A 72,089-nucleotide genomic window follows, 5' to 3' on the forward strand; every position below is an offset into this window, starting at 1 on the left:
CTTTATGCCTTACTTTATATGTTTTTTTTAAATTTTGTTTCCTTCGTTTCTTTTTCTGAACAGTTCTTTTCATACTGGTTCTAACGACATGGCATGCACAACAGATCTTCAACCTAGTCTAAAAGATCGATCTGATTCCGAACTAACTATACAAGAGGTCGATTATGATAATGAATCAGAATACGATAAGGATGAAGCCTTCGAGGAGATCAATAGGGCGTTAAGACAGTTTGAAGAAAAATCCAAGCCCAACTTAAATAACACAGAAGCCATCAATTTAGGGGATGCCAACGATATCAGAGAAACCAAAATGAGCATCCACATTGCACCAAATATCAGGGAATAATTGATCAAAACACTTATTGAGTTCAAAGATGTTTTTGCATGGTCATATGATGACATGCCGGGGTTAAGCACAGATTTAGTGGTTCATAAATTGCCCACTGACCCGGCATGCCCTCCCGTCAAGCAGAAATTGAGGAAGTTCAAAACGGATATGAGTATGAAGATTAAAGAGGAAGTAACCAAGCAGCTGCAAGCAAAGGTTATTCGTGTCACTCGATATCCTGATTGGTTGGCTAATATGGTGCTGGTGCCAAAGAAAGATGGGAAGATCAGGGTGTGTGTCGATTACCGCAATCTGAACAGTCAAGCCCAAAGGACAACTTTCCTTTACCCAATATCCATATCTTGATCGACAATTACGCCGGACGTGAGCTCGGATCTTTTGTAGATTGCTATGTTGGGTATCATCAGATTCTGATGGATGAAGAAGATGAGGAAAAGACGATATTCATTATGCCGTGGGGAACTTATTGTTACCGGGTGATGCCATTTGGTTTGAAGAATGCTGGGGCAACGTACATGAGAGCAATGACTACTGTGTTTCATAACATGATCCATAAAGAAATCGAGGTGTACGTGGACGATGTGATCATAAAGTCTAAGCATCAGGAAGACCATGTAGCAGACCTAAGGAAGTTCTTTCAAAGACTTAGAAGGTATGATATTAAGCTTAACCCGACTAAATGTGCCTTTGGTGTTCCATCTGGAAAGATGTTGGGATTCATCGTCAGTCGGCGATGTATTGAACTGGACCCGTCAAAGATCAAACCTATCCAAGATTTGCCACCACCGAAGAATAAGACAGAAGTAATGAGTCTGTTGAGAAGGTTGAACTACATCAGCAGATTTATTGCACAACTCACAACAACCTGTGAACCCATCTTTCGACTACTGAAGAAAGATGCTGCGATTGAATGGACGGTAGAATGTCAGGAGGCATTTGACCAAATCAAAGGATATTTATCAAATCCACCTGTGTTGGTTCCACCTAAGCCGGGGAGACCATTAATCCTTTATCTAACGGTCTTGGAGAATTCGTTTGGCTGCGTGTTGGGGCAACACGACATCACAGGAAGAAAAGAGCAAGCCATCTATTATCTCAACAAGAAGTTTACAGTCTTTGAGAATAAATACACTCAACTTGAGAAGACATGTTGTGCTCTAACTTGGGTAGCACAGAAGTTTAAGCATTATCTGTTGTCACATACTACTTACCTTATCTCACACCTGGATCCATTAAAGTATATTTTCCAGAAACCTATGCCCACCGGAAGATTGTCAAAATGGCATATATTACTCACAGAGTTCGACATTGTCTATGTGACGAGGATGGCCATGAAAGCCCAAGCATTGGCCGATTACTTGGCTGAGAATCCTATTGATGAAGAATACGAGCCTTTGAGAACGTATTTTCCAGATGAAGAAGTGATGCATATAGAGGAGTTAGAACTGAATGAGGAACCAGGGTGGAAGCTTTTCTTCGATGGGGTTGCGAATGCAAAAGGAGTTGGAATAGGAGCGGTACTTATTTCGGAAACAGGACATCACTATCCTATTACAGCTCAGCTACGTTTCTATTGTACCAACAACATGGCTGAATATGAGGCATGCATTCTAGGCTTACGTTTAGCTGCAGACATGGATGTCCAAGACGTCTTGGTCTTAGGAGACTCGGACTTTCTGGTACATCAGATCCAGGGTGAATGGGAAACACGGGATTTAAAGCTTATACCATATCGACAATGTTTGTACGATCTGAGCAAGCGATTTCGATCAGTGGAGTTCAGACACATCCCGAGAATTCACAATGAGGTTGTTGATGCTTTGGCCACTTTAGCATCGATGTTGCACCATCCAGACAAGATCCATGTTAACCCATTGCATATTCAGGTTCGTGATCAACATGCTTATTGCAACATGATAGAGGAAGAAGTGGATGGCGAGCCATGGTTTTATGATGTCAAGGAATACCTCAGGATGGGGATATACCCGGAGCAGGCCACCGGAGATCAAAAAAGAGTCATTCGGCGATTATCAAATGGATTCTTCCTTAGTGGAGGAGTGCTGTACAAAAGAACCCCAGATTTGGGATTGCTGAGATGTATAGATGCTAGTCAAGCCACGACAGTGATGACAGAGGTACATGCTGGAGTCTGTGGGGCCCATATGAGCGGGTATGTATTGGCAAAGAAGATTCTATGTGCGGGATATTATTGGCTCACCATGGAGCATGATTGTATCAGTTTCGTGCGAAAATGCCATCAGTGTCAGATATACAGAGATCTGATTCATTCTCCGCCGACAAAATTACATATAATGTCAGCGCCATGGCCATTTGTGGCGTGGGGCATGGATGTCATTGGACCTATTGAGCCGACAGCTTCAAACGGTCACAGGTTCATTCTGGTAACCATTGATTATTTCACCAAATGGGTGGAGGCCAAGACTTTCAAGTCAGTGACCAAAAAGGCAGTGGTGGATTTTGTCCATTCCCATATCATCTGTAGATTTGGGATCCCGAAGGTGATCATCACGGACAACGGTGCTAATCTTAACAGCAATTTGATGAAAGAAGTATGTCAACAGTTCAAGATTACACATTGTAATTCCACCCCGTATCGTCCCAAGGCGAATGGTGCAGTTGAGGCAGCCAACAAAAATATAAAAAAGATTTTGAGGAAGATGGTAGAAGGGTCCAGACAATGGCATGAAAAGTTACCGTTTGCATTGTTGGGTTATCGCACTACTGTTCGTACATCAGTAGGTGCAACTCCTTATTCGTTGGTATACGGAACTGAAGTAGTGATACCAGTAGAAGTTGAGATTCCATCCCTTCGGATTGTCGTTGAGGCCGGGATTGATGATGATGAATGGGTCAAAGCCCGACTGGAGCAGTTGAGCTTAATTGATGAAAAAAGATTGGCAGCAGTATGCCATGGCCAGTTATATCAGAAGAGAATGGCAAGAGCATACAATAAGAAGGTGCGCCCTAGGAAATTTGAAGTAGGGCAGCAAGTATTGAAACGGATCCTCCCACATCAGATCGAGGCAAAAGGCAAGTTCGCCCCGAATTGGCAAGGGCCGTACATTGTGACCAGAGTATTATCCAACGACGCTTTACGTCTGACAAATGTCGAAGGAAGACGTCGACATGGCTATCAATTCTGATGCAGTCAAATGATATTATGTGTAATTTCTTTTGTTGTTTATTTGTTTGTTTGTACTTAGTGCTTATCGGATAATGAAATGACAGAGGCAATTCTTTCTTCTATCCAAACACTTTTAACTTTTGCTTTACCCCTTTGAGCCTTACTTATCCTTTTATACCCCTCTCTTAGAATCATTAATGAAAAGAAAAAATGAAAAAGAGAAAATAAGGAGAATGATAAAAAAAAATAATAATAATAAAAAAAAAGGGGTCGCAAGAAAAACAAAGGAATCAAGTGAACTACGTTCGACCTGATTCCTCAAAGAGGATACGTAGGCGCCTCACGGCTCGGTCATAATATAACAAAAAAATCGAAAAAAAAATCCTCAAGCAAGAAAACTGGGGCAGAAGTAATGTTTTTAAATTTTTGAAAAAATTTGATTCCAAGAGTGGTAATGTTTTACCCATCAAAGTTATTTTGAATTTTTATATCCTTTTCTTTTAAGCCCCACATAAAACCCCTATTGATGTCCAAAAAAAGATCTCCTGATCAGTATCCGAGGGGTGCCAAGACACGCAAATGAAAGCCTAGAATAACACGCCGGTCCCCGACTGAATGAGGATCATGAGCTGAAAGAATTGATAGCCATAAGAATTTTCAGCAGAGAGGATCTTACCGGCAACACTCCAATCCCCAGCTGAGAGAAGCAAAATGAGAGAGTCTTATCGGTGAAAACCTTTACAGGCACCATAAGGTGACGTAAGCTGAGAGAAGCAAAATGAGAGAGTCTTATCGGTGAAAACCTTCACAGGCACCATAAGGCGATGAGAGCTGAGAGAAATGAGAGAGTCTTATTAGTGAAAACCCAGCGAAGGGCACTATGAGGCGACAAGATAGATTAGCGGAAAGGATCCGCATTTTGCAAAGAGGTGGGCACCTATTTATCCCCAGCAAGTGAAGACATCAGAAAGATTGATCGACACAAATAGACTGGGTTGATTAATCCGGAGTGCACGACATGATCGTTGGAATCAGTTATACCACCCAGATAAGTTCATTTCTTTTCTTTTCTCCAGCATTTGTTCAGAAAGATTTTCTCTTTTTCTATCTTTTCATTTCTTTGTTTAAAAGACTTTTTCCAGAAATTTATTTTTTGTTGAGAAAGGTTTTTCAGAGCTTACAACCAGTTGCCAAAATTGTACAATGCAAAATGTGAAGAGTACAGGCCAGAGACAAGGCAATAAAACAAAATACGTTGGTTGCAAGGCTGAATAATATTGGTCTAAAATGGCAAGAAAAGTACGGGAAGAACCGGAAAAATGGCATGTTGAAGAAATTATGGGCTAAGTTCCAAGAGGATACCCAGCACAACTTCGACCGATTGTCGACCAAGTTCCGAGGTGGTTGGACAACACAGAATGGGAAAGGAAAAAAGGAAAATTCATCTTCAGCAAAACAACCCCAGCAAGTTTTGAGACACAGAACGGGGAAGGGATAAATGGAAAAACCATCTCCAGCAGAATGTTATCCCCAGCAAATAATATCATCCCCAATAGGTTTTAGGAACGCCAAATAGGAATAAGGGGAAGGGATCAATCATCCCCATTAGGAGTGACATGACCACTCGCCATATTTTAAAAAACTAACTAAATTTTCTTTGATTTGAACAGGAAAATAAAGTGTTGATGATGGCCGAAAGACACGCCATAAGAAAGATCGCCAGAACTGGGGCAGAAAATTTTCTGCCCCAGGTGAAAAATTTCTCAGAGAATCGAGGAAACAAATTCAAGTTATTCTTTACCAATTAGGCGTCCACCTGTATAACAAGGGAATACATTTCATGTCTTTACCATTAGGCGTCCACCTGTATAACAAGGGAATATATTTCATGTCTTTACCAATTAGGCGCCCACCTGTATAACAAGGGAATACATTTCATGTCTTTACCAATTAGGCGCCCACCTGTATAACAAGGGAATACATTTCATGTCTTTACCATTAGGCGCACACATGTATAACAAGGGAATACATTTCATGTCTTTACCATTAGGCGCCCACCTGTATAACAAGGGAATACATTTCATGTCTTTACCAATTAGGCGCCCACCTGTATAACAATGGAATACATTTCATGTCTTTACCAATTACGCGCCCACCTGTATAACAAGGGAATACATTTCATGTCTTTACCATTAGGCGCCCACCTGTATAACAAGGGAATACATTTCATGTCTTTACCATTAGGTGCCCACCTGTATAACGAGGGAATATTTTTCAGTCTTTACAATTGCAGGTCTTGAAATACGTAACCTACCAAAAGGCAGAAGGTTACAACAAAAGATTCACAACATAATGCACGAAGCCGCATCCTCAAGCGGACAAAACAAAAAGATGCAAATCGGTGTTCAGGAAAGCAAGAGGTCGGTGTCATCCCCGTCAGTTTTCGGAAGAAAGAAGCACCGAAATAGACGCAAGCCGACAAGAAAGCAAGGCATCAAGAACAAATGGAAGATAGATGGGATCTTGTAATCCATAGTCTAGCATAGCTTCTTGATTTTTCTTTTAAGCATGGTGTAATAAGGAGGTCAGCAAGCAGTAAAAGTAGCATGCAACAGTAGTAACATTGCAGTCCCAGGGTAGTCCCAGCTACCAAAACTTCCCGAACTACATTAACCTGATTCCCTTTTAGCCAGGGATATGTAGGAAACCTTTGAGGCAAAGGTTCGGTTAAATCAAAAAATGCTTCACACGGAGTATTCCAACGGGCAAAAATCGCTCGTATCCGCTCACTTTATCTTTGCACGAAAACTCTTTGTGTTTTCGGACAAAGAGGGACAACTATGAGCACGTAATTTTTGCTTCACAAAAACTACTCCAAAAGAAAAAATATATAAAACAAAATTTTCTTGGTGTATAATTTTTAGGATTTTGCGTGACATTTTTTGGATAATTTTATGTTTTTTTGTCTGTGAATGATTATAATTAATTGAAATAATGAAAATATGTAGGTGCATGTGCATTTAGGAATTAATGTTGTATTTTTACAATTAATTAATCATTGGTTTATATAAAAGGATAAAATACAAAAATACATTTAGGAATTAATTAACCATAATTTGGTTAAAGGAAAATCACAAAAAATATGCATATGTGTTTCTTGTCATTGCGTTGATTTTATTTAATGTTTAACTTGTGTGTTAATTATTGTAGGTTAAATAATATGTATGTAATTTTATTTTTTGATTTTACAATTTAGGATTTTTTGTTTAATTTTTGTAATTAAAGAAAAAGGGAAAATGGGTAAAGTATTTTCGGATTGGGCCAGGTGAAAATTGAAGCCCAAACCTCATCCCTAGCTCAATCCAAACAGCTGGTCTCAGAGACGGACGAAACGACGTAGTATGATGATAAAACTACATCGTTTCGTCACCCGTCAATCTTAGCCGTTCAATCACCCAATCCAACGGTCCAAGATCCTTTTCAGTAACCCGTCTCTAACCCGACCCATTTGTCTCTGGTTCGAACCGACACCCCAACCAAAATCAAACGACATCGTTTCTTTTAAGTGAATTGATCTGGGCCATTGATCTCAGCAGATCGAACGGCCCAGGATCAATTCCCTCCCCCGTATATAAGCCTAACCCATCACCCCACGCCCCCTAGGCCATACCCCCCATTTCCTCTTCGTCTCTGATATTCAGAGACCAAACATACCCCCACCGTCAACCACCCACCGGAAATCGCCTCACGGCGGTTCCGGTGGTCCAAAAAACCCCAGCTTAACACCCTCGACTCCTCTTGACCTCCCCATTCCAAATCCATAAATCATATCCTTCGAATCAGGCCCCAACTCTTCGAATCTTAAATCGAAGTTTGGCCTGAAAACCTTGTCTTCTCCGATGGCTACCAAATTAACACCACAACATCCCCTGACCACCCTCACCATGGATCTGACAATCGTTTGTTTCGAATCTTCCTGAAACTCCTCGAATCTTCTTTTGAAGGTTGGAGCCGAACATGCCAGATTTGTTTCAGATTCATACTAGGTGACCCCCAGGCCTCCCTCACCCCTAAACCACCCTTGATTCCCTTCAAATCTGCCCAGAAATGATCAAACCCTAAATCCGAAAAAAATGGAACCCTAAAATTCCAAATCATGGAATTTGTCCGATTAAATGAAGGGTTGGGGTCTAATAGACCTTAATCAAAGTATTCTCAAATTAGAATACTTCGATTCAGGTCCGTTCGACCTCAAAAAGGTCAAATCCGGTTCAAGATTAGGACATATTTTGGGTTGAAGATTCAGAGGTATTTTCCCTGTTTTTCTTTTATACTCTATGTATATCTTATTGCCTGTTGTAGTAATCTGTATAATTTTTCTATTCTTTTTTCTTTTAATTAATTCTGCCTCATCTCCACTAGACCTGTTTATTTGATCAAATTCTAGCATTGCTTCTGTTTGTTATAATTGTTATGAGATATAATGTGTGTAATAGATTCGAATAAGTTCGTCGATTAGTTGTTTTATTATAAATCCTTGTCCTTGTTAATGGTGATTGAGACAACCTGTTTACCTATTTTAGATTAATTGTTATCATTTGTTGTAGGTAATCAGTTAATTAATTCTTGTCGATTAATTTGTTTTGTTTGTTAAATCAACAAGTTCGTCAAATGTTGTTGTGTATGTTTGATCTATGGTCACCTAGTTTCAGGGCATTATCATTTAGCTGACAATGAACCTGCCTTCATATTACCTTCATTCATGTGCATATTAATTCAAGTTTTAATTTCAGTTTAAATGATTCTGTTAGAATTTTGTAAATTCAATTTTGTTTGTTTCAACTAGGATTCGACCTCAGTCATTTAGGTATCAATAAGTGTGGTTATAGCTGTTAGTCAGAGCTAATTTTTAAATCTTTGATAGTTGGAACAAATTGCAGAATTAAAGGTTGCTAGGCAGTAATATCAAGGGATTTGCAGGGTTAGTTTGGGAATTATGATACCTACTAATTAAGCTAGGACTTTATTAGACTAAGTGGAAACATTTCTTAATGGGGATGATACTTTTGCTGATTTTAAGGGGGCTGAAAGGTGCACTAATAATCAGCACTAGTATAATGGGTTAATTAAGAAATGAAAAGTAGAATATTAAGTGGACAATGCACTAACTGAAATGCTTATTTAAGAAAACTGGAAATCTGACTTAGGGGAGGGAATTTTTTTCGAGAACAAAGAGAGGAATCAGAAAAAAAAAAAAGAATTCTCGAACAAAGAACTCTAATATTCAGAAAAATCAAAACTTGTGTATTAAGAGTTAGAGTTAGAGTGTTAAGGCTGAACTTTTATATTAAGAGTTTCAGGCTGTTCTTTTTCTTGAGTGTGTGATAAATCAGGAACTACTGTTCCCTTGCATCTGTCTGTGTTTCATTTTGACTGTTGGATTTCAGTTTAGCATTTTCCTGGTTTTCTGTTTGGTGGAGGACTGATTGTATTGAGTTGCTGGGGTTATTCTGTTTGTTTTCAATCTATTCCTGGGATTTCTGCTATTGTTATTATTGGCTACTGGTTTACTGGGTGTTGTTGTATATGCTGCTGCTGTAATTTTGCTGATCTTCATCTTTTTCTGCTTTCCAAAATCAGGTACACAACTGAATACACTGACTACTGTATGCTGAAAATATGGAAGCATGTACAATTATGAAAGAATGGAAGTTTGAAGTCTTAATATAGCTTTTCTTTTCTTTTCACTAATTGTAATTAGAACATGCCATGTACTATTCTTAGGAAATTTGATTTCCCTTTGGTATAACTGAACAGTTTTCGTGTAGTAATATAGTCAATGACATTTTGTTCATTTTAGTTTGGTGAATAGTTATTATGCGTTTAAATACATGTCGAATAAAATCAAGTCTAGTAAATCATTTTAATTATAATGACAATCTAGTTTCAACACCCAATGGTTTGAAGTTAGAATTAAAATTAGATCTCTAAGTTACCCCACCCCAATTGATTGATTCTTTAAAATTTAGGTAATTTGTGTAATTAGATATTATCATTTTCCTTTACCATTCAACATTACAAATTTGGGAACATGTATAGAATAATTAATTAGGCCTCAATACTGGAATGCAATGGCCCAGGTTCAGTTAAATGCTATGTACGTTGGGCATGGGCTCATGTTTGGCAAACGGACTTTCCATATGCACCTTTTCATTCCGTCTTAACAAACCGCATCCGGAATTTAGCTATAACATGTAATTTAAGTAGGACCTTTTGCTTCATTTACTAAAAAAAATAACAAAAAATAAATAGAAAACATAGTCATTATAGGATGACCTTCAAAAATAAAAATGTGATGAGCCTCACCAATATAACACACAAATTACGAGGTCTTCGACAATTGTTTCATTAATTACTTAGATTTCGGGATGTGCCATTTAGTAAAATTTCGTGGCTTTTCCTCAAAACAACAATACGTTAATCGCTTTAGGCGCATTTTTAATAAATTATTTTCTTAATTCTGGGTGCACATTTATGTGACCCAAATCTAAATCTCAACGAAGTCGAAATGTGTCGATAACCACGGGTGCATTGACTGTGACGTGGTTCGAGATACGTTTTCACAATGTTGCAATTCTCCGTAAAATAATAATAATATTAATAAAACTTATAAAGGCGGTTTAAAGTTATAATTTGCATATAAGTTCTTAATCGCCTAAATCAGATAAAATAATCCAAATATAACAGTAGAGCGACCGTGCTAGAACCACGGAACTCGGGAATGCCTAACACCTTCTCCCGGGTTAACAGAATTCCTTATCCGGATTTCTGGTGCACAAACTGTTAAACAGAGTCAATATTTTCCTCGATTTGGGATTCAACCGGTGACTTGGGACACCATAAATCTCCCAAGTGGCGACTCTGAATTATATGAATAAATCCCGTTTCGATTGTCTTTTAATTGGAAAAACTCCCTTATACCCCTTATGGGGTAGGAAAAAGGAGGTGTGACACTGCTATAGTGGCTGAAACTGCCTGAGCCAGGCCAGTGCAAACTGATAAGATCTATGCCAAGGCCTTATAAAGATTCGGAATCACGATGGGCACAGCTGGTGCCTGAACTGGTGCTGCTAGAGCATCCATAGCTGGAGCCTGATCCGGAGCTAGGGCAACTGGTGGATCTACAGGTGCATCCCTCGCTGCTCTGCCTCTACCACGACCACGACCGCGTCCACGGCCTCTAGTGGCACTGGTGGTCATCTACCTCGTCCGGTAGCTCGCTTCCTCACCATCTGTTAGAGAATGGAATAACAAAAGTTTAGTACTCGGACCAACAAGTTCGCACGACAAGAGTTTCAAGAATATGAAATTTTTCCTAAAAAGGTTCTGCAGCCTATCGAGGATAAATACATATATCTCTGTATCGATCCGCGAAACTCTACTAAACCTGTTCATGACTCGTGAGACCTATATAACCTAGGCTCTGATACCAACTTGTCACGACTCAATTCCCCGAACTCGGTCGTGATGGCGCCTCTCGTGAAGACAAGGCCAGCCAGACCAAAACAGACCACCTCTTTTAAATAGTTAAATACCATAAGTAGTTCTAAAACATGATATAATAACCATAATTTTATGAATTAACAATAACAACAGTAGAAACCATCCCGACACAGCCCAAATCGGGGTGTCACAAGTCATGAGCAACTAAGAATTCCAGATACAAATCTACTAAACACTAAATCCGATAGAATAGTTCTACAAACATGAAAATGATAAGATAAGGGAGGCACGGGGCTGCGAACGCCAACAACTACCTCGTAGTCTCCGAATCACTGCCTGGACTGGGAGAATCAGCATTCAAGAACGGACTCTGTGATGCCTAAATCTATACGCATGGTGCAGGGAGTAGTGTGAGTACTCTGACTCAGTGAGTAATAATTATAAATAATGGTTGAAGGTATGAAAACGCGTAAAGGCACAAAGAAATTCAATATCAAGTAGTAAAATCACTTAAAGCAGTAAATCAGTGAAGAAATCAAATAATATCCCAAGTAAATAGGTAATTTAATAGGTAAATAACAAGTAGAAATCCGCCCCTCGGGTATAGTATCAATCGCTCAGAACAGTATCAGCCCCTCAATCGCTCAGAACAGTATCAACCCCTTAGGCTCACTCTCAGTACAGTATCAAACCCTCGGGCTCAGTATCAATCACTCAGAACAGTATCAGCCCCTCGGGCTCACTCTCAGATCATAATGGGTACTCGCGCTCACTGTGGGGGTACAGACTCTGGAGGGTCCCCTTACGGCCAAGCGCTATAACAAGCCACCTCGTGGCATTATCACTCAGCACTCGGCCTCACATCACTCAACATATCCTCATATATGGCCCTCGACCTCACTCAGTCCGAAAATCATCACAAGCCCCTCGGGCATTAGTAAAACAGTAGTTCTCAGCCCAAAACATCATTTAGAAATATCATATAAGGTTTCAAATCTGAGTAAAAATGGCTAAGTTTGTAAAACAGTAGACATCAACAGGACTGAGTTCAAATAATAAGTCAAAGCAGTGAGGAAATAGTGATAAAAATCCCCGAAGGGTTCAAATAGTTGGCACGAAGCCCAAATATGGCAATCAGCCCAAATCGTGATGATAACAAATAAATTTCAGTCAAATACGCGGTAAAATCTTCAATCGGGACGGACTAAGTCACAATCTCCAGTAGTAAAAGATCCCACGCTCATCATCTAGTGCATGTCTCACCTTAATATAGCACTACGATGTGCAATCCGGGGTTTCAAACCCTCAGGACATCATTTACATCCATTACTCACCTCGAACCGGCTAATTCTCTAGCTCGCGACGCCTTTGCCCCTCAAATTGTCCTCCACGCGCGTCGATTCTATCCAAAATCAGAACGAATACGTCACAATATGCTAAGGGAACAAAGCCCAAGCAAAAACATTCAAAAAATATCAAAAATCCCGAAATTAGCAAAACCCGAGCCCCGGGCCCACGTCACGAAATCAGGTAAAATTTATATTTTCAGATTCCTCATACCCTTACTAGCCTAACCATGTCAAAATTATCCAATTCCGATACCATTTGGTCCTTCAAATTATCATTTTATATTTTTGAAAGGTTTCACAATTTTCTTCTCAAATTTCATCCCAAATCATAAATTAAATGATGAATTCAATGATAGATTCATGTACTCTAGCCTAATCTGAGTTAGAATCACTTACCCCGATGAATTTCTTGAAAAACCTTCAAATAATCGCCAAAATCCGAGCTCTCTAGGTCAAAATATTAAATAAAACCCAAAACCTCGTATTTATAGAGTACTCCTCAGATCTCAGCCTCCGCGGTCCGCATAGAACCACCGCGGTCCGCACAAAACCACCGTGGCCCGCACAAAACCACCGCAGCCGCACTTCATTTTGTGCGGTCCGCACAACACATACCACGTTCGTACTTCCTTTTGTGTGGTCCGCACGGGTGGGTTCCGAGACCTGCAACCCTTCTGGACCTGCTACAGCTATAATTTTGGCCTAAAGCATCCTGGAACCTACCCAGAACTCCCGGAACTTCAAACCAATTGTACCAACACATCCCATGGAATCGTTCAAACTTGTTCAAAACTTCAAAATGCTCACAACAACACCAATCACCAATTTGACATAGGATTCAAGCCTAAGAACTCCAAGAACTCTTAAATTATGCTTTCGATAAAAAAGTCTATCAAATCTCGTCCGAATGACCTAAAATTTTGAACACACATCCCAAATAACACAACGAAACTATTGTCACTCTCAACATTCCATTCCGACCCCTATATCAAAATCTCGCGTATCAACCGGAACCGCCAAAATATCAACTTCGCCAATTTAAGCCTAAATCTTTTCTACAACTCCAAAACCCATCCCGATCGCGCTCCTAAGTCCCAAATCACCTCCCAAAGCTAAGCGAACCATCAAAACTCACTTTCGAGCCTTCTAACACATAAGTCAACATCTCGTTGACTTTTCCAACTTAAGCCTTCTTAAAAGAGACTAAGTGTCTCATTTCTTACCAAATCCTCTCCGAACTCAAACTAATTAACTTGATCACAAAAAAACACGGATAACGAAGTGTAAAGAAGCTAAAATAAGGGAAAACAGAGCGGTAACTCATGAGACGACTGACCGGGTTGTCACTGTAAAGGTTGAAAAGCTTATAAAGAACCTTAGGGAGAAGGTGGATGAGTATGGTTTTGATTTGAACAAAGCAGAGGGTGAATTATCCAGGGCTCGAACAAAATTGGCTAAGAATGTGGAAGAACGAGCGCACCTGGTTAAATAGTTAAAAGAAAAATATGACAATGAGGTTGCGGGGTTGAAGAAAAGGGGTCATCACCATTGAGAACAAAATGATCAAGCACGCGAAAGACTTTAAGGCTGAAAGAGAACACTGTTATACAACAATGGCACAATTAGAAAGAGATTTGCAACAACTTTAAGAACAGAATCATGTAGCCGAACAAACTTTGGAAGCTAGGGCCCAGCAGATTGGGCGGTTGTTGCAAGAAAAGGGTGTCATAAGAGAGAGAGTCAGAAGGATCGCCGACTACATCGCGATGGGTGCAGTAGGTGTGAGGATATGACTAAATCCATGTTCTTTGCCACAGTGATGACCTTTGTCCGCCAGATAATGGAAAATCTCTACCACCTCCAAGGGGATTTAGTGCGTAGGCCTGTGGAGAGACCAAATGATGTCCTGCGGGCCCCAGGAGCATTTGAGGCAATGATGTACTCATGATTTTTACTCGAATCTTTATTTTCTTTCTGTTGGAGTCTGTTAGTTTGTTTTCGAGTCTGTGTTTTCATCTTGCTATTGGAGTCTGTTAGTTTTTGAGTCGTGGTAATCAAAACGTTCATTTTATGAAAAAATTTGAAAATCCCAAAATATTTTTTATTTATTTTTACACTTATCCCCCAGAACTATAAAAAGATCTAATTCATGCGGGGTCATGATACGTAGGCAATCTCATAAAATTCAATCATAACCAAAAGAAAAAAAAGGAAAAAGGGAAAAACAAGAGAAAAAAGAAAAGAAAAGAAAAAGAGAGAGAAATCAAGAAATTGTGGGAAGGAAACAATGGCAAAGCAAGAGGGAGAAATAAGAGAATAAAGAGCAACGAGAAATCAAGCAAAGAAAGGCATGAGTGAAAAAAATGAGAGAGATGAAGAAGTTGCAAATGGAAATTACGAAAAGCCGGGATGATGCAAGCAACCGATCAAATGAATAATAGAAATGGTTAACTACTTAGGTGCATTGCATCCCCAATGTGCGGTTGTCTATCTGTTAAATGCCCTAATGCTAACGGGATGACCCCATTTTTTTCCTTTTGATATCTTCATAGTAGAAAGGTGGTTGGTTTGTGGTTCTCGAAGTAGTAACTCCTCTCCACAACATAAGGTCAAAAGGCTATGGTGGACAACAACAGAATTAGGTTGGTTGATACCGGTACCCGAAAGCAGTTGGTTGAACAGAACACTGGTTTGGTTGATGAGGTAAGGATGTTAAGACAACACATGACAGATATGTATCAGGTCTGGATGACTGGAAAGGCACCACCCCCGCCACCACCTAGCCTCTTAGATGCTGCCTTTACCCAAACTCCGGTCATAGTGCCAGATGATCCCCCACACTCTCCAGATCCACCCATTTATCACAGCTTTCCCAACCGTCCTAGTAGCTCTATCACTCATCCTCCAATTACCTTTCCCCAAAATTGCCCTCCTGTCATATCCACTATTCCTAGCAATGAATATCCACTCAAAGCTCATGATGCCCAATACTACCCCGTAGAGGTTGCCCACAAGGTTCCTAACTCATACAAGAAGAGCCCTCGGGATGAGCTTCATGCTGAACATGAAAAAGTCATGGGAAAAGAAGGGCGAGACGAGATATCCAGGGAGCTGAAAAGCATAGAAAAGTCCTTAAAGAACATGCAAGGGATGGGAGACCAGGTTAACATGTCTTACAAAGAGTTGTGTATGTTCCCTGACGTTCGCCTGCCTGCACGGTTTAAAGTGCCAAAGTCTTGTATGATGGGTGTGGAGATGCGGTAGCCCATTTGAGGGATTACTGCAGTGAAATGAGAAGTGTTGGCGAGAAAGATGATTTGTTGATGGCGTATTTCAGTGAGAGTTTGACTGGGGAAGCTTTGGAATGGCATAATCGTCAAGATGTCGGCAAATGGCATACATTGGGCGACATGGCTTCAGATTTTGTGCGACACTTTCGGTACAATATAGACATTGTCCCAGACCGCTCCTCCCTATCTCAGATGGAAAAGAAACCCAAGGAAAGTTTTAAGGATTTTTGGCTCAGATGGAACAAACAAGTTGCTCGGGACACTCCTCTCATTCATAGAAAAGATGTTGCTGAGCCCTGCCGACGACAGGGTCCAGTGGTCGTTCTTGCTAAATGCTTTCAGCCTCAATATCGACCCCGCGAATATCCTTGTAATCCTCTCCACTGCTACTTCTCTCCACATAACCCCCAAAATCGTACATTACTTTCCGGATACCCCATCCACAATGCGCCACCATATGCTCCACATCCACGAGGCCCGCGATGGTCCGCACCACTTCTACAATTGTCTTACCCGCCCCCTCAGGCATATCAACCACCTACCCGCAAAAGGTTCCAACCGAGGCCAGAGTATAAAATGAAAAGACTACTGAAAAAAGAAAAAGCTTTCACCCCTATTGGAGAATCGTATGCCAGTCTGTTCCAGAGGTTGAGGCAATTGGACATGTTGAAGCCGATTCAGATAAAAATGCCAAACCCGCTTCCAAAGAAGTTTGATTTTTCTCAAAGGTGCGCAGATTGCTTAGATGCCCCGGGGCATGACATAGAAACGTGTTGGCAGCTGAAAGGAGCAGTCCAGAAGCTTATTAATGCAGGTGACATTACTGCACAAAATCCAAATGCAGCAGATACTAGCCAAAGTCCATTGCTTGAGACGCATATGGAGGACATGATTTTGTGGAAAAGGAATATGAGAACTATTCTGAGATCCTCGGAGGGCCAGTTGCCGCAAAGCTTTCAGCGCTATCACTCTTAGTTCCGAAAGTTGATCATAAGAATGAGCCGTCCAAAGGGACCCAAAAGCAATTTGCTAAGGACAATGAGATGAAGACTTGTGAAGGTTCTAGCAAAGTTGATGTTGAACTCAGTGGCTAAGATGTAGAGCTAGGTAATTGGAAAGACGCTCCTCTCTTGGCTAGCTGGGGAGGAGTCTTGGCGGTTTATTTTGTTGTCATTTCTATTGTCCGAGTTATTTTTAGGGTTGTAATCCAGATATTGTCTTGTGAATCAAACCCAGTTTGTTTAGTCGTAGTAGCTCGTTTAGTGTTGTCTAGGTTTGTTCCAGGGTTGTAACCCCCAATTTAGTTTGCTTGTTTTGTTGCTCAAACTGTTTCACCATCTGTCTAATGCAATTTTCTGTTTTCTGTTATTTCTAATCATTTTTGTTTAGTTCTTTTTTCTTTTTATAGTCCCTTTCCTGTTGACTCTAGTGACATGACATGCACGCGTAACTCTCAGCCTGGTTTTAAAAAGTTAGTTTAATCGTGAAGCAATTTGGGAGATGATATGAACATTTGAGGGAAATAAGTGAAGGGATTTTAGGATCACAAAGCCCGAATTGTGTGAAACTGGGGCAGATAGAACATAAAGAAACACTATTGAAATGCATCCTACCACATCAGGCTGAAGCTAAAGGCAAGTTTGCCCCAATTTGGCAGGGGCCGTATTGGTAACGAGAGTGTTGTCCGATGATGCTTTGTAGTTAACAGATGTAGAAGGCAAATGTGTGGATATGGCTATCAATTATACAGATATTATGTATAATTTCTTTGGTTTGTTTAAATACGGTGTTTGTACTTGGCATGTTTTGAAGATTGGAATGACGAAGACATTTTATTCTGCTATCTAAATACTTTATCCTTTGTTACCCCTTCGAGCCTTATTTATTTTCTTTCATATCCCTCTGTTGGAATTAGAAGCAGAGTTTATAAAATCTGATACAGAAAAAAGGAGAGAAAAGAAAAAGAAAATAAAAAAGGAGAAAAAGAGAAAGAAAAAATGGAAAAGGAGTAGAGAAAAGAAAAGAAAAGAAAAATAAAAAAGAGAGAAAAGTACAAAAACAAAGCAATTCCTATGTCATGAACTACGTTCGACCTGATTCCTTTTAAGGATACATAGGCAGCCTCACGGTTCGGTCCCATCAAAATAAAAATTCAAAAATCCCCAAGCAAAGAAACTGGGGCAGAAAGTTGTGATTGTTGTAAGAAATATGATTCCAAAAGTTGTAATTTTGAGCCTTTTTAAGCTGTTTTTGAGCCTTTATCCTTTCTTTCTAACCCCATTCAAAAGCCCGCATTACAGTCCAAAGAAAGACCTTCCGATCAATCTTTGAGAAGTGCCAAGTCAGGCGAGTTAGAGGTATGATTCACATCAGGGGCAACACTCTGTTCTGCACAAGGGAAACAAAAATGAGAGTCTTATCGGTGAAAACCTTCACAGGCACCATAAGGCGACGATAAGTTGAGAAAAAGAACAAAATAAGAGAGGCTTGATGGTGAAAACCCTTCGGGCACTACAAGTCGAATAAGGATCGTGAATCAGATTAGATAATCGGAGCATTGAAGACCAGTTTCACGGTTTAGGGGTATAACAAGAGTTGAACATCAGACTTGTTGGACATATTAGGCCATTTAATCAATAGGTGAATGTCATGGTCATTAGAGTTGGTATCCACATCTGATAGGTTTCTACTTTGTAGTCTTCTCGTTAGGAATCATCTCTTTCCTTTGTCCTTTACTCTGTTCCTTTTGTCTTGTTTATGTCCTCTTCCTGGGTCTGTTTGGTCAGAACAAGTGAGAAATGATTTCAAAATTTGCCACCAGCTTTCCAATTGCACAAACGGGATCTGGCTAGCACATCAAAGTGGCATAAATCAGGAAAGAACAACGTGCGCACTGAGTTGGTAACAATCAACATGCTTTGGGGTTCATGTGAAATACAAAGGTTTGGTATATATCAATTCATGAACAATGCAACAGATGGATGGTGTAGGGTGAACGGATCAAAGGTATTTTCTGTGATAAGATTGACAAAGAAAGTGGTTAACCAATGACAAACAAGGTCTTCCAAGCAGAAACCAAAGTTATCATGGCAAGTGATGGAGCAATAGACCTCAAGGCCAAGGCCAGTGATTTCAGTCAGGAAAGAACAACACGCGCATTGAGTGGATGGCAATTGACGTGCTTTGAGATTCATGAGAAACACAAAGGTTCAGTACATGTCAATGCAAAAGTACAATGCAACAAATGAATGGTATTGGGTTTGAACGGATCAGAGGTATTCTCCGTGATAAAGGTGATAGAGAAAAGTGGTCAGTCAATAAACAAGCAAGATCTTTCAAGTTAAAATCGAAGTTACCATAGGTAGTGAAGGAGCAATCGCCCTCAAAATTCAAGGCCACAAACCAACCACCATGTTTAAATTCACAAGTTTTCTTTGATTGAAACAAGGGCAGAAAATTTCGTTTGTTTCGGAGAAACCCTCCGTAAGGAAAAACAAGCACCAGACAGGTTTGACCGTAAATTCTTAGGACTCTCCTGGAAAATGGGACCTAATTTAAATTCAAAATAACCACGAGTAGCAAAATCTAGCATAAATTTACCCCAAAGGAATATAAGTTGGCTTCAAAGTTTGCATTCTTGAGATAGGATTCAAATAGGAGTTTTCAAGACCCTCTTGAATAATGGGACCTAGCTTTAAGATTTCCATTAGATAATAAGATTTAGTGTAAGTTCTGTTGTAGGGAAGCATAATTCAGCCTTAAAAATTGTCACTCTTAAGATAAGACTTGATTTTGATTTTCAGGACTCTCTTGGATAATGAGATGTAGTTTTAAGACCTTTTTGGATAACGAGATTTAACGAAAATCATACCTTTATAAAACATAATTCAGCTTTTAAAATTGTCATTTAACTAGGAGTTATCAGGACACTCCTGGATAATGGGATCTAGCTTTCAAATTCTTAGTAATATTTGGTAACATGATTCAGTTTAACACTCACATATGTGCCCAGCTACCAAACTAGGGCAGGAAATTTTCTTTGTTTTGTCTATTTTTGTTGAAATCAGGCGCCTACCTGGAGAGCACGGGAATGCAGTTCAAGTTCAGCAATCAGGAGCCCACCTGGAGAGCACGGGAATACAGTTCAAGTTTAGCAATCAAGCGCCCACCTGGAGAGCACGGGAATATAGTTCAATGTTTTGGCAATCAGGCGCCCACCTGGAGAGTACAAGAATACAGTTCAAGTTCAGCAATCAGGCGCCCACCTGGAGAGCACGGGAATATAGTTCAATGTTTTGGCAATCAGGCGCCTACCTGGAGAGCACGGTTCAAGTTTTGGCAATCAGGCGCCCACCTGGAGAGCACGGGAATACAGTTAAAGTTCAGCAATCAGGCACCCACCTGGAGAGCACGGGAACACAGTTAAAGTTCAGCAATCAGGCGCCCACCTGGAGAGCACGGGAATATAGTTCAAGTTCAGCAATCAGGCGCCCACCTGGAGAGCATGGGAATACAGTTCAAGTTTTGGCAATCAGGCGCCCACCTGGAGAGCACGGGAATACAATTCAAGTTTGGCAATCAGGCGCCCGCCTGGAGAGCACGGGAATACAATTCAAGTTCGGCAATCAGGCGCCCACCTGGAGAGCACGGGAATACAGTTCAAGTTCGGCAATCAGGCGCCCACCTGGAGAGCACGGGAATATAGTTCAAGTTCAGCAATCAGGCGCCCACCTTGAGAGCACGTGAATATAGTTCAATTTTTGGCAATCAGGCGCCCACCTGGAGAGCACGAGAATACAGTTCAAGTTCGACAATCAGGCACCCACCTGGAGAGCACGGGAATACAGTTCAAGTGTCGGTAATCAGGAGCCTACCTGGAGAACAAAACAATTCAAGTGTCGGTAATCAGGAGACCACCTGGAGAACAAAACAACTTAAGTGTTGGTAATCAGGAGCCCACCTGGAGAACAAATCAATTCAAGTGTCGGTAATCATGAGCCCACCTAGAGAAAAAAGCAACTCAAGTGTTGGTAATCAGGAGCCCACCTGGAGAACAAAGCAATTCAAGTGTCGGTAATCAGGAGCCCACCTGGAGAACAAAGCAATTCAAGTGTCGGTAATCAGGAGCCCACCTGGAGAACAAAACAATACAAGTGTCGGTAATCAGGATCCCCCTTGGAGAACAAAGCAATTCAAGTGTTGGTAATCAGGAGCCCACCTGGAGAACAAAGTAACTCAAGTGTCAGTAATCAAGAGCCCACTTGGAGAACAAAACAACAATTCAAGTGTTGGTAATCAGGAGCACACCTGAAAACGAAGAGAAAGCAACAATGTTCGAAGGAAGACGGTTCAAGTTCAGCAATTAGACGCCTACCTGAAGAAAAGGGAAAACATCTCAGATTACAATTCAAGTCGACAACAAAGGAACTTCACCGGGAGAATACAAGTCAACAGGGCAGCAGGAACTGCAAGATCAAGTTTGAAGATATAGATAGGATTTTTGTAATGCATAGACCATAGTTTAGTATAGCTTCTTTTATTTTGTCTTGGTGTTATAAGGGGTTCAGTAAACAGTAGCAGCAACAGTGAAATCAAAGCTTCCTGGCAGTCCCAGCTACCAAATTTTTTCGAACTACACTGACCTGATTCCTTTATGGCCAAGGATATGTAGGCAACTTCGGAAGTAGGGTGCGGTCAAATATTTCAAAAATGCTTCCCACGGATTATTCAAATGGGCAAAAATAGCTCATAGTCGCTCACTTATCTTTGCCCGAAAATCCTTCGTGTCTCCGAGCAAAGAGGGGCAGCTGTGAGCATGTGATTTTTGCCCTCATGAAAATAACTCCTAAAAAAGATCAAAAATAATTTTAATTGATTTTAGGAATTTTTTTGTTATTTAGTTGCATTAAATGCATTTTTAATATACTTAGAAACCCCTTCTTCTTCATTTTTTCTTAGAAACCACACACACAGAGACCTAAGCTAGAGAAAAATCACACAATCCTTCCCTCTCTCCTTCCTCTCTAATTTCATTAATGCACACATGCACTCAAGATTCTACATAAATGGGATAGGAATTAAAAGGTCCAACTCTCTGATTTGAAGGACAGAAACAATCAAAAGAAAAAAAAGAATCCGAAATTGCTCAAGTTGGTTGCTACTGATTTTTGAATTTATTTCTCGGAATTTCTGGATATCTGTTTGTGTAAAAGTGCTGGTATTCTGCTTCGCTGAGCTGCTGCTGATTCTTGACTCTTTAATTTCGCCCATGTTTGATTTTCTCTTCATCAAACTTAATTCTAGAGGAGCTAGCTGTTTCCGGCTGGATTAGGCTCTCAATTCTGTTATCTCAGCTCAATCGGGTATGTGTACACACCCCTGTTATTCTGTTTGGATGCCATATGAAAAAAACAAATTTGTTCATCTTTTAGTTCGGCTCAACTGCATAGATCTATCGTTTTGAGTTTGAAAACGAGTGTGAAATACTACTAGTTAATCATGTGATTTTATTTGAGCTAATTTTGCACTTGAGAAATATATTGTTGCTCGAATTTTCATATACGGAAATCAGTTGCATTCAAAAGGCGTTGCTATTCTTAATTTGCTCGTCTGTTGTGTCAATGTTTGTCTTAGTTGGTCTCCACTACTTGAATACTTTATCTGTTTCTCTACTCAAATTCCTTGTAAGTGTTTCTTCCTTTTTTTGTATTGAGATTTTTTTATTGCATTTGTTATTAGTTTGATAAGAGTTAATTAGATAAAGTTTAATGATTTTGATTACAATCTTTTGGCAGTAATTTGTAAAGCTTTTAGGCCCAATCAATTATACGTTAATGAATTTAGGCAAAATTTTTGAGTTGCTGTCTCGATTTAAGCAACTGTAGAAGTCTTAGTACCCCTAGAGGGCAACACTTCATCCTTAAAGTTGTTCCGTGATTCATGGCCTTACAACAATCTCAAGTTTGTTTAAGAAATAATTCATGAATATCGTAGCTTTTTTTAGGCGCGATTTAATAAACCGTCACAATTACGGGTATAGTTCCCATGACGTAGTTGTGATATCTGCTTTCAAATTAGCTTTAATATGAATAGTCGTAGTTCACTTAGTTGAATGCTTTTTCTTTAATAAATTTGAGGCGTGCCACAAATAAAATTAGATAACCCATGGCCCTCGCTTAATTAATTTTAAACCCTTAGAAATCGAGGCGCGCCATTTAGCGAATTTTCCGTGGCCATCGCAAAGTTGCAAACGCGTATTTGCTTCAGGCACGTTATTTTAATAATTTACCTTCCTAAACTCGGGTGCACATTTATGTGACCCAAATCCAAATCTTAACAATGTTAGATAGAATATGTCAAGAGCCGCGGGTGCATTTATGTGTCGTGGTTCAAGACGTATTTTAAATGACGTTGCAATTTTTTTCTTAAGATTAAATAAAAGCGGTTATAAAGTTAAAATTGCACCATAGGTTAAAACATGTTTTAAAATCAAGTAAATAGGCCAATTATAACAGTTGAGCGACCGTGCTAGAACCACGGAACTCGAGAATGCCTAACACCTTCTCCTGGGTTAACAGAATTCTTTACCCGGATTTCTACGTTCGCGGACTGTAATACAGAGTCAACATTTCCTCGATTCGGGAGTTGAACCGGTGACTTGGGACACCATAAAATTATCCCAAGTGGTGACTCTGAATCTTCAAAATAATCCCGTTTTGATTGTCACTTTAATCGGACAAACTCCCTTATACCCCTTCTCGGGGGTGTAGGTAAAAAAGAGGTGTGACACCAAGTAGCCTCCTCCACGGGCCGACCTCTCCACTGCACTTTTATTGAAGCTATATCATTTGATCTCAACTTTCGAACCTGCCGCTCCAAAATAGCCACTGGCTCCACGTCATAAGTTAAATCACCGTCTAACTGAACCGTGCTGAAATTCAAAACATGAGACAGATCGCCAATATACTTCAGGAGCATAGAAACATGAAATACCGGATGTACACTCGACAAGCTAGTTGGCAAAGCCAGCTCATATGCCACCATCCCCAATTCTCCGAAGCACCTCAAAAAGCTCAATGAACCGAGTACTCAATTTACCGTTCTTCCCAAATCTCATAACTCCCTTCATGGGTGAAACATTTAGTAGAACCTTCTCTCCAACCATGTAAGACACATCACGATTGTTTATTTTTTCAGAAGCAAGCAAATTCAGAATACAGAGTTACAGACAGAACTGCGCCAAGAAACAAACAAATTTCATGTTCATGCCAAACACACCCTAAGTGACAACACTTAATCTTTGTGCAGCCTCTTAAGGAATCTTACGATTGCCATAACTCATAAATCATCTTTGACTTTCGTAGTTTTGAACCAGAGAAGAAATTACATACTTATACACATGTTTCCAAGTTTTTCACTTTGTGGTTTATTAGAATAGAACCTTAATTTTTTATTTCTTAAATTTGTATATTTGTTTGAATCCTCAAATACAATGAAAAAAGTAGTAATAGCGCAAATAAAAGGTAAAGAAGTAACATAATCATCAATTGAATAGATAAAGATATATAGATTGAAGAATCATGTTAGAACCTTTTCCGTTTGGAGTTTGGGATATATAGGTGTTGGGCTGTAACACCATCAAAAGGACCATAAAAAACATAAAAATATGACCTGCAATGCTAGTTATCCTTTTGGTATTTTACATAATAGACTTTTGATGCAATTACATCTTAAATGTTTAAGTATTTCGTTTAGGATGGAAAAAACAGTTAACATGTAGTGGTGGTCATTATATTAGTCAATCTGCATGTCTTAAACTCTTGTTCGAGATGAGGGTTATGATTTGCTTATTCTTCCTCAGAACGACTATTTGTATAAAGAATATACCCTCTCAAATGGGCTGGACATTCAGGGTCAATTGATTCCATATATTCATCAATCAAAAGGCTCATTTCTGTACCAATCATAAGGCCCAATTTCTTATTACCATTGAACCCTTTTGTAAGCACGTGATTTTTGCCCTATGAAAGAATTACTCCCAAAAAAATTCAAAATTAAAAGAGTTACCTTCAGGTACAATTTTGAGAATTTGCGTGACATTTTAATAATTGTTCTGTCCGTAAATGCTCACCTTACTATAGTTAAAAATACAAATAAAAATAAAAATACATGTTGCACGCATTTAGGAATTAGTGGTACATTTGGGAATTAATTAACCATAATTTGGTTAAAAGAGAATCACAAAAATATGCACGTGTATTTCTTGTCATTGTGTGATTTTGTTTTTCTTTAATTTGTGTGTTAATTATCATAGGTGTTAAATAATATGTGTGTAATTTTAATTTTTGATTTTTACAATTTATTTAAGATTTTTGTTAATTTTGATAATTAAAGAAAGAAGGATAATGAGTAAAGTATCAAGGAAACTCGGATTGGGCCAGGTGAAACCAAATCCAGGCCCAAACCAATTACATTTGACCCAATCCAAACCAGGTCTTCTAGAGACGCCCCCAAACGACGCCGCATAGGGCGTTTGATCTGAGCCATCCATCCAGTCCAATCCAACGGTCCAAGATCCCTTTCAGCAACCCGTTTCCAAACCCGACCCAGTAACCGGTTCAAACCGACCCCCAACCAAGGCCAAACGGTGCCGTTCCACATTAAGTGAAAGATCCTGGCCATCGATCTCGCTTCATCCAACGACCAGGATCTAACCGCCCATTACGTATATAAGCCTAAACCTTTACTCAGTCCCCCTTATCCGAACACCCCCCATTCCATCGTCCCAAACCCAAACCCAAACCCCCGTTCCAAACCCTAGCCGCCCCCATACACTCTCACTATGAATCCGGCGGCAACGATGCCGGTGACCACCAAAGTAACACCCCTGATGCACCCAACCACCCTGAACACGGATCTGCAAACCGTTGGGTTCGAATCATTCCCCATCGTCTCGAATCTTCGTTTGAAGGTTCGAGTAAAACCCCGATCTACACCAACCCACCCCGGATTCATACCAGCCATTACCCTACCCTCACTCGTGACCAAACCAAGCTTGGTTTGGTCCGAATCTACCCACAAATCTTCAAGCCCCAAAATCGGACTGTCCAAACCCTAGAGCACAAGAACTTTGGGAATCCAGCCAATTTTAACAGAGGGTTGGGGTCTAATAGACCTTAATCGAAGTGTTCTCGGTTGAGAACACCTCGATTAAAGCCTGTTCGACCTCAAATGGGCAAATCTAGTTCAGGCTTGGGTCGTTTGTTGTTGAGCTTCCACAGTGAGTTTCCCTTTTTCTTTTCTATTTTTGTTTGAGTGTTGTTTGAATTTGATAACATGTTTAGTCAGTTTGTTTGGTATTTCTGATATTTTCTTCCAATTGTTCTCCATCTTCGTAAGACCTTTTTATTTGGTCGATTGTTCTTCTGTTCATGGTTGAATACGTATGGTGATATACATGCTTGGTTTGGTCAGTGTCGTCAAGTGTTCTATTTATGTTGTTTCCCTGTTTTGTGCAAAGTTGTCTGAAGCCATTTGGGACCCTGTTCGTATTGTTTGTTTAATCGATTGATTGTTCTATGTTATAATTAGTATAGTCGATTAGATAAACATCGTCGATTAGTTTTATAGGACTGAATGTTCAAATATTCTGATTCGTATAGCTTCATATGATTGATCAAACCATTGTCGTTTAGCTGATTGTTTGACATTATCTGTGAATGGTTTGTAGCTGCAGTGTAATAGCTAGAACTTAGTTTAGGGCAGCTTGAAATTGAACTTTCAGAAGTTCAAAATTTCCTGCTGTTGAAGCAGGGCAAGACAGTGATAACCAGAGGATAACAAAGGTAGTTTGGGGGTATGAAAAGATCAGAAATGATTAGTTTAAGTAAGCTGACAGTAGGGTACTGAAATAGGATTAAACTAATACAATAGTGGGGAACAAAACTTGATAGCATGAGGGTAATTGAAGATTGTCAGCTGCCCATATCATTGGGGCACAAAACACATGTTAATGGGAAATAAAGGGGTATGAGAAGAGTTGAGGGCTGGGGGGAAACGAGGCAGCCTGGGGCCTGCCTGTATTTTGCCTATAAATAGGCTCTTTTAGGGTAGAGAAAAGGGTTAGACATCAGAGTTTAGGGGGTTAGAAAATCAGAAATTAAGGCTGGGCAGAGTTGAGGGCTAGAGAGTTAAGTTAAGGGGTTGGACATTAGAAATTGAGAGAAAAAGAGTGATAAAGCTGAAACTCCACATCAAGGAGTTTGAGGCTGTTTTCTTTCTGGGGTGTTTGACAAACATCAGAAATTACTGCTTTTCGTGCACCAATCTGCTGTGATGGGACACTGTTGGACTTCAGTTTAGCTTTCCTGGTTTCTTTACTTGTTAAATACTGTTTCAGTTGAGTGTCTTGGTTTTCTGTTTGGACTGAAAGTTCACTGGTCCTCTGTTTGGTTTAAACCTGTCGCTGGTGCCTCCTACTGGTTATTATTGGGTCTTCCTGCTGGGTTTGTTTGGTTTTCTGAATTTTCTGCTGGGCTTTCTCTTAAGTTGCTGCTGAGTTTTTGTCTGTTATTGGGCTGTCTCTGTTGCTGTTACTGGTTTGGGGCTGTCGACTGCCTGTGTTGCTGTGTTGTTGCATACTGCTCTGCTGATCATTCCTCTTCTTCTTTTGCTTTCCTATACCAGGTACACAACAGATACATTGGTCAATGTAGGCTAAAATTTGAAGCATGAATACAAAGAGTTAAAGTTATTTTGAATTCATTTTAGAAATATACTGAACATTAGTTGTATGTATGATAGTGTACTTTCTCTACTAGAACCATGAAATCAGTTGTGGTGTAACTGCACTTTTATACATATCGTTTAGTTGGAAATCTCTATGTTTTTGCTTATAACAAAAAAGGATTAATGTTGCAGTAGCCATGTTCTATTAAGTTCATCATTGTTGTCAAGAAGCATGTTAGGTATCCAATAGTTACTTCCTTAAACAAACAGCAGTTTTTTTTAGTTAGTAAGAATATGGTTTGATTAAGGTGAGCTGTACACTGCATGTTAGCCTTCCCCCTTATGAATGTTAAGCACATACCAAATAAGTTGAATAGGCCCAATTGGAATAAGGGTGGCCCAGACCGAGTATCACATTATGCACATTGGGCCTGGGCCCGTAATATCTAAATGACTGCCCATATACACGTTCATGTTCAGATTTTGCAAATCATATTCGGAACCCGACTAATAACTAACTTGTAAGCATGTAAATAAAGTTGGACCGTTCTTCTTCTTTCATTATTAGAGACAAACTCAATAGAAAACATAGCCACTATAGGACGACCTTTTTAAATAAAACAAGACGAGCCTCGCCAAATAAAAATGCAAGTTGCGGGGTCCTCTATAATTGGTCATAATAAATTAGAATTTTGGATGGATTGTTTAGTGAATTTCACTGCCTTTTCCAAAGATAATAACGCGTTAGACTCTTTAGGCGCGATTTAATTAATCTTACCTTCTTAAACTCGGTGCGCATTTCATGCGACCCCAATCCAAATCCCAAAACATTGAATAAAAATGTATTCCGGATTGCGGGTGCATTTCTTGTGACGAAATCCAAAGACATGTTTTTAAACGATGTTCACATTCTTTTAAAATATAATAATAAAAGCTGTAAAGAGTTAAAACTTGCACATGAGCGCATAATTGTATAAAATCAAATAAACAAGCCGAATATGACAGTTGAGCGACCGTGCTAGAACCACGGAACTCGGGAATGCCTAACACCTTCTCCTGGGTTAACAGAATTCCTTATCCGGATTTCTGGTTCGCGGACTGTAATACAGAGTCATTCTTTTCCTCGATTCGGGATTAAATTGGTGACTTGGGACACCCTAAATCTCCCAAGTGGCGACTCTGAAATAAATTAACAAATCCCGTTTCGATTGTCCTTTAATTGGAAAAACTCTTACGCCCTTCGCGGGGGCGACAGAAGGAGGTGTGACAGCTCTGGCGACTCTGCTGGGGATTTTTTGTTGGCTGACCCAGAACCACTGGTTCAGGGTTAGAAATTCGAGCTTATATAAATTGTTATATTTGGTTTTATCTGATTTTCTTACATGTTTTGGCTCATTGTGCTAATTGGGTGCCTTTTACCGCTTTGATATTACGTGAACTGTATATAAACTATGCCGAAACCCATCTCCTCTCTGAGTCTTCTGAATCATGAAGAAGGGTGTACTTCGTACGACTTCTTTTCTGTATAGTGTCAAATCCCAATTTAGAACGAGGTTCGGACAAGTTGCTAAGCCGGTGAAGCTTCTGTATTCCCGGTACGCTGCCCCCCCTCGGCTCGAGCTGTCCGCTCGGGTAAGCCAGGTCTAGAACAAACACCCAGGTTCTGAACCTAGAATAACTCAACTTCATGCCGGATCCCTAGTAGGAACGCTTATCTGCATCATGTGCATTTTTGACTTAGGGGACTCAACACAGGGGTTGGGTCCGTCTAGGAATAGCAACCTGAAACAGAAAAGACCATCCTGATGCATCCTACTCACCGCTTGTGCATTTATTTGCTTTGGACTTGCATGATGACCGGTTTTGAATATTGGAAAAAGTAAAAAAAAAATAAAAATAAAGAAAGAAAGGAAAATAGCAGTTTTAAAAAATAACAATGTCTAAATAGTGTCGAAACTCTGACGAAATTTTGAGAAAAATATTTTATCTTTAATATAGTTGTTTTATTCAGAAAAAAAGAGTCTATCATTTCTAGTTTGTCTGGTCTGCAAAGATGGAAAATGAAAAATAGTTTGTTCTGTTATGGGAAAAGAGTCTTGATTGTTGTTCCAAAATAGTCTATTTGCCCACGGAAGCGAAACTAGGTTGTGTTTAAAAAAGTAGTTTTTTAATTTTATTTTTCACTTATTTTGCTTGGAATGTTTCAAGATAGTTTGTTTAATTGGGCGAACTACGCCGGTTTGATTCTCACCGGATGTGTGATACGTAGGCAGCCCTAATCGGGTCCAACCTCCCCTTTTGCCAAAAATAACCAAAATATGTCAAATGTTAATTTCATCAGAAAATAAATCAAGTCAGGCTGTTTTGCCATAAATAGTCGAGTATTCTCGAAAGGGACGCCGGAAGGCTGAATTTGCACAAACGACCATTTTTGTGATTTTTGACCGGTATACCCACACAGCCTTAAGGTCTTCGTCCCCGAAGTGCTGAAAGGCCGTATCTGAAAACCGAGTACTTCATCTTCAAAATTAAAAAAAAAATAGAATATAGATAGTTCTGTTTTGAGTATAATAAAAGTTTTTCTTCTTTAATCACCTTAATAAATGTGCAGGATGAGCACAAATCGAAATGAACCGTTCTCAGTCTTTAGCGAGGTCCCTCTACAACTCCACATGTGGTGGAATGATCTGGAAGCCGATAGTAAAGAGATAGTGGGAAGAGTTTTGGGAGGTTTTGTCAATCTGCTAAATATCAAGCCAAGGACGGATATCCTCGAGGCTCTAATACCGTTCTAGGACCCAACCCGCAATGTATTCCGTTTCGTTGACTTTGAACTTTCACCTACACTAGAGGAAATCGCCGGATATGCGGGAGTGAATGGGAAGTTAAGAGGATAATATTTACTTTCACCCAGACCAGTATCTCCACACGGGTTTTTGGATTTGCTAAGCATTAGTCGGAAGGTGCAAAATGATGATTTGTCGAGATGATGTTGTGCTCTCCAATTCTTATATCGACGGTATGGTACTCCTCAGGGTTTTGAAGAGCCGAACCTCGGACTAATTCATGCTGGGAACAGAAACAAGTGGGAGGCGAGACGTACTTTGGCTTTCATAACAGCATTCCTGAGAATCGTGGTCTATCCCCGCAATGATAAGAAAATAGAGATAGGCCTAGTAAGGATGGCTGATGTTGCAATCAAAAGAACTAACAGTACTGTGGTTCCTTTGGTTTTGTCCGAAATCTACCGAGCTTTAACTATATGCCGAGAAGGAGGCAATTTCTTCCAGGGATGTAATCTGTTACTCCAGCTGTGGATGCAAGAACACCTTTGTCATCGAGCAGGATACATGAACCACGGGTTAACCGAAAAAAACTATATCAGCGGTTTTGAGAAACGAATGACGGGCGGTGTATTCCCCGAAGGTGTCGAAGCATGGCTTACACAATTGAGGTCAACAACAGCCGACCAAATTGAATGGGCATTTGGGTGGTTGTCTGATACTGCGGTAATGTACATGGCGGCCGAAGAATGTCATATTCTTTTAATAGGACTTCGCAGCATCCAACCATATGCCCCTCATCGGGTATTGCACCAGCTAGGAAGATTTCAAGTAATTCCCACTGATGAGGATCTAAGCAAGCACGCCATTGAGCTGAGCCCAGGAGTCGTATTCCCCGAAGGAAAAATTAGAAAGCTGTGGCACGAATGTAGATTCTTGGAGCCCAACACTATGGTTCGAGAATTGGCTAAGGGTGAGGTAGACCCAAAGTACGATGTTTGGTTCGGGAGAAGGTTCCAGATTCGTCAGAGACCTGCTAAAAGAGCTCACGTCCAATAATTTACGGATGATTCGCAGGAAAAGTGGGGCTGGTTAAAGAGAGAGGAAGGCTACCGGGCTGAAATCGGGAGACTGAAGCGACAAGTTGAAAGGCTTATATTTGAGAACAACGTGCAAGTCGCCTCGGAACAGGGTGAAAAGAACAAATTAGCCAAAGAAAACCAGGCACTGAAAGCCCGAATTCGCCAAGTCAGTAAGAGTAACAGCGACCGACAGAAACGTCGCTCCGATGAAAGGTTGATAGCAGAGTTGAGAAATCAAGTCAGCAAAAGCCGAGAAGACTTGGAGAGATCCGAGGCTTGCATAGCAAGAATGCGGGTTAGTTGGGAAAAAGGAACAATGGCACGGAGAAAGCATCTACAACAAGTCATAAGAGATTCTGAAATAAGCATCGGACTGCTGAGAGAAACAAACTCCACTCTTCCGGAGCGGGTCCTTAAACAAGCCCGGGATGCTCGGACAGACAGAAGGCGCTGTTATGATTTAATGGCTAGAATGGAAGAACGAATGGAGAGGTTTCAGGATCGACTCGCTGACAATGTTCGAATACTGGGACTAAAGTACCGGCGAATAGAGCAACTGTTCGTTGATAGGGACAACATCCGAGGAAGGATTGATGAGACTGGGCACTACATCTACATGAGATGCCTAGCATGTGAGCAAATACCTCGTGATACCCTTCTTGCCTCCATCATGGGCTACGTCCACCGGATCATGAATGAGTTGAAGAGCTTGCAGAGAGGTCTTACACCAAAGTCCGCGGAAAGGCCGAACGATGCCTCGCGAGCACCTAAGTTGGAATCTTTAATGTATCCCTAGTTCGAGTCTTGTTTGTTGGCTTTATGGGTCCATTGTCTTCCCATATGTTGTTTTTTTCTTTTCATCGAGTCAGGTTAAGAATTTTGGAATCTGTACTATTGCTGTTCTTTGTTTGAAATAAGTAGTTTGTAATAGAAAATTTTGGTGATGAATTGAATGATTCCAAAAGAATTTTGTGTCTTTACTTTGTGGCAGAACTACGCTCGGTCTGATTCACGCGGGGATGTGATACGTAGGCAATCCACATAAGATTCGACCACCACTAAAAGAAAAGAAAAAAAAGAAAAAGAAAGAAAGAAAAGGAAAAAAAGAAGAAGGAAGAAAGAAGGAATAATAGAGAGAAAATGGGGGTTCCCGAAACACTTTAAAGGCACAAATAAAGCAAGCCGGGATGACGCATGCGGTTGAAGCAAAACATGTTAGAAATGGTTAACTGTTTAGGAAGCATTGCATCCCCAATGTGCTATTACCAAATCTGTTAAACTCTAACGCTAACAAGTTTATTGTTTTCCACAAATATCAGACAGTTAGTTGTTAAAGCGTTCTGGCAACACATCCTTATCAAACCAGATCCAAGGGACCTGTACCAATAATCATGACTACTTCAGAAAACAGTGCCGAGGAAGAAAGGCCAGTAAGCCAGTTGCTGAAAGAGGCAATGGAGAAGATAGAAAGGATGGGATTGGAGATGAATGCGATGCAGTTAGCCTTGGCTAAAGTACAAAAGAGCCCTGAACCACCCGCTGCTCTTACACCAGGGCATATGCCGGAATACCCTCACTCTGGCCCTTCAACAAGCCTCACGAATCACCGCTATTATCAGGAGAGAAGACCCTATGATTCCCAAGCTCTACCACCCCATCAACCTTTCCCACCACCAAATGTTCCCACCTTTATGGGACCCACACCAGCCACACTGCAAAGGTCAACTAGTGAGCCGTTGTTTCAGCCTCACGATGCACAGTACTATCCCTCTGAACCCACATTCAATGCACCAGAACCCCATACCTATAATCCACACTTGGAAGTCCCGACGGAGATTGAAAAACCGGTTAAGGTCCCAGAGCAGGATGAGGTAATGAGGAAGTTCAAAAGCCTGGAGCAATCCTTCAGGAGCATGCATGGATTGGGCAATCAGGTCAGCGTGGCCTACAAGGATCTATGCCCTTTCCCAGACGTCCAACTCCCGGCATGATTCAAGATGCCTAAGTTTGACTTATATGAAGGGCACGGTGATCCTATGGCACATTTGCAGGGCTTTTGTAGCAAAATGAGAGGAGCAGGCGGCAAAGATGAGCTACTGATAGCTTATTTCGGTCAAATCTTGAGTGGATCGGCATTGGAATGGTATACCAGGCAAGATCCCAGCAGATGGTACACTTGGGATGATCTAGCGCAGGCTTTCGTGGGTCACTTTCAATACAATCTCGAGATAGTCCCTGACCGTCTCACATTACTGAGGACCGAAAAGAAGCCTGGGGAAAGCTTTTGCGAGTTTGGTTTCCGCTGGAGAGAACAGGCAGCCAGGGTTGATCCTCCCATGAGAGAGGGAGAAATGGTGGACTACTTCCTGCAAACGCTGGACCCGACTTACTTTGGTCACTTGGTGACGACGGTTGGAAAATCCTTCAATGAGGTAGTAAAGATAGGGGTTATGATAGAGGAGGGACTAAGGTCCGATAAAATCCTGAATTACTCAGCGCTCAAGGAAACGACCCAGGCTATTCAGAGCGGCACGGGAGGTGCGCTGGGAAGGAAGAAGAAAGAAGAAGTCGCCACGGTTGAGACAAGCGGTTGGTCCAGGTCCGGCAAACCATACTACAACCAACCCAGACCCCACAGGCCAAATTATCCATACAGCCCGCCGCAACACTACTATCCACCTTAAGAACCACACTTCTCCGTGCACCAAGCCCAAACATACACTCAGCCTCCAGTTCGCCCGCAATGGCGCGCTCCGGCTCCCCAAAACGCATATACACCTCCACAAAACACATACCCTCTACCACAAAACGCCTATCCTCCACCAAGGGCATACAGGAACCCTCCAGGGGCGGGCTTTCGAGGAAATCAAGCTGCTAAAAATGACAGGCTATAGAGATAGAGCTTTTACTGAGTTGGGAGAGACCTACACCGCCTTGTTCCACAAATTGAGGCAATTAGGTTTGGTGAATCCTGTCGAGCCTAGAGGGCCAAACCCCCCACCCCAAAATTTGGACCGATCGATAAGCTGTGAGTACTGCTCAGGAATGCTGAGGCATGATACCGAAAAATGTTGGAGGTTGAGGCATGCAATACAAGATCTTATTGATTCCAATAAGATCGAGGTCCAGACGCCGGAGGCACCCAGCATCAACCAGAACCCATTGCCAGTATACCACGAAGCTCACATGATTGAGTTGGTGTACAAAGGAGGAGATCCGAGGAAACCCTCGCCAACGGTGATGATGATCCATGCCGCTCCGAAAGAAGAATCGATCGGTAGGGAAGCAGGGGTACAGTTGAAGGAGGAAGATGCCAAGCTAGTGGTGATATTAGGGAAAAGTCCCTCCACCGCAACAAGAAACTAGAGCCAACCAAATTGGTGGTATCGGGAACGTCATCCACACCCGTAGTTGTTGTGAAAGGGGTCTGCAGGGAACCGACCATCATAAAGCCGGTAGTTCAATTGCCAGTGATTGATAGTAGGGCTGTGCCTTGGAAGTATGAAAAGGCAGTAGTAATGTACAAGGGGAAGCAAGTGGAGGAGGATAGTTGTGACGCGCAGGGGGTGACTCGGTCGGGACGGTGTTTTGCACCCGTGGAGTTGAGAAGGTCCAACCCGACAGTAACAAAGAAACCCGTGTTAGAAGAAGAGGCGGAAGAGTTCTTGAAAAAGATGAAAGTGCAGGATTACTCCGTGGTCGAACAATTGAAGAAAACACCGGCCCAGATCTCGTTGTTATCATTATTGATCCATTTGGATGAACATCGCCGGGCCCTGATGAAAATATTGAATGAAGCTCATGTGCCCAATGAAATTTCAGTAAACCACCTTGAAACGATTGCCAACAATTTTTTTGAGGTAAACAGGGTAACGTTCTCTGATGATGATCTGCCAGTAGAAGGCACGGAACATAATAAAGCTCTTTACTTGACTGTCAAATATGAAGATTCGGCAGTTACTCGGGCGTTGGTGGATAACGGTTCGAGTGCCAATATTTGTCCATTATCCACCCTGAACCAGTTGAAGATTGACCATGGTAGAATCCACAAGAACAACATTTGCGTCCGAGGATTTGACGGAAGTGGAACAGCCACTGTGGGGGATATTATGCTTGAGTTAACCATCGGCCCGATCCAGTTTACCATGGAGTTCCAGGTATTGGATGCCGCGGTATCTTATAACCTTTTGTTGGGACGATCGTGAATCCACGCGGCCAAAGCAGTGCCATCCACCTTGCATCAAATGGTCAAGTTCGAATGGGACAAACAAGATGTCGTGCTGCATGGGGAAGACATTACGTGCACCATGGGAGGCGCCATTGTGCCCTTCATAGAAACCAATGATGACAAAGGTCCCTGGGTTTACCAGATTTTTGATGTGGTGTCAGCAAACAAGATTACTGAGGGTGAAAGCGTTCCACACCCCAGGGTAGCTTCCGCAACCGTCATGATGGTTTCAGAGATGCTGGGTAATGGGTTTGTGCCAGGAAAAGGCCTGGGGGCTGAGCTTCAGGGGATTGTTCAACCGGTCTCCTTGCCCAAGAATTTAGAGACCTTTGGGTTGGGGTTCAAACCGACTGCGGCAGATATAAAGCGAGCGCAGAAAATGAAGAAGAGAGTTTGGTTTCTTCCCAAACCCGTTCCGCGTCTCTCAAGATCCTTTATTAAAGCAAGTGCCAAGGGGTCACCGGTCCCGAAAATTCTCGGACCATTGATTGGGATGGACGGGGATTTGAATCAGAGCTTCGAAAGGCTGTTCGCTGATGTCAATATGGTAGAAGTTGGAGAGGGTTCCAGCAGAGCAGGCATACAGTTTGTGGAGCCTGAGGCCAAAACCAACAATTGGACGGTTACTCCTCTTCCTACCCGGGGGGAGTCCTGGTAGTAGGCTTTGATTTTCCCTCTTGTTTTTCAGATTATTCCAAGGTGTAATCCAAATCTCCTTTTATTTTGTAAAGTGTGAACCTTGTTATCCCGTATTTTTTATAAAATTCTCTCTTGTCTCATTTTAATTTTGTTTTGTTCTTTTCTCTTTCTGAACAGTTTTCTTTTTACTGGTTCTAATGACATGGCATGCACAACGGATCTTCGACCTAGTCTAATAAATCAATCTGACTCCGACTTAATCATACAAGAAATCGGTTATGATGATGAGTCCGAATATGACGGGGATGAAGTCTTCGAAGAAATAAACCGAGAATTGTGCCAGTTCGAAGAGAAACCCAAGCCTAATCTGAATGACACCGAGGCTGTAAATCTAGGGGATGCAGATAATGTCAGAGAAACCAAAATCAGCATCCACATTGAGCCAAACATCAGGGAGGAATTGATCAAAGCCCTCATCGAGTTCAAAGATATTTTTGCATGGTCATATGATGATATGCCGGGATTAAGCACCGATCTAGTGGTACACAAGTTGCCCACTGACCCGGCATGCCCTCCGGTCAAGCAAAAACTGAGGAAGTTTAAGACGGATATGAGTGTGAATATCAAAGAAGAAGTGACCAAGCAGCTGCAGGCAAAAGTTATTCGGGTCACTCGATATCCCGATTGGTTGGCCAATGTGGTACCAGTGCCGAAGAAGGATGGGAATATCAGGGTATGTGTTGACTACCGCAATCTCAACAAGGCAAGTCCTAAGGATAATTTTCCATTGCCCAACATCCATATCTTGATCGAAAATTGCGCTGGGCGCGAGATCAGATCCTTTGTGGACTGCTACGCAGGATATCATCAGATCTTAATAGACGAAGAAGATGCGGAAAAGACAGCTTTCATTACGCCATGGGGAACTTACTGCTACCGGGTAATGCCATTCGGATTGAAGAATGCTGGGGCAACGTACATGAGAGCAATGACTACTGTATTTCATGACATGATACACAAAGAAATTGAAGTGTACGTAGATGATATGATCATAAAGTCTTGGCATCAGGAAGACCATGTAGCAGACTTAAAGAGGTTCTTTCAAAGACTTCGAAGGTATGATATTAAGCTTAACCCGGCCAAGTGTGCCTTCGGGGTTCCTTCAGGAAAGCTGTTAGGATTCATCGTCAGTCGACGGGGTATTGAGTTGGACCCATCCAAGATCAAATCCATCCAAGATTTGCCACCACCAAAGAACAAAACAGAGGTAATGAGTCTGTTGGGAAGACTAAACTATATCAGTAGGTTCATCGCTCAACTCACGGCGACTTGTGAACCCATATTTCGGCTGCTGAAGAAAGATGCTGCGATAGATTGGACGACGGAGTGTCAAGAGGCTTTCGACCAGATCAAAGGGTATCTGTCCAATCCACCTGTGTTGGTTCCACCTGAGCTGGGGTGACCATTAATTCTTTATTTGATGGTCTTGGAGAATTCGTTTGGCTGCGTGTTGGGGCAACACGACATTACAGGAAGGAAGGAGCAGGCCATTTATTATCTTAGCAAGAAGTTTACAGTATATGAGGTCAAGTACACTCAACTCGAGAGGACATGTTGCGCCCTAACTTGGGTGGCTCAGAAGTTGAAGCACTACTTGTCCTCGTATACTACTTATCTCATTTCCCGTTTGGATCCATTAAAGTACATTTTCCAGAAACCTATGCCTACAGGGAGGTTAGCAAAATGGCAAATTTTGCTAACAGAGTTTGATATCGTCTATGTGACGAGGACGACCATGAAAGCCCAAGCGCTGGCCGACCACTTGGCTGAGAATCCCGTTGATGAAGAATACGAGCCTTTGAGGATGTATTTTCCAGACGAGGAAGTAATGCATACAGGTGAGATGGAATTACCCGAGGAACCAAGCTGGAAGCTTTTCTTTGATGGAGCCGCAAATGCGAAGGGGGTTGGAATAGGAGCGGTACTCATTTCAGAAACAAGACGTCACTATCCTGTTACAGCTCAGCTACGCTTCTATTGTACCAACAACATGGCCGAGTATGAAGCATGTATTTTGGGTTTGCGACTAGCTGCAGACATGGATGTCCAGGACGTTTTGGTCTTGGGAGACTCGGACCTCCTGGTGCATCAGATTCAGGGTGAGTGGGAAACACGGGATTTGAAACTCATACCATATCGACAATGTTTGCACGATCTGAGCAAGCGATTTCGATCAGCGGAATTCAGACATATCCCGAGAGTTCATAATGAGGTTGCCGATGCATTGGCCACCTTAGCATCTATGTTACACCACCCCGACAGAATGTATGTTGACCCGTTGTACATTCAGGTTCGTGATCAGCACGCTTATTGCAGCATGGTAGAAGAGGAAGTGGATGGCGAGCCATAGTTTTATGACATAAAGGAGTACCTCAAGATGGGGATATATCCGGAGCAGGCCACCGGAGACCAAAAAAAGAGCCATTCGGCGTTTGGCAAATGGTTTCTTCCTCAGTGGAGGAGTGTTGTACAGAAGAACCCCAGAATTGGGATTGCTAAGATGTATAGACGCCGGTCAAGCCGCGACAGTTATGGCAGAGGTGCATGCTGGAGTCTGTGGGCCACATATGAGCGGATATGTATTGGCAAAGAAGATTTTTCGAGCAGGGTACTATTGGCTCACTATGGAGCATGGTTGTATCAATTTCGTGAGGAAGTGCCATCAATGTCAGATACACAGAAATCTGATTCATTCTCCGCAGACGGAATTGCATACAATGTCAGCACCATGGCCATTTGTTGCATGGGGCATGGATGTCATTGGGCCTATTGAGCCGGCAGCGACCAACGGCCACAGGTTCATTCTGGTGACCATCGACTACTTCACCAAGTGGGTTGAAGCTAAAACTTTCAAGTCGGTAACCAAGAAGGCAGTGGTGGATTTTGTTCACTCCCACATCATCTGCAGATTTGGGGTCCCAAAAGTGATCATCATAGATAATGGTGCAAATCTTAACAGCGATTTGATGAGAGAGGTATGGCAACGGTTTAAGATTACACACCGCAATTCCACCCCATATCGTCCCAAGGCGAATGGAGCAATTGAAGCAGCCAATAAGAACATCAAGAAGATACTGAGGAAGATGGTAGAAGGATCTAGACAATGGCATGAGAAATTACCCTTTGCCTTGTTGGGTTATCGCACTACAGTCCGGACTTTCATAGGTGCAACTCCTTATTTGTTGGTATACGAAACTGAAGCAGTGATACCAGCAGAGGTCGAAATTCCATCCCTCCGAATTGTCGCTGAAGCCGGGATTGACGACGACGAATGGGTCAAAGCTCGACTGGAGCAGTTGAACTTAATAGATGAAAAAAGATTGGCAGCAGTGTGTCATGGCCAGTTGTATCAGAAAAGGATGGCAAGGGCATACAATAAAAAAGTGCGCCCCAGAAAATTTGAAGTAGGGCAGCAAGTATTGAAACGGATCCTCCCGCATCAGATCGAAGCAAAAGGCAAGTTCGCCCCGAATTGGCAAGGGCCTTATATTGTGACCAGAGTGTTATCCAACGGCGCTTTATGTCTAACAGATATCGAAGGAAGATGCGTCGACATGGCTATCAATTCTGATGCAGTCAAAAGATATTATGCATAATTTCTTTGCTTATGATTGTTATTGGTTCATTTGTTTGTACTTGGTACTTATTGGATAATGAAATGACGGAGGCAATTCTTTCTTCTATCCAAACACTTTTAACCTTCGCTTTCCCCCTTTGGGCCTTATTTATTCTTTCATACCCCTCTTTTGGAATCACTAATGGGAAAAATATATATATAAAAAAAAAAGAGAAGAAAAGAAAAATGAAAACAAGATAAAGATCATAAGAAAAACAAAGGGACCGTGGGAACTACGTTTGACCTGATTCCTCAAAGAGGATACGTAGGCGCCTCACGGCTCGGTCATAGTGCACCATAGTGTGCATAATGTGCATAACTCCACATAGTGTAAATATGAAAAAATCCCCAAGCGAGAAAACTGGGGCAGGAGTTATGTTTTGAAGTTTCAAAAATGGCTTGATTCCAAGAGTTGTAGTGGTTCACCCGTCGAAGTTATTTTTGAATTTTGATAGCCTTTCTTTAAACCCACACAAAACCAACATCGATGTCCCAAAAAGACCTCCCGATCAATATCCGAGAGGTGCCAAGTTAAGCAAATGAAAACCGAGAATAATACACTGATCCCCAATTAAGAAGAGGATCATAAACTGGAAATGAATTGATAACCGAAAAGAATCCCCAGAAGAGAGAGTCATATCGGCAACACTCCAATTCCCCGATGGAAAATAAAATGAGAGAGTCTTATCGGTGAAAACCTTCATAGGCACCGTAAGGCGACGAAATATGAGAGAAATAAAACAAGAGAGTCTTATTGGTGATAACCTTCACAGGCACCATAAGGCGACGAGAGCTGAGAGAAAGGAGAGAGTCTTATTAGTGAAAACCCCTCGAAGGGCACTATAAGGCGACAAGATAGATTGGCAAAAAGGATCCGCATTTGCGAAGAGGTGGACACCTATGTATCCCCAGCAAGGGAAGCCATCAGGAAGATTGATTGGTACAAGTAGACTGGGCCGATTAATCCGTAATGCACGACATGATCGTTGGGACCAGTCGTACCGTCCATATAAGTTCTTTCTTTTTCTTCTCTCCCAACACTTGTTCAGAAAGATTTTTCTCTTTTCTATCTTTTTTATTTCTTTGTCTAAAAGACTTTTTCCAGAAATTTGTTTTGAGAAGGATGTTTCAAAGGTCACTACCAGGGGCCAAAATTGTACAAAGCAAAATGCGAAGGGGACAGGCCAAAGCCAAGGCAATAAGACAAAAGGCGGTTGTTGCAAAACCAAATGACAAACTGGCCTAGAAAGTTAAGGGGAACGTGAAGAAAAGCGGAAAATGATGGTTGAAGGACTTGTGGACCAAGTTCCAAGAAGATCCCCAACAAGAACTTCGATAGATCACGGACCAAGGTCCAAGGCGGTCAGACAACAAAGAGCGGGGAAATGGTAAATGGAAAACCATCCCCAGCAGAAATACCATCCCCAGCAAGCAACTTTATCCCCAACCAGTTTTGGGAGCACATAGCAAGGGAAAGGGAAAGGAAAATCATCCCCCAACAGGAGTGACACGATCACTCACCATGTTAAAACTAACAAAACTCTATTTGATTTCTCCAGGAAAATAAAGGTTGATGATGGCAGAAAGATACGCCACAAGGAAGGTCACCAAAACCGGGACAGAAAATTTTCTGCCGTTGTCAATTTTTTTTTTCTCGGAGGAACGAGGAAACAAATTCAAATATTTTTATGTCTTAGTTGAACAAGCGCCCACTTGTATAATGAGAGGAATACTTTGCAGTCTTTACATTTCATGTTCTAAGTCACCCATCAGTATAATGCGGGCATACATTTCTGTTTTTCATTTCATGTCCTATGTCGCCCACTAGTATAATGAGGGTATATATTTCTGTTTTTCATTTCATGTCCTACGTCGCCCACCAGTATAATGAGGGGATACATTTCTGTTTTTCATTTCATGTCCTAGGTCGCCCACCAGTATAATGAGGGTATACATTTCTGTTTTCATTTACATGTCCTAGGTCGCCCACCAGTATAGTGAGGGTATACATTTCTGTTTTCATTTCATGTCCTAGGTCGCCCACCAGTATAATGAGGGTATACATTTCTGTTTTCATTACATGTCTTAGGTCACCCACCAGTATAATGAGGGTATACATTTCTGTTTTCATTTCATGTCCTAGGTCACCCACCAGTATAATGAGGGTATGCATTTCTGTTTTCATTTCATGTCCTAGGTTGCCCACCAGTATAATGAGGGTATGCATTTCTATTTTTCATTTCATGTCCTAGGTCGCCCACCAGTATTACGAGGGAATACATTTCATATTTTTGCATTCAGGCGCCCACCTGTATTACGAGTGAAATACTTTTCAGTCTTATACTTCAGGTTTTGAAATCAGTAACCCACCGGAAGGCAGAAGGTTACAAAAAAAAATTCCCGGCATAACAGATTTTGATGAGGAAAGCCATATCCCCAGTGGAATCGCCAAAAAGTTTAATGAAGGAAGCCATATCCCCAGTGGAATCGCCAAAAAGTTTAATGAAGGAAGCCATATCCCCAGCGGACCGAACAAGATGATGAAAACTGATATTCAGAAAAGCAAAAGGCCAGTGTCATCCCCAAGTTCTCGGAAGAAAAGCACTGGAAGAAGCACAAGGCGACAAGAAAGTAAGGCAACAAGAACAAGTTGAAGATAGATGAGATCCTATGATCCGTAGTCTAGCCTAGCTTCTTGATTTTTCTTTTGAGCACATTTTCATTTGTAGCATGGTATAACAAGGAGGTTAGTAAGCAGTAGTAGTAGCAGTAACAGCAAAATCACAGTTCCATGGTAGTCCCAGCTACCAAAACTTCCCGAACTACATTAACCTGATTCCCTTCTAGCCAGGGATATGTAGGAAACCTTTGAAGCAAAGGTTCGGTAAAATCTTTTTCAAAAAATGTTTCACACGGAGTACTCGGGTGGGCAAAAATCGCTCACTTTATCTTTGCACGAAAACCCTTCGTGTCTTCGGGCAAAGAGGGGCAGCTGTAAGCACATGATTTTTGCCCTATGAAAGAATTACTCCCAAAAAAATTCAAAATTAAAAGAGTTACCTTCGGGTACAATTTTGAGAATTTGCGTGACATTTTGAGAATTGTTCTATTCGTAAATACTCACCTTGCTATAGTTAAAAATACAAAAAATAAAAAATACATGTTGCACGCATTTAGGAATTAGTGGTACATTTGGGAATTAATTAACCATAATTTGGTTAAAAGAGAATCACAAAAATATGCACGTGTATTTCTTGTCATTGTGTGATTTTGTTTTTCTTTAATTTGTGTGTTAATTATCATAGGTGTTAAATAATATGTGTGTAATTTTAATTTTTGATTTTTACAATTTATTTAAGATTTTTGTTAATTTTGATAATTAAAGAAAGAAGGAAAATGAGTAAAGTATCAAGGAAACTCGGATTGGGCCAGGTGAAACCAAATCCAGGCCCAAACCAATTACATTTGACCCAATCCAAACCAGGTCTTCTAGAGACGCCCCCAAACGACGCCGCATAGGGCGTTTGATCTGAGCCATCCATCCAGTCCAATCCAACGGTCCAAGATCCCTTTCAGCAAGCTTGGTTTGGTCCGAATCTACCCACAAATCTTCAAGCCCCAAAATCGGACTGTCCAAACCCTAGAGCACAAGAACTTTGGGAATCCAGCCAATTTTAACAGAGGGTTGGGGTCTAATAGACCTTAATCGAAGTGTTCTCGGTTGAGAACACCTCGATTAAAGCCTGTTCGACCTCAAATGGGCAAATCTAGTTCAGGCTTGGGTCGTTTGTTGTTGAGCTTCCACAGTGAGTTTCCCTTTTTCTTTTCTATTTTTGTTTGAGTGTTGTTTGAATTTGATAACATGTTTAGTCAGTTTGTTTGGTATTTCTGATATTTTCTTCCAATTGTTCTCCATCTTCGTAAGACCTTTTTATTTGGTCGATTGTTCTTCTGTTCATGGTTGAATACGTATGGTGATATACATGCTTGGTTTGGTCAGTGTCGTCAAGTGTTCCATTTATGTTGTTCCCCTGTTTTGTGCAAAGTTGTCTGAAGCCATTTGGGACCCTGTTCGTATTGTTTGTTTAATCGATTGATTGTTCTATGTTATAATTAGTATAGTCGATTAGATAAACGTCGTCGATTAGTTTTATAGGACTGAATGTTCAAATATTCTGATTCGTATAGCTTCATATGATTGATCAAACCATTGTCGTTTAACTGATTGTTTGACATTATCTGTGAATGGTTTGTAGCTGCAGTGTAATAGCTAGAACTTAGTTTAGGGCAGCTTGAAATTGAACTTTCAGAAGTTCAAAATTTCCTTCTGTTGAAGCAGGTTAAGACAGTGATAACTAGGGGCTAACAGGGGTAGTTTGGGGGTATGAAAAGATCAGAAATGATTAGTTTAAGCGAGCTGATAGCAGGGTACTGAAATAGGATTAAACTAATACAATAGTGGTGAACAAAACTTGATAGCATGGGGGTAATTGAAGATTGTCAGCTACCCATACCATTGGGGCACAAAACACATGTTAATGGGAAATAAAGGGGTATGGGAAGAGTTGAGGGCTGGGGGGAAACGAGGCAGCCTGGGGCTTGCCTGTATTTTGCCTATAAATAGGCTCTTTTAGGGTAGAGAAAAGGGTTAGACATCAGAGTTTAGGGGGGTTAGAAAATCAGAAATTAAGGTTGGGCAGAGTTGAGGGCTAGAGAGTTAAGTTAAGGGGTTGGACATCAGAAATTGAGAGAAAAAGAGTGATAAAGCTGAAACTCCACATCAAGGAGTTTGAGGCTGTTTTCTTTCTGGGGTGTTTGACAAACATCAGAAATTACTGCTTTTCGTGCACCAATCTGCTGTGATGGGACACTGTTGGACTTCAGTTTAGCTTTCCTGGTTTCTTTACTTGTTAAATACTGTTTCAGTTGAGTGTCTTGGTTTTCTGTTTGGACTGAAAGTTCACTGGTCCTCTGCTTGGTTTAAACCTGTCGCTGGTGTCTCCTACTGGTTATTATTGGGTCTTCCTGCTGGGTTTGTTTGGTTTTTTGAATTTTCTGCTGGGCTTTCTCTTAAGTTGCTGCTGAGTTTTGGTCTGTTATTGGGCTGTCTCTGTTGCTGTTACTGGTTTGCGGCTGTCGACTGCCTGTGTTGTTGTGTTGTTGCATACTGCTATGCTGATCATTCCTCCTCTTCTTTTGCTTTCCTATACCAGGTACACAACGGATACATTGGTCAATGTAGGCTGAAATTTGAAGCATGAATACAAAGAGTTGAAATTATTTTGAATTCATTTTAGAAATATACTGAACATTAGTTGTATGTATGATAGTGTACTTTCTCTACTAGAACCATGAAATCAGCTGTGGTGTAACTGCACTTTTATACATATTGTTTAGTTGGAAAACTCTATGTTTTTGCTTATAACAAAAAAGGATTAATGTTGCAGTAGCCATGTTCTGTTAAGTTCATCATTGTTGTCAAGAAGCATGTTAGGTGTCCAATTGTTACTTCCTTAAACAAACGACAGTTTTTTTAGTTAGTAAGAATATGGTTTGATTAAGGTAAGCTGTACACTGCATGTTAGCCTTCCCCCTTATGAATGTTAAGCACATACCAAATAAGTTGAATAGGCCCAATTGGAATAAGGGTGGCCCAAGCCGAGTATCACGTTATGCACATTGGGCCTGGGCCCGTAATATCTAAATGACTGCCCATATACGCGTTCATGTTCGGATTTTGCAAATCATATTCGGAACCCGACTAATAACTAACTTGTAAGCATGTAAATAAAGTTGGACCGTTCTTATTCTTTCATTATTAGAGACAAACTCAATAGAAAACATAGCCACTATAGGATGACCTTTTTAAATAATTCGAGACGAGCCTCGCCAAATAAAAATGCAAGTTGCGAGGCCCTCAATAATTGGTCATAATAAATATTTAGAATTTGGGATGGACTGTTTAGTGAATTTCACTACCTTCCCCAAAGATAATAACGCGTTAGACTCTTTAGGCACAATTTAATTAATCTTACCTTCTTAAACTCGGGTGCGCATTTCATGCGACCCAAATCCAAATCCCAAAACATTGAATAAAAATGTGTTCCGGATTGCGGGTGCATTTCATGTGACGCAATCCAAAGACATATTTTTAAACGATATTCACATTCTTTTAAAATATAATAATAAAAGCGGTAAAGAGTTAAAACTTGCACATGAGCGCATAATTGTATAAAATCAGATAAACAAGCCGAATATGACAGTTGAGCGACCGTGCTAGAACTACAGAACTCGGGAATGCCTAACACCTTCTCCCGGGTTAACAGAATTCCTTATCCGGATTTCTGGTTCGCGGACTGTAATACAGAGTCATTCTTTTTCTCGATTCGGGATTAAATTGGTGACTTGGGACACCCTAAATCTCCCAAGTGGCGACTCTGAAATAAATAAACAAATCTCGTTTCGATTGTCCTTTAATTGGAAAAACTCCTACGCCCCTCGCGGGGGCGACAGAAGGAGGTGTGACACCTTTCACAACCCTTTAGACGAATGAACAAATCTCAATCTCGTTCTCGTTCTCGTTCACTCACAGAACCCTTCAGGAACAAAACCCAATCTTAGGTTATGCATCATTTTTACTTTGTAATTTGTCTAATTGTTACTTTGTATATTTGTCTAATTTGCAAATTAATCTTACTAATTTCTCTATTCATTTGCAGGAAGATGCCACTGGAAGGATTCATCTCATTTGCCAAAGAGGTTATGAAAACCTATGATGTTAAACCCTTGGCCAAGCTCATCGATGAGCCAGCAAAGAGCATGCCTCGATTTGGTGCATTCTTAGTCAATGTGGGAAGGTAATTTCTTTTAATTACCTAAAATCACAATACTTTATGATTGCATAAAATCTTAAAAAGGACAACATAAATAAGTATATTTCATCAGTTCAAATTCACTATAAGTCCTTTCTCTGAATTGAATCTAGTCAAATTTACACATTGATCATCATCGCGTTCAATAGTTTGTTCGCTGCACAGAGAAGCAAAGTAATGCTTGTAGGCAACACAATATGGTACCATATGATGGCTGAAACTAACATGAAGGTCAAATTGAGAAATCTACATACTAACATGTTTGAAGAGAAAGCCACATAACAGTTTGTATCAGCATTATATAATCTATATTATTTGTATAACAGAGGGGCAAAGAGTCTTGATGTGGAACTTATCAAACGACAAAAGTTTATATTGCACATAAAAATTTACACTTTTAAATTAAAGTTTGATGGACAATTCTGATGTGTGTAAACTTAAATGATTCACCATTTAAAATGTGCTAAAAGATTGGAATATTTCATTATAAAAATCATGTTTTGCCATAAGAAAAAAAGGATAATGTTTAATTTAATACAAAATTTATTGGTGTTTATATGTAAAGACTCGATCGGCCGTTTTAATGATTTGCACTTCGCTTGGTAGTTCGAGGGCACAAGTATCTCCGCATGATGTGTTATGACTTGTGTGAATCGTCGGTTTTGGTTTTTAGGTTATTCAAAATCGATTTGGAAGAATGAATTTCATGAATTGAACCTTTAAGTTGGAAGAATTGATCAAGTTTGACTTTTTAGTATTTGACCTCAGATTGAAGTTTTCACGATTCCATTAGGCTCGACAGTGATTTTGGACTTGGGCATATGCTCGGATTTGCATTTGGATATTTCTAGAAGAATTCGACACTAATTTGTAAAAGTTAGAAATTTGAAGGTTTGAAAAGTTCACAAGTTTGACCGAGATATGACTTTGATGATATCAGGTTCGAATTGTGGTTTCGGGGATTGAAATAGTTTTGTTATGTCATTTTGGGACTTGTTTGTAAAATTTCAGTTCATTCCAATTTAATTTGATATGTTTCGGCGCGGGTTTTTGAAAGTTCGAAAGTTCATTAAGCTTAATTTAAGGTGCGATTCGTCGTTTCGATGTTGTTATGAGTGGTTTACCCGCCATAGCCAGTAGGTTTTACTGAGTCTCCCTATGTTTGCTTATTTTGAATTGGAAAGTTTTGATTAGTATAATATCGCGGAGAAGAAATAACGTATAATTTTGGTATTTTTTGGACCTTCGGGATTAAAGGATCTGTTTTTCTATTTTTTTCCATTTCTCTTTTTTCATGAACCTTTGTTCCAAAATATGGTAAATTCATAAAAATTAGTTCGATACGATATTAGAGTTTAGCTAACTTTTAAATTGAATTTGGTAGAGTATATTCTTTAATGCGGTGGTAAAATTTGAATAAAAATACTCTCACCCAGAATATACAATAACTTGAACAATCGATGTTGGAGCTCAAAGCTTTTATAAGCAAAACTCAAGCATATTATATCGGAGTGAAAAATTCCACTACAAAAATCCTTGTATGTTTACTGGAGTTCAAAACTCTTTGTATATGAAACCGCAATATAGTGTACTGGAATTTAAGCTTATACAAGTATAAACTCCAGCCAATGGCGAATTCAAGATTTTGAAGTTATGGGTGCTCGTCGAAAAAAAAACTCCAAAAGAAGAGGGAAAATGAGCTTAGCTGTGGCTTCTCATTTAATACTTATTTAAATTTTTTGATAATTTCCATAGTAAATTTACTAAATTTGGTTAAAGATAATGGGTGCAAAAGCACCCATAATGGTCCATGTAGATCCACCACTGACTCCAGCATACTTGTAACGATCCGGTCGGTCGTTTCATGAGTTACTGCTCCGTTTCCCCCATTTCTGCTTTTTATGTGTTGTTTAGCTACATTTAATCGTATCGTGTTGGTTGGTTCGGGCTTGGGGTAGTTTTGGAGTGTTATGAGACACTTAGTCCCTTAAATTGGCCATATAGTTAGAAAAGTCAACCGGAAGTTGACTTGTGAGTAAACGATCTCGGAATTTGGTTTTTATGATTCGAATAGCTTTGTGAGGTGATTTGGGACTTCGGAACATGTTCGGAATATAATTTGGAGGTCCGTGGTGGATTTAGGCTTGAATTGGCGAAATTGAAATTTTGGCGTTTTATGGTTGGTAGTGGAAATCTTGATATTAGGGTCGGAATGGAATTCCAGAAATTGGAATAGATCCGTAGTGTCATTTGTGACGTGTGTACAAAATTTCAGGTCATTCGGATTTGATTTGATAGGTTTCGGCATCGTTTGTGAAATTTGAAAGTTTCTAAGTTCTTGGCTTGAATATGAGGTTGCTTTGGTGTTTAGTGTTGTTTTGAGTGATTCGAAGGCTCGATTAAGTTTGAATGATGTTATAGAATGTTTTGGCATGTTTGGTTGAGGTCCCGAGGGCTTCGAGTGAGTTTCGAGAGGTTATCAGACCAAGTTCGTGGTTTTGAGAGTTGCAGATTTTTCTTCTGTTCTGTTGCAGAGGTTCCTTCTTCGCGATCGCGTGAGGAGGCTCGCGATCGCGTAGAACAGTTGTAGAGGTAGTCAAGTTTGTTCTTCGTGTTCGCGTATTAAGGGTTGCGATTGTGAGAGTTGTTCAGGTAAAGCATCGCGAACGCGTGGGTTAAGTCGTGTTCGCGTAAGGTTAGGAGGACCAAGGCTGGGGGCCACACGTTTGTTCTTCGCGAACGCGTTCAGTGGTCCATGATCGCATAGGAGTGAGGGGAAAAGCATCGCGTTCGCATGGGGAGCGACGCGTTCGCGTAGAGTTATTTCTGGAGCCAGCAAAATTTGTTCTCCGCGATCACGATGGTCTTTCCGCGATCGCGATTAAGGAAAATCACCTGGGCAGAATGTATATAAAGCCATCTTCGCAATTTTTAGGCCATTTCCCACCATTGTTTTTACGGTTTTGAAGCTTTTTGAGAGGTATTGAAGAGGGATTCGAAGGGAAACACTTGGAGGTAAGGTTTTTGAACTCAATACTCGATTCTATGGTGATTTCTAACTAGTTAGACATGAAATTAGTGAGATTTAAAGTCAAAAATTGGGGAATTAGGGCTTGAAATTGGAGAGTGCAAATTGAGGATTTGAGGGGCTATTTGTGGTCCGATTTTGATGTTCTTGGTATGTATGAACTCGTGGAAGGATAAGGATTCTATTGATGTAATTTTATCGGATTCCGAGATGTGGGCCCAGGGTCGGATTTGACCAATTTCGAAATTTTTGATGTAATTTGATTATTTTCGCGTGGGCTTTGTTCCCTTAGCATATATTGATATTATGGTTCTGATTTTGGTTAGATTCGGGGCATTTGGAGGCCGAATCGAGAGGCAAGGGCATCGCGGGCTAGAGTTTGGCTTGACTTGAGGTAAGTAACGCTTCCAAACTTGGTTCTGAGGGTTCGAAACCCGGAACTATGTGTTCTATGATTACTATTGAGGTGACGCAAATGCCAAGTGACGGGCATGTGGGCGTGCACCATGAGAATTGCAGCCTGGATCATTCCATGGCACCACTTAATGACTCTTTCTTGTTGTTATCCGTGTTTCTATCATATGATTTAGTAAATGTGCTATGAAAACATGCTAGATATCCTGATAGGGCTTCACACCGATACTGTTGAGACCCAGAAAGTCGTTTCTTGCTGTCATATCATTATCTTCATTGATATTCTGTACTCAGTCCTGTTCATGTATTATATATCATGTCTCAGTCTCGATTATTGTTATTTGGCACATCATATCATTTTTCGGGCTAGTATCATGACATTGTAAGCCGTGTGTGTGAGACTGGAGAGTGATGACTGAGTGAGGACGAGAGCCTGGTTGTGAGTGACAGTATATGGGATCAGCCTGGTTCATTGATGGTTATTATAGCGCTTGGGCTGTAGGAGCTCCTCCGGAGTCTGTAACACATCCCTAGTGAGCGCAGTTGATGATATTGATGGATTGATCTTCCCTGGACATGGATCTCGTCTGAAGTATTTATACCTGGAGATGGATCTTCTCCATAGGGCTGGAATGGCCTTTCTTGGTACTGGATGACTACGGTCAGTGATATATATATATTCCGGGATGGATCTACCCTGGGCCAGATGGCCATATATAGTACCGAGTGGTTGAGTGTGATGACCCAAAATATCACCTTTAAATTAAATAACTATCTCGGTATTTTAAGACCTTGAAAAGCGGTATCAATAAATTCTCGACTTGCGTGCATAGTCCATATAATTTTCCAGAAGGATTTTATGTGAAAATGGATTAAATTGTGAATTAGAGCTTTAAAACTCAATTGAGTTGACTTCGGTCAACATTTTGAGCAAACGAACCCAGATCCAAGTTTTGACCATTTCGGTAGTTTCGTATCGTGATTTGGGACTTGGTCATATGCCCGAAATCGAATTCAGAGGTCCCTAGCTCAAATTATCGCCATTTAACAGAATTTAGAAATCTAAGGCTAAAGATTTCTTAAGTTTGACCGGAGATTTGACCTTTTGATATCGGGGTCAGATTCCGATTCCGGAAGTTGGAGTAGGTCCGTAATATCGAATGTGACTTATGTGTAAAATTTGAAGTCATTCCGGAATGATTTTGGTAAGGTTTGAGACACTTAGTCTCTTTTAAGGAAGCTTAAGTTGGAAAAGTAAACCGAATGTTGACTTATGTGTTAGAGGGCTTGGATGTGAGTTACGATGGTTCGGTTAGCTTCGGTAGGTGATTTATGACTTAGGAGCGTGATCGAAAGGAGTTTTGGAGGTTCGTAGTAGATTTAGGCTTGAATTGGCGAAGTTGATATTTTTGGCATTTTCCGGTTGATAGGTGAGATTTTGATATAGGGGTCGGAATGGAATTTTGAGAGTTGCAATAGTTCCATTGTATCATTTTTCATGTGTGTGCAAAATTTCATGTCATTCAGACGTGATTTGGCTGGGTTTTTGATCAAAAGAGTAATTTAGAAGATTTTGAAATTCTTAGGCTTGAATCCGATGCGAATTTGGTGTTGTGATGTTGTTTTGAGCATTCCGAAGGTTGGAACAAGTAATGATGTTATGGGATATTTTGGCATGCTTGGTTGAGGTCCCAGTGGCCTCGGGTGAGTTTCGGGTGGTTAAACGGACTATTTCATCTTTGGAAAAGTTGCAAATTTTTTTTGAGCTTCAGCTGTGCACCAAAAAATTTCTGGTGCGAGGAATCCAGTTTGGAAGCTCATATCTTGCAATCTATAAGGAATCAGAAAAATTACAAAACATGAAAGTTGTAGGCCTTGCATTCTAGTTTCCGGAAAGTTAAAGTATTCATAATTTGGATATTCTATCAGAATGTTATGATGTATCGAAGGTAGCTGGTGGAGCAGTTTCAACAGAATTTTCTGATGCACTTTAGAGGCTCATATCTCGGAATATATAAAAAGTTATATGGTGTACAACCTATCAAATGAAAGATCTTCGAGTCTAGTTTCTAAATCTTTAAACCGTTTATCATTTGGATATTTTCACAGGGAGGTATGAGCATTTTAACAGAAGGTGTACATTACAGAAAAATGGTAAGAGGATGTACAACCTACACAGTGCAAGGTACAACTCGATGAAGCCTGGGCAGATTGTTTTAAACACGAGTTTTAGCCCATTTCTTTCATTCCTTTCATTTGGCTTGGACGATTTTGGAGAGCTCAAGGAGGGATTTTCACCAAGCAACACTAGGTAAGTGATTTCTTCCTATTTTTGAGTTAAATATGTGATCTTACATGGATTTAGACATGACAAGCAGTAGAAAAAGGTGGAGTTAGGGCTTGAGATTACGAGACCTTCTAGGGGTGATTTGAGGGGTCAAACGAGCTCCGATTTTTTAGTTCTTTATATGTACGGACTCGTGAGATGATGAAGAACATTTTGGTATAAAGTTTGTCCAGTTCCAGGATGCAGGCTCGAGGGCCGGGTTTTGACTGATTTCAGGTTTTCTGTTTAAAATCGATATTTTTCAATTGGAAGTCATTCATTTAGCATAATTTGATGATAAAAATCTGAACTTGGTAGATTTGGAGCACTTGGAAGTTGGGTCGAGAGTCAAGCGTGTTGCAGAGTAGCTTTTCGGGCTAGTTCGAGGTAAGTAATGATTGTAAATGTTGTCCTGAAGGTATAAAACCCCGGGTTTCACATCATTGTGCTACTTTGAGGTGACACACACGCTAGATGACGAGCGTGAGATCGTGCACCGTTGGAGATTGTGACTTAGTCCGTCCTGTATGACTGTTAAACCGCGTATTTGATTGAAAACTGTTTGATATCATTGTGTTTTGGAAAGTATTATCATGTTTTGGGCTGGATGCCATATTTGGGTCTCGTGCCAACTGTTTTGGACCCTTAGGGGATTTTTACTGCTATTTCTCACTGTTTTGACTTCATATTTGTAGTCAGTCATGTTGTATTCTATTGTTTTCATAACTCATCCATATTACTCCGTTTTGATATTTTAAATGATATTTTGGGCCGAGCATCATGTTTTACTGTTGCCCGAGTGGCATGAGAGATTTCTGGCTGATTGAGGCCGAGAGCCTGTGTTGTGAGGATACTATGGGATTGGGCTGCGCGCCGCAGCAATGTTATACTGATTCATAATTTTGAGGCCGAGGGCCTGATTTGTTATGCCACGACGTGACTTGTTGATATGAGGCTAAAAGCCTATTTGATTATGCCACGAGATGGCTTGTTATTGCGCTTGGGCCGTAAGGGGCCCCTCTAGGAGTCTGTACACCCCTATTTAGCGCGGGTACCCAGTGTGAGTGATATGATGTAGCCCGAGAGGCTGTTGTTGTTTCATATTATTGCCTGAGGGGCTGTTCTTGATCCATGTTTTGCCCGAGGGGCGGTTCTTGATTCATGTTATGCCCGAGGGGCTGATTACGAGTGATTGTGAGGTAGCCCGAGGGGCTGGTTCTGTTGATATTATGCCCGAGGGTCTGTTTATATTTCTATCATTTTTACTCACTGTTTTATCACTCGTTTGAAACTATTGAAAGTTGTTTTAAAAGGTTTTACTGAATATGAGCTTGATTTATGAAGCAAATGGTTTTTGTACTGTTTTTGAGAAATATACGGTATTTGTTGTAGTGCTATGATGTGAAATTATGTGTTTTCTTACTGCTCAGCTTTCATTTACTTTTATTACTTACTGAGTTGGCGTACTCATATTACTCCCTGCACCTTGTGTGCAGATTCAGGTATTTCTGAACCCGGTAGCGGGTGTTGATTGCTCAGTGGCAGAGTAATCAGAGTTAGCAAGGTAGCTACCTTATTCAGGTATTTCTGAACCCAACGTTCGTAGCCCTGCTCTTCTCCCTCTTGTCTTCCTTATACTGTTTTTAGTTTATTTTCAGAGTCTTCATTGTATTCAGACCTTAGTAGATGCTCGTGACTTGTGACACCCCGATGTCGGGCTGTATCTATTTCCGTACTTGTTCTATTTTACTAAATTTATACTTGTTGGGGATTTATTCTTATAAATGACTTAAATTGACTTATTAAATTGTTAAAAATGATTTTAGAAATTGTGTCGGCTGACCTTGTCTTCACGAGAGGCGCCATCACGATCGGATCCGGTTTGGGGTCGTGTCAAGCACTTATGAGTGGAGGTACATAGAACATTGATCATGCTATCTGTGCATTGGTACATAGATATTTTCCTGAGTTTGTACTCCGTACTATTCAGACTGTATTATTTACCGTTGAGTTTTTACTTGAACTGCAAGCATGTCTACTTTCTGTACAGTTAATTGTATTACCTGTTGAGTTTTGGTTCATCACTGCATGTCAGTCCATAGTTTGGACTTGTTACTTACTGAGTTAGTGTACTCATGTTACCCCCTGCACCTTGTGTGCAGATTCAGGTATTTCGGGTCACGGTAGCGATTGCTGATCATATCAATTATGGACTTTCCTTGGAGATAGCGAGGTTGCTGCCTGACGATCACAATTCCACCTTCTCCTTCCTTATCTTCATCTTAGTATATTTGTTGGATATTCTCAGACTATGTTAGCGAGGTAGTATTTTGCTCATGACTTAGTGACACCTGAGGTCCGACTTGTATTTTTCTGCTTTGTTAAACTTAATTCTGTATTTTTATTGGATTTCTGTTGAAAAATGGTTTTAATTAAGTTTTTAAAATTTTTTTGGTTGTTTTGGAAATGAGTTGACTGGCCCAATTTCACGATAGACGTCATCACGACCGGGTTGATTTTGGGATCGTGACAAGTTGGTATCAAAGCCTAGGTTACATAGGTCTCACGGGTCATGAGCAGGTTTAGTAGAGTCTCGCGGATCGGTATGGAGACATCTATACTTATCCTCGGGAGGCTACAGAACCTTAGGAAAAACTTCACATTCTTGAATTCTTGTCCTGCGAATCTGTTGATTCTAGTGCTAAACTTTTGTTATTCTATTCTCTCACAGATGGTGAGGACACGTGCTACCTGTCAGGACAGATGACCACCAGTACCACAAGTTGAGGCCACTAGAGGCCGAGGTTGCGGTCGAGACCGTAGTAGGGGCAGGGGTATAGCCCCTACATCAGCTAAGGCAGCACCTGCAGATCCACCAGCCAACCCAATTCATGATCAGGCTCTAGCGGGGGATGCTCTAGGAGTACCAACTCAGGCACCAGCTGTGCCTATTATTATTCCAGGTCTCCAAGAGACCTTGGCTCAGATTCTGACCGTGTGTACCAGTCTTGATTAGGCGGTCGCAGTTACTAATATAACAGCTACTTCTCAGGCCGGGAGAGGCACTCAAACTCCTGTCGCCCGTACACCCGAGCAGTTTGTTCAGGGGTTGTAGACACTGGAGGTACCACCAGCCCAGCTGGTTGCACCTTCCCAGGATTATGTAGTTCCAATTATGCGTGATGATGAGCAGCATCGATTCGAGAGGTTTGGTAGACTTCTGCCTCCGACTTTCAGTGGTGCAGAGGGCGAGGATGCCTAGGGTTTCTTGGATAAGTGTCGGAGGATGTTGCGTACAACAGGTATTTTGGAGACTAGTGGGGTCTTATTTACTACTTTTCAGTTTTTTGGAGCTGCCTTCACTTGGTGGGAGGCTTATTAGAGGCGTAGGCCTGTTGGTGCAGCTCCCCTTACCTAGCTGCAGTTCTTCGCTCTCTTCCTAGAGAAGCATGTGTTGTACCGTAGAGATGAGCTGTGTAGGCAGTTCGAGCAGTTGTGTCAGGATGATATTACTATGACAAAAGATGAGTTGAGGTTTTCTAAGTTAGCCTGTCATGCTATTTGGTTGGTTCTTACATACAGGGAGAGGATCAGGAGATTCATGGATGGCCTCGCTTATTAGCTATATATTTTTATGACCAGAGAAAGAGTGTCTGGTGCTTTTTTTGAGGAGGTGGTCGACATTGCTCGAGAGATAGAGTCGGTTAGCCGCTAGGAGCGAGTTGAAAGAGAGTCCAAGAGGCCTCGAGGATCTGGTAGTTTTGGTGGTGTTCCTTCGGGAGGTCAGTTTCAGCACGGTAGAGGCCGTCCATTCAAACATGCTCAGCCAGCCCATTCGGGCCACCATGGTGGATCATCTAGCCATAGTTCTCACAGTTCACATCAGGGTCACTCATCTCTTAGTGCCCTTCTAGCTTAGAGTTTGACTCAGGCACCATCAGTTTAGGGCTCATCTATACCGGGTTCTTCTAGTGGGCATCCTAGTGCTCGGGGCTCCCTTCAGTCCCCACCGCCATTTTCCGGGAGAGGTTGTTTTGAGTGTGGAGATTTGGATCATATTAAGAGGTTTTGTCCCTGTTTCACGGGAGGTTTATCTCAACAGAGGATTCAACCTTCGACTTCAGCACTAGTTACTTCCCCACCCGCTCAATCAACTAGGGGTGGACGTCAGCCAGGGGTCGACCTAGAGGGGGAGGACGATCAGGTGGTGGTCAGGCCCATTTCTATGCCCTCTCAGCCAGACCAGATGTTATTGCTTCAGATGTAGTGATTACATGTATTGTCTCAATCTGCCACAGAGTTGCCTCTGTATTATTAGATCCTGGTTCCACCTTTTCATATGTGTCATCATACTTTGGTCATTACTTGGATACGCCTCGTGAGTCTCTTGTTTCACCTGTTCATGTATCTACTCTGGTGGGCGATACTATTATTGTGGACCGTGTATATCGGTCGTGTGTGGTGACTATTGGGGGTTTGGATCCCCTAGTGGATCTCTTGTTGCTTAGTATGGTTGATTTCGATGTGATATTGGGCATGGATTGGTTATCTTTGTGTCATGATATCTTGGACTATCATGCTAAGACTGTGACGTTGGCTATGCTGGGTTTGCAACGGATTGAGTGGCGAGGTTCGACGGATTATGTTCCTAGTAGAGTGATTTTATTTTTGAAGGTCCAACGGATGGTTAGGAAGGGTTGTCTTTATTATCTGGCCTTCATAAGGGATGTTAGTGCAGAGACTCCCAGTATTGATTATGTCCCAATAGTGAGGGATTCTCCCGATGTATTTCCTCCAGACCTGTCGGGTATGCCACCAGACAACGATATTGACTTTGGTATTGATTTGGTGCTGTGCACTCTACCCATTTCTATTCAACCGTATCGTATGGCACCAACGAAGTTAAAAGAGTTGAAGGAGCAGCTTCAGGAACTACTTGATAAGGGGTTTATTCAGCCTAGTGTGTCGCCTTGGGGTGCGCCTGTTCTATTTTTGAAGAAGAAGGATGGCACGATGAGGATGTGCATTGATTACAGGCAGTTGAACAAAGTTACAATCAAGAACAAGTATCCTTTGCCTCGTATCAATGATTTATTTGACTAGCTTCAGGGAGCGAGAGTGTTCTCCAAGATTGATCTCCGTTCAGGGTATCACCAGCCGAAGATCAGGGACTCTTATATTCTTAAGACAACCTTCAGACCCGATATGGAAATTAGAGTTCCTTGTGATGTCGTTTGGGTTGACTAATGCCCCAGCCACATTCGTGCATTTGATGAACATCGTGTTTCGACCTTATCTCAACTCGTTCGTTATTGTATTCATTGATGATATTCTGGTATACTCGCATAGTAAAAAGGAGCACGCGGAGCATTTGAGAGTTGTGTTGTAGAGATTGAGGGAGGAGAAACTTTATGCAAAGTTCTCCAAATGTGAGTTTAGGCTCAGTTCAGTGGCTTTCTTAGGGCACGTGGTGTCTAGTGAGGGTATTCAGGTTGATCCGAAGAAGATAGAGGTGGTTCAGAGTTGGTCCAGACCGTCCTTAGCCACAGAGATTCGCAACTTTCTTGGTTTGGCGGGCTATTACCGTTAGTTCGTTCAGGGATTTTCATCTATTGCATCATCCTTGATCAAATTGACTCAAAAGGGTGCTCCTTTCATATGGTCAGGTGAGTGTGAGGCGAGCTTTCAGAAGCTCAAGACTGCATTGACCACAGATCGAGTGTTAGTTTTGCCATCAGAGAGTGGCAGTATGATGATCCTCATTAGCTTGTCCTTAAGGACAGGGTTCAGCACAACGATTCCAGAGATGTGACTATTGATGATGATGGAGTATATATGATGCAGGGCCGGATATGTGTGCCCAATGTGGATGGGCTTTAAGAGTTGATTCTGGAGGAGGCCCATAGCTCGTAGTATTCCATCCATCCGGGTGCCACGAAAATGTATCAGGATTTGAGACAACATTATTGGTGAAGAAGAATGAAGAAGGATATTATGGGATTTGTAGCTCGGTGCCTCAACTGTCAGCAGGTGAAATATGAGCATCAAAGACCGGTGGCTTGCTTCAGCGGTTAGATATTCCAGAATGGAAGTGGGAGTGGATCACCATGGATTTTGTAGTTGGACTCCCACAGACTTTGAAAAAGTTCGATGCCATTTGGGTGATTATGGATCGACTAACCAAGTCCGCGCACTTCATTCCTCTGTATACTACCTATTCTTCAGAGAGACTGACAGAGATTTATATCCAAGAGATTATTCACTTGCATGGTGTCCCAGTTTCCATCATTTCAGATATAGGTACTCAGTTTACTTCGCAATTTTGGAGAGCCGTGCAGCGAGAGTTAGGTACTCATGCTGCGTTGAGCACAACTTTTCACCCTCAGACGGACGGGGAGTCCGAGCGCACTATTCAGATATTGGAGGACATGTTGCACGCTTGTGTTATTGATTTTGGTAGTTCACGGGATCAGTTTCTACTGCTCACAGAGTTTTCATATAACAACAGTTATCAGTCGAGCATTCAGATGGCTCCATATGAGGCTTTATATGGGAGACATTATAGATCTCCAGTTGGTTTGTTTGAGCTCGGCGAGGCTAGGATTTTGGGTACAGACTTGGTGCAGGATGCTTTAAAGAAGGTGAAGGTGATTCAGGAGCGGCTTCGTATAGCGCAATCGAGACAAAAGAGTTATACTGATAGGAAGGTTCGTGATGTGTCCTACATGGTTGGGGATAAAGTTCTATTGAAGGTTTCACCCATGAAGGGTGTTATGAGATTTGGGAAGAAGGGTAAATTGAGTCCTTGGTTCATTGGGTCTTTTGAGGTGCTTCGGAGGATTGGGGAGGTGGCTTTTGAGCTTGCTTTGCCACCCAGCTTGTCGAGTGTGCATCTAGTATTTCATGTTTCTATGCTTCAGAAGTATGTTGGTGATCCGTCTCATGTTTTGGATTTCAGCACGGTTAAGTTAGATGGTGATTTGACTTATGATGTGGAGCCAATGGCTATTTTGGAGCATCAGGTTCTAAAGTTGAGATCAAAAGATATAGCTTCAGTGAAAGTGCAGTGGAGAGGTCGGCCCGTGGAGGAGGCTACCTAGGAGACCGAGCGGGAGATGCAGAGCAAATATCCTCATCTATTTGAGGCTTCAGGTATGTTTCTTGACTCATTCGAGGACGAACGTTTGTTTAAGAGGGGGAGGATGTAACGACCATGTTGATACCCAATTTTTCCCTATAATATTTTTAAATGTGCATATATACCTTCAAAACTATGCATTAGCATCAATTGATATTTTTCCATAATTTTTATATTTTTAAATTAATTTATTCTTGTATTTTATTTATATAAATAATTACAAAATTGCATCACAAATGGCTCTATATCATTTCATTGATTTAATTTTTCTATTCATAGTTATATTAAGTTCAAATCATTTCACAAATGGCCAGATTTATACCTTTTAGCTACAATTGCAATAATTTTGCAATTATAGCCCATGTGTACATTATCACATTATTTTAACAGAAAATAGCTCATTGTATTTTATAAATATGTAGTAATTGTTTTAAAATATTTCTATGCATGAAAATTAGTTTATAAAATAATTCTTTATAAATTATTTGGGTATTTAACAAATAGCTCTATTTGATTCCTAATATTTTCGGACCTAACCCTCAAACCAGCCCAAATAACCCTCCAAAAATTGGCCCAATCCCCTTAAGCCCAATACATATCCGCCCAACCCAATACCCCTATCTAATCTTGACCGTTGATCGTTTTGATCAACGGTCCACAATCCCCTTACCATAATTAAACCTAAAGACCCCTCCCCCAAACCCTCTCATTTCTCTCCATCACTCGCTGTCATCATCTCCCTTTCTCTCTCAACTCTCTCCACTAAACCCTAGCTCTCAAGCACCGTCACCGGCGTATATCTCAGTCTGATGATGTTTCCTTATCTTCTGCGACTAGCCTTGACCTTCCGCACGCCATGGCTCCTTGATTTTGTGGATCTTGAGAAGATCTCGAAGAACCTAGTTGGTTATAGTTCGAAACTTTGCTCGTTGGCCTATCTCAGGCCATTTGTTCGACTATGAGTGAGAACTTCCCTTTATTTTGTTACGGATCTTTGGGTTCTCGACCTATTCTCTCAGATTTGCTATTTTTTTTTTTGAAAACCCTAGTTCATTGCTGTCAACTCTTCTTGGATCTTCATAGATCTGAGATAATTTGGGTATTATCAAATGTTTTCTTTGAAAACCCCTTACTTTACTTGATTATCTCGCTTCTTAATCACTCTTCTCAAATTAGGGTTCATCCGAAACTACTTATTTAAAGATTTTTCTAAGTTATTAATGTTTAGTGAGTCATTTCTCCTTCACCTTGAATGATTTTTCGCATGAGTGTTCAAACCCTAACTGATTCTATGTGATATACTGGTTTCTCCAATTTTTGCTTCCATTTTGAGTCTTTCAGTGTTATCAATCGTATTAACTCATCATGTATTTTTGACTTACACAATTTTCCTTTGTCAAATCCATTGTTCTGTAGTTTCACCCTAATTGAGCCCTATTAGGGTTCTAACCTAGTTTTTTCCGACTAAGTTTTATGTTTCTGTGAAATTTTACTTAGTTTATTTTTTATTTATGGGAATTGATATATTCTTTCCAAAAATCAGTATTACTTTGAAATTCTGGCTGATTGATTACTGCGTTAAAGATTTGTATGCATAGACTTTATTTGTTTCCTTATTTGTAACTTTAATTGGTCATCTCTGCCTTAATTGCTTGCCCGTATAACTTTGGGATTCTTACTGATTCTTTATTTGGTATGGTTTGGTCTATTTTAGCTTAATTAAACCCATGTTGTTACCATTTGACTAATTGCCCCTTATTAAAGAAGTCTATTCTGAACTTCTTATGTGATTGGATTTTTATTGCGCTTAATTGCTGACTTATGATTCTTTTACCTTGTTGGCTCTACTCTCGAACTGCTATATAAGCACTCTCATTTTGCTCCTTCAACACACGAACACACAATTCAGAATACACACACACACACACATTCAAACTCTCTCTTCTTTCTTTGCTACTTGTGCTAACTGTTGGTCTAGCCGGCTGAAAGCCAAGGCTAAATAGTGGAATTGCACCTATTTTTTTTACATTTTTCATTCTCTTATTTAACTGGTATGTCTCTAGTTAAATTTTGAAACTCAACCTTATGTGTTCCATGTTTATACATTCATGCTTGTTCCTGAACTAGTTACTCAATTGTTTTTCCATGTTTACTGCTTTAGTCAGCATGTTTAAATTCTGCCTTCTCTTGTTAAATGTGTAGTCAGTATGCCTAAGTCTTAGTTGACTGTTTGATATTCTACTAGCATGTTTAGTCAGCCCCCGTTTACTCTCTTTAATTGGTGTAATCATATTGATAATTTAGTTGTCTAGTATACTTGGTTGGTCCTAATGAGTACACACTTTGTCTTCAACATGACTATGTCTCAATTGTTTCTTATCATGACGTTTGTTAAGTCTCTGAACTATTAGACTCCTATTTGTTCTGTATAGTTGTTGCTCCATATGCTCCCCTAGACCCTGTTGTATGTTTGAACTCTCTATGTCCCAACCCCATCGACCCCTATTTGCAAAGCTGATTGCTAAATGATTGTGATTCTAAGCATTCTAAGTCTGTATGACTGCTCTTCTCAGAATTGATCTCAAACTTTTTTTCACTCTTAGTATTTTCTCTAAACTGTGTCTATTCCTGAAAACCATTTTCACTCCTGAAGTTTATTTCAACACTGTTTTATGTCAAGCACTCTCACTTTTACTCTTAGATTATTTAAGTTCTGCCCCTCTGGTATGTGTACTGCTTAGGGATCCTTAAGATCCATCTGAAATCTAGCATACCAGAGCTGACCATTCCACACTGCACATAATCAATCCTCTACTTGAGATAGCTCTTGTTGTTAGCACTGCCCGGGATCCCTGAGGTCCTTAGGGAACTCTGACACACCAAGACACACTATTGGCTGTGAGATCTTTGGCTTTTGAGACTGTATTGAAGGTCTGGCATCCCCAGGTTTACTTTGGGCCTAATTTAGTCTCCTTATAGTATAGTTTCATTTACTTATGTAATTTATTTGATTTTGGTCTGTAATAATATTATTTGTAAATAGATATTGGGGCAATTAGTAAAAAGGGTGGGGTTTATACATGATTTTTGTGGGAACCAGGTAGAAATCATGTTTTTAGGTTCATATATGTGATATGCAGTAGAAATCATGCTTTTAGGTTCATATATATGAATTTCCTGCTTTGGGTTGATATTGTGATAGAAATCATGCTTTAGGTCTATATGCGATGAAACATGTCATAGGTCTATGTTCTTTGCATTAGAAATCCTACCTTAGGATATTCATGTTTACTGCCTTTGCATATTAGAAAACAAGTTATAGTTCATCATTTCATTTCTGATTCTGCATAAGTTGTTATCACCTGGAAATCATGTTATCACGCTTGATAAAATGACCATCTAGAAATCCTGCTTTAGGACTTTGTTTGCATTGGCTCTAAATCATGTCTACGCCGCCTAAACGAATAACTGACTATATAAAGGTTCTAAAAATAGCCCCAACACATATATCATGTTCTAGTACAAATATGCATGAAATAAGCCTTTTTGTAACATTAATCGACTAGATCAGCATGCCTATAGGATTGGATAACTTCAAGCTGTTCTCAAAATTATGATCGCACATAGCTTATGCCTAGGCAAGCTTTAGGTAATTAATGGTCTAAAATTGTAAAATTATTCTGCTTATTTGTAAAATTGCTTAGGTTTAACAGGTTCTATATCAGTAGGCAATTGATCAGGTTATATCACTTTGTTTTAAGTAATGCTGCATATTCTATGATACTCATCTAGACATCATGTTCTAAGGCCTTCCGAGTTTCTTTAAAATAAGTTGTTTGAGATGTGCTATGTATCTATTTATGTGTGGAGGCAAACATGAGCCCCTAATTGCTTCCCTATTTGACAGTCCTACGTGTTCTTTGTTGTCCCTTAGATTTTACCTTTTAAATACCTTAGGAGTGTCTAGAACTGCCAAAGTATAGAGGTCCTAAATGCCTTCAGGACCACAAGGAAGGGACAGGTAAAGCACGCTTAGAGTTCGTTAATTAAACTCGCTTATATAACCACTAAGGGGAGGGTAATGGGTAGTAAAAGGATATGATAACCTGTGCGCTAATGTCATGTGTATCCCCTCTAGTTGAGGAGGATTACCGGGCATTGCATAGATTGATCCTATAGGCTAACCAACTTAGGAATTCCTTTCTTTTATTTATATATATGTGTGTTTAAACTGCCTAAACTCCTTTTACTTACAGATATGTGCTTAAATTGCTTAAACTTCCTTTATTTGCAAATGCGTGCTTAGACTGCTTACTTGTTAAATGACTAATTCACATAACTAAGTTCGGCCGTGACCCACCGTTGTGGATAGCGAGGGGTTCCTAACACCTTCTCCTCAAGGTTATTTCGAGCCCTTACCCTAATCTTTGATAATACAAACTGGTTACATGAGTTAATTGCTCTAGGTGCTCTAACACACCTTAATCCGTTAGGTGACGGCCCTTCAAATACCCAATTCCCAAAAGAAAACGAGTTATTCCCCATGAATGTCGAAACCCGAACTCCGCGAAGGAAAAAGGGGGCACGACAACATGGCAATTCTGCTGGGGATATTTTAGGCTCTTACCATAACAAACTTATTTTTTTCAATTAGTTTTAAGCATGCTTTATCCCGTGCACCCTCCCCCTTATTTGGATTTAATTGCTTATTTATGATTTTCTTTCTTTCCTAAAACTGACTTGTCTCTTTGTTTTCTTCTTGTAACTGTCTTTCAATTATTTAAATACAACATTTATTATTTTTACGTGCAAATACTTCACAACGTGCTATTTATTGTTGCATAAATCATGCTCAACGTCATATTCCACTCGTGTGTAATCAATACTATAGCAACGCTTGATGAGTGTTTGCGCTCTTCCTATATATAAACCTTTTGAAATTCGTGAAGGCGTATTTGCAATAAAACTAGTCGATCAGCGATGCGTTCGACGGTTCTGTGCCTTTCCCTCTCAAGTTATCCGCTTGAGGGTCCCAGTCTAGACCTCTACAGCAACCCTACTCTGATTAATTGTGCATGCATCATGGTCAAACCTAGCCGGGTTAATATGTTGTCCACATAATAACCCTTTAAGACAAATCTCACCCAAAGGTCCATCGGGTTTTCCATAATCCTAACGGACGCAACCATGATTGTGTGCATTAATTTGGAGAAATAAGTTCCAATATGCTAATCATTGTTGTATAAATAGACGAATCCAGAGGGGGAAAGGGCCTAACCATATTTTGTTTTGTAGAAAAATAAGGCCTGAAGTCCCCAGATTTGGTATTGTCGGTAGCATACCCTCACTTTTGCTAGACTGGTGGAGGGATCTTCCTTCAAGTGACCAAAATCATATGAAATGAGTCTTAGGAAATTTGCCTTCACTGTTGGATCCTTAACCAAACAAAATATTGATCGAGGCTACCACTTTAATTTGGGACAAGGAAAGGGCCGTGTTCCGCTTTTGGGACATAGAATTGACTCCCCTTCTAGAAGAAATAGGAGGATTTGTTGGGTTGCCTTGGGATAGCACTGGTCTGTTAGCACCTGAAAATTGCACCGCTAGAGGGTTCTTTAAGATGATGGGGCTGAAGAAAAATGATGATTTGGAGTGCCTGAAGAACTCCTATATACCTTTTGACTTCCTCTATGAAAGATACGGTCACAATAGCTCTTACCGTATTTTTGATGATGAGTTCTCAATCACCTCCTTGGGTTGGGTTCATCGTAGGGTTTTCGTGTTCATTGTGTGTTTCTTCGGCATGCTGGTATTCCTAATCCAAGGGGATAGAATCCATACCAGGCTGGCCATGGTGGCCAAAACTTTGATGGACGGGATCGAGCGACAAACATATACTATTGTCCCTATGATCATTGCAGATATGTACCGGGCCTTGGAATGCTATCAGAAGAGGTCCATATTCTTTGAGGGTTGCAATTTGCTATTACAAGTTTGGATGTTAGAACATCTCCAAAGGGGTCAATACCGTCAAGAGTTTCCACGAAGGCCGTGGAATGAGCACATAGCCCTCCATCGCCCTAAGAGAATGACTTACGCTCCGGACATGTTTGCTCAACCTAAGGATGCTATAGGGTGGGTACAGTTCTTCAGCAAGTTGACTGAGGACCAGGTTCAGTGGATGTTCGAGTGGTTTCCCACCGACGAGTTCATCATCAGATCCAGAGATATCCCACATTTGGTATTGATTGCGTTAAGGGGGATATACCCTTATGCTTTCCTCAGGGTTATGAGATCGGCAGGTAGGAGACAGGTCATACCACGGGTCGCTAAAATGAGTCATTTCATAGCTGATTTCCAGGGTAATGCCATCCTATTTAAGAATGAAACACAACATATGTGGACTTTGAAGATTATTGTGGAGAAGGATACCATCAAGCCAGACCGATATCATGCGGGCTGTTTATACTTTTACCCCTCATGGTTGGAGGATAATCTATCAGGAATCTTCGAGCCGAGGGTTGATCCAGGAAATAGGGTCATAGATGAGTTTGGCGAAGAAAAGGTGAAGTATAACAAGCTGTGCAAAAGAGTTCTAGAGTCTGAGCTGAGCATATGGCGCAACATAAGGCCAATATGGAAATGATTAATGAATGGAAAGAAAGATCTGTTAAATCCAACGAAAGGCTGGAATATCTGGAGTGCAGTTTAATGGAATTGGAAGGGAAGATAATAAAGAGAGTCACCAACTGCCAGAATGCTGAGGGAAATGAAGGAGGACATTTGGCAAGGGCTTTTTTACTGCTGAACTTGTGCGAGCTGAGGGAACTGATCGACAAGAGCATCCAGTCTGGAGAGGGTCCTTCGGGGACCAAGTAGATTAGGTTTACTTGCTTTCTTCTTAAAATGTAATAAGGCTAAGTTCCATTAGTAACATTATATTATTTAATGTTGTTTTGGGTCGTTTATTTTTACATTAATGAAATGAGGAAATTATTGGCACTGAATTTCTCCAAACCTATTTGTCGCTAGGCCTACCTCGGGCACAACGAGGCTCCCAAATTAAGACGCAAATTCATATTCTCGCAATATGTGTTTAAATACTGCAAACATTTCAGAATCATTACTGACTTGTTCACCTTTTGTTTTTCTTTATTCTTTATTCCCATCCCCTAAGGTTGGTTCGCACATACTGGCATCATTAGCATATCACACAAGATCTAGAGGCCCTCCACCACCTCCTCCTCCAAGTAATACAAGAAGCAAAGGGAAGGCTAAAATGGACGAATTAAGTGGTATTTGGAAGGAAAATGCTAAGAATGTGGAAACTTTAGACGATCGGAGTACTCCGACACCAAATAATTTAGTTTTGAGATTGGAACAAAAGATACTGGAGCTACAGGGAGAACTTGAGCAGGTCCACAACTTAGCAAACCTATCCCTCACCCGGAATGTCCCCGATATCAACCAACAAAACACCAAAAACCCAGCGCCTCCCCAAAACACACCGAACCAGCATCCGCAAAACCCTCCCGCACCGCATCAATACACGACTCCACCTTAAAATTCCAACCCCTTACTGATACCAACTCCACCCATCATTATCAACCTATCCAGTACCCACAACTACTACCTATCATACTCTTTAGAACACACCACAACCCATTCCCGATCCTCAAAACTCAACCAACGATTACCACTACACCCAAGTCCCTGACATTCACCAAAACAACCCTATATATATATGTGGAAACTGTACCTCACTCTACCCAACCAATCTCCTATACACCAGAAACCGCTGAGAAGGACCTGCTTATCAAGAAAATGGCAGAGGAACTCAAGAAATTGACAAGTCGGGTTCAGGGCGTCGAAGGAGGTAAAGGGATAGAAGGTTTGAATTATGAAAACCTATGCATATAGCCGGATGTAGAACTTCCAGAGGGTTATAAACCTCCCAAGTTCGAGATGTTTGAAGGTGCATGTGATCCCAAGGTTCATCTAAGGACCTATTGTGACAAACTTGCCGGGGTCGGAAAGGATGAAAAGATCCGGATGAAGCTTTTCATGAGAAGTCTTACAGGAGATGCTTTGTCCTGGTACATCAGCCAGGATCCTAAAAACTGGTCCAACTGGGTGAGTATGGCGTCTAAGTCATGGACCGAATCAGATTCAATACAGAAAATGCACCAAATGTTTTCTACATTCAGAACCTCAAGAAGAAGCCCACCGGGACTTTCCGCGAGTATGCTACTCGATGGAGGTCCGAAGCGGACAAGGTCAGGCCAACATTAGACGAAGAACAGATGAACAAGTTCTTTGTTAGAGCATAGGATCTGGTAATACTATAAAAGGTTGATGGTTATTGAAAACCATAAATTCTCTGATATCATCAAACTTGGTGAAAGGATCGAAGAAGGCATCAAGAGCGGGATGGTAACAAACTTTGAGGCACTACAGGCCATAAATAAAGCACTACAATCAGGCGGCATATCAAAGAAGAAAGACGCCAGGGCAGTAATAGTGGCACAAGGCCCAAAATCTCCACTCACATACCAAATACCTCCACCCAAATACCAAACACCTCCACCCTCATACCAAACATCTCCGCCCACATACCAAACACCTCTACCTACATATCAACCCTCACCTCCCAGATATTTCCAACCAACCACTGTCTATCACACCTATAATTCCCAACTATATCATTTCCAGTCACCTCCAACTCATCAAAATTACCCAAGACCACAACCCAATTTCGACCGTAAACTACCCAGACAATACACTGCTATTGTTGAACCCATCGACCAATTGTATGAGAGGTTGAAGGCCGCTAGTTATGTCACTCTTATTCCCGCTATGACAGTGAAGAATCCATCTCAATGGGTCAACCCAAACAAAATCTGTGCATATTACTCCGGTATAAAGGGCACACCATCGACGAGTGCCGAGCATTGAAAAACAAAATCCAGACACTGATTGACAACAAGGTCTACAGGCAAAAGAATCTGCACCCAACGTCCGCAACAATCCTCTCTCGGATCATAGGGGCGGTGGAATACATGTAATAGAGATAGATGAAGTATGAGATCCTGAGGGGTCAATCAGGATTATTCGAGAAGGCTATGACTTTAAACTTGCATTCACATTTACTCCTATTGTAGTACAGACGCAGTTGCCAGTTAAGGTTGAGGTAGCCATATCGGTTCCATTTGAGGTAGAGGTAGCTCCACCTGCGGCCACCCTGGTTCCATTTAAAGTAGAAGTGGCCACATCATTTACAGTGACAGTATCAACCACACCTCCTTTCAATTCAAAAGCAATACCCTGGTATTACATTGCCGAAGCTAGGCGAAAAGGAAAGGCAAAGATGGAAGAGTCTGATGTTGCACAAGGAGTGACCAGAACCGGAAGGGTCTATACACCTGAACACTTGGGAGGACCAAGTAAGGATGCCACTACCAAGCAGTCTGTCATTGAAACAGGGCCAGATGACCTTTGGAGGAAAGTACAAGCAAGGGAATACTCTGTCGTTGATCATTTGAACAAAACCCCCGCCCAGATCTCCATTCTATCGCTATTGCAAAATTCAGAGGCACATAAGAATGCTTTGATGAAGGTGTTAAGTGAAGCTTACGTACCCAACAATATCACTAACGGAGAGATGCCCAACATGGTAGGGTAGGTGCTGGAAAGTCATAAGATAATCTTCCACGAGGATGAACTACCGCCTGAAGGGTTGAATCATAACCGAGCATTGTATATCACAGTACAATCTAAAGACAAATTCATTGCCAGAGTCCTGATCGATGGAGGTTCAAGCCTCAACATTTGTCAGTTGGATACTCTGAAAAGATTGTGCATAGGCTTCCATGAGATAAAGACGGGAAGCATGAACGTGAAGGCCTTCGATGGGTCTCAAAAGGCCACGATTGTGGAGATTAATATTTGTCTGCAGATGGGGCCAACTTGGTTTGACGTTGAATTCCAAGTGCTTGACATATCAACTTCATACAATCTTCTGTTGGGCCGACCTTGGATACATGCCATTGGGGTTGTGGCTTCTATACTACACCAGGCCGTGAAGTTCTAATGGAACCATCAGGAGTTGATCATTCACAGAGATAGGAGTAACCCCATTTACACCAGTCAAACCATCCCGATTATGGAGAACAGAAGAAGACTAGGAGGGGAAACTTATCATCACATCGAACATGTCAATGCCGTTGAGAAAGACAAATGGTGGAGTAACAAGATATAAAACATACTAGCATGGTCTTGATATGAACCCGACAAAGGGCTTGGGAAGAATATCCAGGGTATTACCAAACCAATACAGTAGAAACATCATGGTACTACCTTCGGGCTCTGATACCAATATACATGGCAGGAGTATGATGATTGGTCGCCTCCATGGCGTAGACCTTATTGTCACACCTTATTTTTACCCCCGTAAAGGCATATAAGGGAGTTTCTTCCAATTTAAGTGACAATCGAAATGTGATTTACTTATTTATTCAGAGTCTCCACTTGGGATAATTTATGGTGTCCCAAGTCACGGGTTCAAATCCCGAATCGAGGAAAGATTGACTCTGTTTTATAGTCCGCGAATACAAAAATTCGGGTAAAAAATACTGTTAATCCGGGAGAAGGTGTTAGGCATTCCCTAGTTCCGTGGTTCTAGAACGGTCGCTCAACTATTATTATTGGCCTATTTATCTGATGTTAAAACATTTTTAAAAACCTATGCATTTTTAACTTTGAAAACGCTTTAATTTATTTAAAGAATTAATTCAAGGTTATCTAAAACATATCGCAAGCCACGCTATATGAAATACACCAGTGGTTCACGATACTTCTATTTAACCTTGTTGGAAATTAGAAACGGGTCACATGAAATGCTCCCCCGGATTTTAGTATTTACAAATCACAACTACGTCACGGGAAGCATACCCGTAGCCATGATAATTATTTAATTAATCGCGCCTAAAGCAAGCTACGATGTTTATGAATTATTTTTCTAAACTACTTTGAGATTACGGATGAAAGGCCTGTGATTATGGAGCACTTTTGCTAAAAGAGATTTCATGCTCATATCCTTCTTAGCAATTAACTCCCAAAATCCCCGATCATTCCATTCAAATAAACATGTAAACAATAGTAAACACGGTCCAATTAAGCTAAATCAAAAGACCAAATTGTAAACATAGAGACGTATACAAATTAAACAAATAAACACCTAATTGGTAGTTATCCAGAAGGCATGAACTAAATGAACTAACATAGTGAAAAGTGACGAAAAAAAGTAAAATAAGCCAAGGCAAAAATCAGTGGATTGGAAATATGACAGAAGCCTTGCAATATCACCTCATCTTTCTAAAACTCCTCCTTAGTCGCACAAACCAAACCAAGCAAATTAGGTACCCTCTCTATGAAAATGTCTCAGCAGTATAAAGAAGCTCATTTAACAACGAAATTAGTAATGCAGTTACAACTTTAAACTAAATGGATCAAAAGGAGTTCGCTTAATAAATCCGTCTTCATATTCCTCACTTGTCTTTTAACATAATTTATACCATTTGAAATTATCTTGGATGCAGAGGGAGGAGTTTGGCTTTGAATGCAAAAAAAAGTAAAAAATATACTAACTTCCATAAACGCACAGCAAACATACACTTCACAATCACCATTGTTGGCTTCTTTAAATCCACTTCCATAACTCAACATCAACAAACACATCGTAAATTCTTCAGTTGATACCCAAATTCATAAGAAAACTCATAGGTGCATAAACAATCACAAAATCACATCAGATCGCAATCTAAATATGTCCAAACAAAACAAATTTGAAACCACAAACATCTAGGCATGAAAAAGAAAACAGAGTACTAGTGATGGGAATCTAGCAAGACTAAATAAGACGAGGAAAAAACAGATATGAACCTGAATAAACACGAACTTTGATTAACTTTACTTGAACACAAAATACGAGTGAAGTTCAGCAACAAATTTGAAATAGGCAGCAATCAGATTCAAATAGAACCAACGGACTTGAACCTCACAAGCAGTCAATGATCCTCAGCTAATCTCCATATTTTTTAAACCCAAAGTCAGAGTGGGAACTTGAATTTTTTGTGTATTTTCGGATTTTGGGTCAAATTAAAACTAAGAAGAATTGAAACTTTTGTTTACTATTTCTCTTCGGATCTGTGAACGAGGGAACATAGTTAGGACGTTAGACAGAAAATGGTGAAACAGTGGTGGTTCGTGGGACGTACGACAGCGACGAGGTGAGACGAGTGAGGGAGCTGTTATTGTCTGGAGCAGGGCTGGGGTTCGCCGGTGGTTTTTGGTTTGGGGTGGTGTGGAGAAGATTAGATTCAAGGGGTGGGGTCTTCTCACAAACGGCGTTACTGATGATTTTGGAGTCTAAAGTTTGATTTTCGGTCTTAGGCTAGCGTCCATTTTCAGCTGATCATAGGCGTTAGGTGTTAGATTCCTTTTATAGGTTTAGGGTTTTAGGGGTTATATTTAGGTTAGGGG

At 40.8% G+C, this 72,089-nt stretch overlaps 1 long non-coding RNA gene across 1 annotated transcript; it reads left to right on the forward strand.

Moving 5' to 3' along the window:
* Positions 1-21,470: 21,470 nt before the first annotated feature.
* LOC142173006 (uncharacterized) lies at positions 21,471-27,554 on the forward strand. Its single transcript, XR_012702412.1, has 2 exons — positions 21,471-21,998; positions 27,322-27,554. It is a non-coding gene; the product is annotated as an uncharacterized LOC142173006 (long non-coding RNA).
* The last annotated feature ends 44,535 nt before the right edge of the window (positions 27,555-72,089 follow it).

This window comes from Nicotiana tabacum, chromosome 18, assembly GCF_000715075.1.
Source record: "Nicotiana tabacum cultivar K326 chromosome 18, ASM71507v2, whole genome shotgun sequence".
In the NCBI taxonomy this organism is placed as follows: domain Eukaryota; kingdom Viridiplantae; phylum Streptophyta; class Magnoliopsida; order Solanales; family Solanaceae; genus Nicotiana; species Nicotiana tabacum.